Source organism: Citrus clementina, unplaced genomic scaffold (genome assembly GCF_000493195.1).
Source record: "Citrus clementina cultivar Clemenules unplaced genomic scaffold, Citrus_clementina_v1.0 scaffold_5, whole genome shotgun sequence".
NCBI lineage: Eukaryota > Viridiplantae > Streptophyta > Magnoliopsida > Sapindales > Rutaceae > Citrus > Citrus x clementina.
In genome coordinates this window covers 11868666-11940754 of record NW_006262201.1, presented here as the reverse complement: position 1 = coordinate 11940754, position 72089 = coordinate 11868666, and the positions used below count along the sequence as shown (strand labels likewise).

Below are 72089 nucleotides of genomic sequence, written 5' to 3'. Positions count from 1 at the left end.
TTTGAGAGCATATATTTGTTAATCTTGTTCCAGCTAAGTGCAATTAATCTAGTTGTGCAAAGAATACAATTTGAATTGAATCTTTCAGACCTCACAATAAAGAAAGGTAAATTTGATCACTTTTAAATAATAAAAAAAAAGAAAAATTAGTTGCAATTAGAGTTTTTCCTTTTCAAATGTATTTATAAAGTATAAGATGAAAGTATAAGACCAAATCTTTTTTATACAAACTCGTTAATCCAACGACTTTAATTCTACAAGCCTTTTTCATTTGTTCTGATGACATTTTCAATGATGGATCGAGGCGTAGCAAAAGCGGAAATTGATAGGGTAGGAAAATTAGATTTCATTTTAGTATTGGATCAAACCAACGCAATTAGGTTACGCTTTAATTGAAACATGATTAGATATCGTTCTAACCCAGACTACTTAATGAGATTTTTAATAATGCGTAAAGCAAGATTAAATGATGTTCTAATCTAAACAACTCTACAAGAGAGATTTTGATAGATAACACCCAGAGGAAATTATAAAGAGGGGTTTTATTAAATAATTGAATATACCAAACGGTTGTGGCTCAGTTGGCGGCGCAGGCTGGGTAAGTGGGAAGAGCTCTCGGGTTCGATCCTCACTAAACACACCATTTGGGAGGGGTAAAGAGCCTTAACTGTGACTACACCCCGAATCCGAATTAGTCGGGGCCCAATGCGGTCGCCGGAAATCGGATGGTTTAAACCAAAAAAAAAAAAATAATTGAATATGAACTATGAAGATAATTACAAGACCTCTTTATTTATAATAGAGAAAACCCACTTCCTAAGTTAACTTAAAAAAGGTAACAAAATCACAATTATAATGGAAATAAAAGATACTTCCCTAAGTTAACTAAATCTCATACCTTAATTGACTTTAATAAAAATAGAAAGTCCTAAAATAATAAAATACCATAATTGACTCTAATAAAACACCTTTGATCAAGATTATAAAATCTTGTCCCATTACCAACTCTAGCAAACTACTAACCGCTACAATTAAGCTGATTAACCACCTTATTCTGAATAAACATAATTTTGGGACATAAAGCAAGTGACTCATCACCCCAATGAAGTTGCCAGCTACTTTAATTTTTAGAAACCTGTATGGACAAGCAGTTCTTATTTCTGTTTATGGACAGTCAGGTACTCTCCATTTTTTATGTCAACTTGGATAAGTTGAGTCATCTGGCTGTATGTCATCAAACTTCATATTATATGTTTCAAGAAGTCTGTTGGGAAAATGACCATGTGTACTAAAACTTTATATGGACTCCAACCAATTCAAACAGAATTAGATAACCACCTCTGTGTATATGGGAAGCCTATCTTCTTTTATGTGTCTAAACCAAATAGGATATTAGGAACCCATGATAGCGGCTTTCAGATCTTTTCATCTTAAAAAAAAAAATTGAATTTGAAGGCTTTGATCACATTCAGGTTGTTACAAATTATATTTGTGATATGAATATCTACTCACAATTGTTGTGCCTTCAAGTGTGCATGTTGCACACTGTTCTGCATCATGTTATTAGTCCTCCAAAGGGTCATGCTAATGAGATAACACCTAACACGGTTGGATATTACACTGCCCGGTTATTTGTTGAGAGAAATGAAAGTCAGTATTGGGTACCTTATTATTCAGAACATGATAGCCACAGGCTATCTATTGTCAAACACCTTGCCTTTGGTAACATTATTACAGATATCCTCAAGTACTTCCACATTCTGAAAACTGACCTGACATATGAGGAAACTAAGGAATTAAGGATTTAAATGGGATAATGCATGGAAGGAGAAGTTGGGTGAAAAATTTGATGCGAAATGGTTTTTATCCTCAAGTTGAGTTTACTAGTTTTTGATCTCCAACTCGCCATTTTGCTGAGGAAGAAATTAAGGACATACATGTATGAGCATATATTGGGTGAGATATATGCTCTCTTTGATCGCAAAACCATTTTTGAGCAACATGTAAACCAGCAATTTCATCGTATTTTTTTTGGGATAGTCAAGAGCAGTTTCTTAGCATCTTTAGCTTCAGCATCCACCACAAGTATGTGGTTAGTCATTTTATATCTTCTTTCTGGTCAAGGCTGAGATTATGTAGGGTTAGAGGGTGCCATGGCACTTGCAGAGTTTGAATTTTTTTTTTTTTTTGAGTTTTCAAATAAAATATGATAAGTTAAATATAAAAAGTCTAATTTGATCCCTGAACAATTCATCTATAATTTATATATATAATGTCATTTTATACACAAACATTATTGTCAAAATAAAGTACATGTCAATGAATAAAAATAGTTAAAAAACAGTAGAAGAAGCAAGCATGTAAAAAAAAAAACAAAAAAAAAATGGTTGTGATGGTCTACATTCATTTTTTTTTTATAGTCTCTCTCTTTTTAACTAGGCTAAGAAATTTTATGCTGGTGGGGGCTCTTTTGCTTTGTAATTGTTTTCCATTATAAATTATTAGCACCTTTTTTCATATAATATATTGTCATTGAATAGTAGTCTTAGTAATATTTTTATTTTGTAATGACTTAGCTTATTAATTGCTAATGCTAAAAAACAACCTCAACAACTGAATTTGTTTTCTAGGGAGTAATAGCACGAATCCAAACTCAAACACCGATCTGAATGCATCTCACCACATCTACCAACCATAAAACACGGTTAGGATATACCGAAAGAGTCTAGGATAGATCCTCCAATGCCTAAGTCAGATAGTTGATATATAAAGGAAGGAAAATGGATTGCAAAAACTAGAAATAAGCAAGAATTCAAGAGATATGTTTGGTGTTGTTCTAAAGGTCATGTAAGAGGCAGATGATTAAGTGGTTCGTAACTTTTTAGAGCTTCTAGTCGAATTTGCAAACCCCCTCCTCTAACGCCATTTATAGGTTAAAATAGGCTTCTGGTCCTGGGTTTTTATTTCCTTGATTTTAGCTCACTCTCTTAGCAGGTGCAGGTTGCATCTATCAATTGAAGGTGGTTTAAAAGGTCATAACACTTAACTTCCCTAAAGAATAGGACATGTTTAGAGCACATTTGACATGACATGGACAAATAGATTTTCATGTCAGATTATCAGATCTCCAAATAGGCAGAGCATGTTTGACATGACTTGGACAAACAGATTTTCAAGTCGGATTGACAAATCTCCAAGTAGGCATAGCATAGTAGACATGACCTCGACAAATAGATTTTCAGGTCAGATTGGTGTATCTCCATGATGGCAATTAAGGTTTCTAGGTCAGACCAGGAGATATTTTAGTCAAACTTTAGACCTCAGTAAAGCTAAAATGATGGTCTTGATCTCAATAAGACTAGATCATACTTGTTCACTTAGGATCTCAAAAAGGCCAAAAAAACTTTAACAAGCCATACTTTAATAAGGCTAGTAGAATAGAATCAATTAGACCTTAATAAGGCTGAAATGGAGTCCAGAGAATTACCAACTTCAATCTCAATAAGATTGGATCAAATAATTAAATGAAGTTATCTAATAATTAATTTAGGTTGAACCTCAGTAATATCAAAATTAATGACTTTGATCTTAATAAGATCATATCATACTTGTTAACTTTAGACCTTAATAAGGCCAAAACGATTATAACAAGCTAGATCTCGATAAGGCTAGTAGAACAAAATCAATTGGATCTCAATAAGGCCAAGATGGTAATTTCCATCTTAATAAGACCGAATCATACAATTTATTCAAATTGGACCTCAACAAAGCCAAAATGATGACCTTGATCTCAATAAGATCGGACATATAATTTATTCACATCGAACCTCAAAAAGGCCAGAATGATGGCCTCTATCTCAATAAGATTGGATCATATAATTTATTTATTTTAGAACTCAACAAGGCCAAAATGATGATCTCGGTCTTAATAGGATTGGGTCATACAATTTCATGTTGGACCTCAACAAGACCAAGACAGACGACCTCAATCTTAGTAAAATTGAATCAAATGAGTAGATAAGTTGAGAAGCATTGGAAATGCACTTCTGAATAACCTCATTGATATTGAAATAAATTACAAGAACTAAATATAAGTTGAATTGAAATAACAAAGTAAGAAATAAACTCTTCTAACATGGTTAAAAAGGAAACACAAATAAGAACATTCGTGCTAGGGTCGGCCTACTGATAGTAGTTCGCAGATGCTTTATGTGCTATGCCTTCCTAACCTTGGCACGAGTGGCCTTATACCTTTCTTAATTGAATAGTCTCCTCTTTTGCTTCACAAGTTTTTGTTATTTATTTATAGCCAGCCAATGGCATATACTATGAGGATCTATTCCTTATCTATCCTCATGATTCCATGCAAATATATCATTGTACTAAAAAAATAAGTTCAGAAATGATTGAAAATTTCACAATTTTTGTCCCCTTTTACTACTCTTCTCGACTTGTCCTTATTGGTGCTTCTTTCATTTCTTTATTATGTCACTGCTATTATAATTTATTCTCAACTCAACGCTAGTGATTTTCATAGATTCTTTTGTGGTTATAGTGTAATAACTTCAAACCACTTGTTCCTAGCCCCTTATTACTCTGATCCTACCTTGGACCCTAAATCTCACGCATTACATGTGGGTTGAGCTCATTGCTCTTATTATCCTATTGAATGGACTGCCCAAAATAACTTGATAAAGGCTAGGTTCATCAACCACCACCCTATCACCATTATCGTTTTTCTGTAGTGAGCTGGACCTTTAGTCAATTGTAGATAAATTACTCTGATGGAAGTCAACTTAGGTCCTTCAAACCTTCTTGATAATGTGTTGATAGGATCAAGCCTGAGGTCGCCTATTTGTAGACCACCCAAAAACAAAATGTTAGTTGAGTTGCCCTTATCTACAAAGCCTAATTCAAATCCTACCCTGACAAGGTAACTTTCACTGGAAGCGTATCTTCATATGGGTGGGTGAACACTTCCTCATCTTCATCTTTGAACATAATTGGTACTCTTTGAACTCATTGCTTCTTTGATGTCAGAACATTAAATTTCACCTCATAACTTTTCAAGGATTATTAACTATAATTCCACCTCGAACAATTCAAGTCCCTCGCTAGGTATGCCACCCCATGATCACCATCACTACATTGTCTTTGTTGTTCCCTCTGTCCTATCTCTTCTTTTGTCTTCACATTTCCTTTAGATATTGGTTTTACATAAGCTATTCAATCTCCTTTTTCAAGTCTATACAATCTGTGGTTTATACTCGGATGCATTTTGGAGGTTTATGCATACGTGAGCAGGATATGCAAGGATTAAAAAAGGGATTGAGAATCAATTGGTTGTAGAATAGTTTGTATAGGAAGAGGATTGCAAAATATGCTAAGGTGTACGATCACACAAAATGGATGTAAAAAACTAAAGATGCAGAAGAAGAAAAAAAAGAGAATGGAAAAATAGAGGATAGGTTCACTGTGAAAAGGAGAACTAAGAAGAGGAGGAGATAACCTTAGTTACAGCTTGAAAAGGAACTCAGATAATAAGCGTCATTATGACAGAGGCTTGTTTAACTACAGGTGACCAGAGAGGCCATGACGAAACAAAAATGTTGAAAGAAGTTTGATAGTAAAAACCAAGATTTTTGAATAATGGTATGGTTTATTAAAAAGGCTGAATGAATAAAACCAGAGTTTTGAACTCTTTTTATAACAAGTCTAAATATCGCGAATTTACCAAAATAGGCAAATCCAAAATCTAATATGATAATTAAATTCACCTAACCAAAATAAGAAAAGGAAAAAAATGGTACTAAAGTCCGAGTTCTAGAAAAAAGATAAAAATCCTAGAAGAATTAGGAAAAAGAAGAAAGAATCTTAAAACTAAAAAATGATCAGGAAAGAAACAAAATTTTTGGTCCGACCATTGTGTAAAATGGCTTATGCGGATTTTTGTTCGTCTCGTTACAAGCTTCAAAACGGTACATTATATGCAATCTGTGGTTCACACAATTCTTTGAAATTTCGTATGCTTCCTCTTTCTTAGTCTTTGATAGAATTCTCGCACCTACCTTTCTAGAATAAAGCGAAAAACCCGACAATTTTATAGATCATTCAAACCTTTGATCCTGGTTATCTTATTAAACCTCTCCACATGGTGATTTGGGTCAATTTTTCCTCCATAAACCAAGGCCATAACCACATACTTAGGTGGCAAATCCACTACCATTACCTTCGGTGTCAACAGAGACTCGTCGTCAAGCAGTAATTTTCCTACTACTTTCTTGCCCTCTGCCTTTGCCTCTAATGCCTTTAGAGTTTTTTGAGATTGGAACATTTGCTGCTTAATTACAAAAATGTTAGGGATCCCAACATTTGAGGCCCAACTTGAGTCCCAATGTTGTTTGTCACTCATTTACTGAATGATAGATTTTACGGCTAGTAAAATTACTTAATTACCATCCAATCAATGAATGCCACACCTAGGGGTATTGTTTAATACTTATTCGGTCTAGACTCGAACTGGACCTACGATTACCCAGCCCAGAGATGAAGCGAGTTCGGTCCTGGACATCACTTCAAAAGCCTGGAACTCAGTCTAGAACTCGAATTTTGTTGAAAAAATATTATAAAATATATATTAGTTTAAATAATTATATTTATTTGACCCATCTATTATATTTATGTAAAGTTTTAAATATTTAAAATTCATATTTTCATGTCCAATTTCATACAAATAAATTTAAAAATTGTAAAATTACAAAAAAAATTAAAAAAGTGTACATATGTAATATTAAAAAGTATAAAATCTGATATAATAACCCAAATTAAAAAATCCGACCCGAAAGCCCGACCCATGTGTCTAAAAAATATATCTGCATCGGATCCAGGCATTACCATACCCAAGCCCGGACCTAGGTTTTGCCAACCCTTGCCACATCAATTAGGATTCAAATTGGGACTTGGATGTTGACGTACCTAGCATTGCTCTTTCAATTGTCCATATACATTCACGAGCGTTTACTTAATGTATTGATCAATGTCTCTTTCGATCGTGAGGATTCGTATTCATAAAATTCAAAAAGCAATGCATGTGATTATCGTGAACAAGTTCTCATTGAACTGATGATGCATTGACAAACCACGGAATCGAACTAATGGAGTCAAATTTGGCAACCAAATTTTACTATATAAGGGTCTTAGCTAGTTACCGAGGAACTGCATCTAATAAGAGCAACCGAGATCTAGAGCAACAATGCAGGCACTGAAAAGTAAGCAAAACTAGTGATAAAACTTTTCTTAGTTACAGTTATATGTGTATAATGTATTTAACTTTTGATGTTTTAATAATGAACAGGCACTACTATAAGAAGTCTACAAACGGTTGCGAAAGTAGCAAAGCCTAAAATGGAAAGGGCACTAGAAGTACTAGTACGGGCCAGAGAAAGCATCAAACCAGCTTACCCAACTCCTGAACACCTGAGAAATTTTAAACTTTCCCTCATGGACCAGATCAATTTTCCGGTCTATGTGAGCACCATTTTTCTGTACAAAGCAGACGGTAATGTGAAAGCTGACCAGATTTCGCAATGTCTCAAGTCATCCCTATCAAAAACTCTCACAAAATTCTACCCACTTGCTGGGAGGGTCAAAGACGATTTCTCAATTGAATGTAACGACGAAGGGGCTGAGTATGTTGAAGCTTTTGCAAACGGCTTTTTGTTTGAATACCTACAAAAGCCTGATCAGAATCTATTACGGGATTTTCACCCGTTTAACTACGCAGAATCTCCAGTAGCAAGCAACGGGGGTCCAATGATGCGCATGCAAGCAACTTTTTTCAAATGCGGGGGACTGGCAATCACAGTTTGCACTTGTCACAAGCTCATTGATGGAGTCTCGTTAGGTATATTTGTTAACAGCTGGACCACCACAGCTCGTGCAGGTAATAAGGAAGTGGTTCCTAGATTTGTTGCATCAACGATTTTTCCGGCAAGTGAATCCTTCGTGCCCTTACCTTTACATATTTCACCAGTCCAAGCAAACAGGTTTGTATTTGATACAAAGAAAATTGACCGACTCAGGGCTGAAGTTTCAAGTGCAAGCGTGCCTAGACCAACACGCGTCGAGGCACTGACTGCACTTATTTGGAAGTGTGCAAGGGCTGCATCAAGATCAAACCTCGGGTATTCAAGACCTTCTTTGTCAGCACACGCGATAAACGTGCGTGCCGTGGCCGACCCACCCTTGCCTGACAACTCTGTGGGCAACTCCGTCGCGTATCTGATGGCGCAGGCGAGTGAAAAGGAAATTGAAACACTACAAGACTTGGTTTGTTCATTAAGGAAAGCAAAGGCAGAATTTAGACGAAACGGTCTCAAAACCTTGCTAGAAAACAAGAGTATATTCGATATTCCGGAGTCAATTAAAGACAAGTTTGAAAAAGATGAGATCGATTTCTACACTTTCTCCAGTATTGTTAACTTTCCATATTATGAAGCAGCAGATTTTGGATGGGGAAAGCCAGTGCACCTGACTTTTCCAAATTATTCGGTGTCAAACTTGATTATGCTAATGGACACAAACGATGGTAAGGGAATAGAAGTATTGGTGACTCTGAGCCCCGAAGACATGGCCTTTTTCGAACGTGACCAAGAACTGCTTGCATTTGCTACTACAAATCCATCAGTACTTGGATATACGAACACGAGCAAACTATAAGATGCCCGTCCGCTTATTTAGCCACTTCGACTATATTAAAGTCTTATGTTTATGTAATTGTTTATTAATTAAAATAAGAAATTAGATATTTGTGCATGCCTCAAATGGTAGTTCTTTCTACTATTGAGCCTATCTTGCACATATTTATTTAAAACGCTTGTGAAATTGGACATGAGATCAAGTCTACAACTATTTCAAGAAAAGAACAGTAAAAGCATATTTCACAAAAGCCGCCCATGTACGCACATATCCTATTAATTTAGTTGCAAGTAAATTAACTATTAATTTATATAGTATTTGAGTACAATATAAAAATAAGAATTTTTTTTTTATAATATATGATCGTCTAAATTTATCGAATTGTTAATTTACCATACTAGTCCTAAAATTGTCAAAAATTATTATTTAATTGATATTATTGATTTCTTATATTCATGCATCAATATTTAAATATTTATTGCTATACGAGGAGTAATGAAAAAGCCTAGAGATAATGACTTGAAAGAGTGGTTAGTGATTCTCAAAATGGATATTCTCCATAAATATTAACAATATACGCTGTAAAGATAAGAACAATAGTTTCTAATAAAATAAAAAGTACATTAAAATATGGGCCGTGATATTTTCATTTCTCAAATTGTGCATACGCACCATACTTTAAAATATAATTATAAAACATTCAAACGACTTTTAATAATTTCAAATAAGAAAATTTCAAGCAATTAACTAATTAAAATTTCCTTATATATATATATATATATATATATATATAGTCATTCTCTTATATGGATGTGAAAATGTGGATTCACTATTACACCACTGGTTTAATAGTGTTAGTCGAAAAAAAACTAAAATAGATATAGTGTAACAACGAATCTACACGAAATCTGACTTTAGGAATCCACACCTGAGAATTATTTTATATATAGATAAGGAGGGTTATTTCAACATAAATTTTTATCCAAAACTTTAACATAAATTTTACTACTGAAGAATTATAAATTTCGTAATTTTACTACTATTGTGACAAAGATAGTAATTGACCTTTAGTTGTTGTTTAAAATATCAATTATGCCCTTGCTTTGGGAAAAAAAAATTGCAAGATTCATTATTCATATTTTGACTTGTAAAATACGAATAGAACTCTGAACAGATAAAATGAATTTTACCCTTGAATATAGACTACTAATTGCCTAATATTATAGTTAATACATGTTTATGCTGCCAACCATGAAGCTGTTTTATTATGGAAATTGAGAAAATAGTCTTTTTGTCAAGGGCGTTACTGATATTTTATAGATGTGTCATGTGTGTAAGAGTTCAGCTATTCAAATGGAGAAATTTATTTATTAAATCCTTTTTCTTGATAAACTCTTTATAAATTTCAAAGAAGGGCATAAGTGGTATATTAAAGTTCAACATAGAAAAATAATAAAATGTAAGATTTTATGATTATTTAGTAGTAAAATGTTAATAATACTTATTGCACCCGGATGTTATTTCCTAATTACTATTTTATTAGTAAAAAAAAATAATAGTTTTTCATAATTTTTGTAACGCTTTCATTTATAAACAGTGCATAGTTTAGGGGGAAAAGAGTTGAACTATCAAAAGAAAATAAAAATTGTCATTATCGGATAATTAATTGATTTATTTATATTATTCCAGCTTTAGCGTATGAACACGTCATTTCTATTTCAGCCGACCCGTTTTTTTTTCTAGAAATATTTGCATATTTAAGTAGAGTGCAATAAAATCAATAAATATAAACAAGTGTGGAAAGAAATGAACACATTACTCAAAAACTTATATTTTTTTTAATCCTTACGTGCATTTATTGAAAGTTTGTTAATAATAAGAATAAAAATAGATCTTTTTTCATGAAAGAAGATTATTCTTCTGTGAATTGACCAGCATCAAATCACTATTTTTGTTAAAAAGACCAGAAAAAAGATCATCAACCTACCTCCATCTTTTCCTTATCCTTTACACACAAAAAAAGGATAACTTGAGGTTTTAAAAAATAAGGGGATGATTTGAAGATAGTCAATTCAAGAGGGAAGTAATTTTAAATTGCCCAATTATTTTTGAAAATCTCAAGTTATCTTTCATTCAAAAGATTAAAAAAGGGGTATGTTGATTTTTTTAAAATTTTCGTTACAAAAAGTGAAGGTAAATTAAGGTGTTTAAAAATAAGGAGGTGATTTGAATTCAAATCACGAGTCAAAATAAGGAGGTGATTTGAATTCAAATCACGAGTCGTAATCTAAAATCAACCCTTAAAGTAAAAAAAAATGAAAAACAAAACAAGATTTGGAAAAATCATGCATCACGGAAAATTAATTATTTATTATTGTCAAATGAGCTTCTCCAACTTCAACGTTATGACTTTTAAGCACATAGTGGCCGACTCCTTCGTTGATGAGGTCATTTGGAAAATTAGTGGTTCCGTAATCATTTTCTTTTTCTTTTGCCTAATTAAAGAAAAATGAAAGGGAGCATTGTTTGAGCTTTTTAAAAGAGAAATATACATAAATAATTGATGTTAGCAGTCAAGATTATGTTAGAGTTATTGTACTTTTGTTTACAAGATTATGTTAAGAGTTATTGTACTTTTCTTTCTTACGAGCATCAGAGAAAAATTTTGTTCTATTGCTAAGGTTTAGGGTAAAGGATACCAATATTCCTAAGGTTTGAGAAAATTGAGCCATCAAGACCCTTTTTTTTTTAACTATAATAATCTTTGAAAATGGTAATTAGAACATTGACTTTAAAATTTTTGTAAATAATATTAATATAATATAATCTATTCAGTGGACTAATAATATTAAATTATTTTTAACACTTAAAATAATATTAAAATTTTAAATTATTATATTTATTTTGATAATGTATTTGTATTTATGGGTTAAATAGATTTGACGATTAATAAAAATATCTCCCCGTTAATAATACTAAAATTATTTTTATTATTAATTTTACATAATATTAAAAATAATTTTAACTTTAATTAATCTCTTTTGATATTATGCTTCTATTTGTTAAAAATTAGTTTAATATAACAAAATATGTCTAATAGATTGTAAAAATGCTATATTTCTATCTATTATAAAATTTTGGGGTCAATTTTTTAGATTTATAAAGTTAAAGGGTATTATGGTCAAAAGGGGATCTTGATGTTTCTTATTGAAAACTTAGGGGTCTTTTGAGTATTTCTCTAAATATTAGAGGTGTAGGTGACCTTTTCCTTTAGGGTTGTAACATTTCATTCTAACTTTTCAATTTATCTACATGTACAAATCAGTATATATTGATTTGATTATACAATCTCATTAGAAGCTGTTCTATTTCACCAAATTCTAAGAGTCGTAAAGCTTTTAAATTATTCATCCTTATATAGTACTCTATAATATCACAGTCTGGCGCTGCTAACTAATAGTGGACCTAAAAATAATTTTTCATAACTCCCATTTATTTGACCGACAACAACTGAGTCATATAAAAAATTAATTTTAAATTGATGTAAGTTATAGATGTTGTACATGTAGCAATATTACAATTTATATATTAATTATGATATTACCGAAATATTGTTTATGAATTTTAAATTTTTATATTGGGTGGCATAATAAAGATATAATGGAGAAACAAGATAGTTTAGAGCCTGTTTGAGATTAAGGTTTTGTAGTTTTTAAGGTACAGCTGCTATAAAAAAAAGATGTAATTATGAAATATAATTTAATAGTATATAGTAAATATAATTTTTTAATAAAATTTTGACAAAATTATTAAAGATATAATATATTTTTTATCATAAAAGTGAAAAATCATATCAAGATAACTTCTAAGGTACAGCAGTTAGTGTTTACCAAACACTTTAGTGCTATAACTTTTAAGGTACAGCTGTCCAACCTCAATTCCAAACGCACCTTTAGTAATGGTGGATTCAAGAACTCCTTTTGAGAAGCCAACGACTTATTATTTTGCACAATCTTGATTTTCGACTCTGAAAATAATTTCCAGAAAAGGTCTATTTTTGTAATTTGTTTTAAAATTCTTTTAGTGTATCTACATACGGTACATAATTAGGATTAATTATTATAAATTTTGTTTATCAACCACCAATCATCCACTTAAATTTTACTGTAAATATAAATTAAAAGGCAACACAATTTTTTTTTTAAATGATAGAAGCAAAGAGAATTTTTCTAATATACGAGTGCACAAATATTTTAGAGCATGACATTAAGTAACAACCATGCATATGCCTAATTTCTATATCACTCAGGAGAAATATTCAATCTCCCACAATCCTTTTAAAGAATGCAAGTATTATTTAAAGCTTCACCTCGCTTGATATGCTCTGCAATTATTTATGAACAGGCTTTATCCCCACGAGTCAATAATTGTAGCATCTTTCTACCCTACTAGCTGTGGTACATAATTATAAATATTCACAAGATATGTATGAATTTCAGCACAAATTTGTATGTGGTCGGGTTGCAAAAGATGATTTTTGTGCGTTTAATTATTTTTTGATAATTTTTTGTCATGGAGACATTTATGGTAATGCAGGGTTAATATTTAATTATACATCAATAACAGCCCGACAAAGTGCTAATATGACTGAAGATGAGATCGATCAATGGTTGGATTCGAAACCATGTAAATCGGTGTCGTACGTGACATTTTAACGTAAATTTTACTACTAAAGATTTAAAATATCAATTATGCCCTCGCTTTGGAAAATAAAAATTGCAAGATTCATTATACATATTTTGACTTGTAAAATACAAATAAAACTCTGAACAGATAAAATGAATTTTACCCTTGAATATAGAATACTAATTGCCTAATATTATAGTTAATAGCTGTTTATGCTGCCAACCATGAAGATGGTATATTATGGGAATTGAGAAAATAGTCTTTTTGTCAAGGGCGTTACTGATATTTTATAGATGTGTGAAAGAGTTCAGCTATTCAAATGGATAAATTTATTTATTAAATCCTCTTTCTTGATAAACTCTTTTTATAAATTTCAAAGAAGGGGTGTATTAAAGGTCAACATATAAAAATAATAAAATGTAAGATTTTATGATTATTAGTAGTAAAATGTTAATAATATTTTATTGGGCCTAGATGTTATTTCCTAATTACTATGTTACTACTAAAAAAAAATAAAATCCGTTTTTCATAATTTTTGTAACGCTTTCATTTACAAACAGTGCATAGTTTAGGGGGAAAAAGTTAAACTATCAAAAAAAAAAAAACTTGTCTTCATCGGATAATTAATAGATTTATTCATATTATTCCAACTTTAGCGTATAAAAACGTCATGTCTATTTCAGCCGACCCCTTTTTTTTTGCTGGAAATATTTGGATATTTAAGTAGAGTGCAATAAAATCAATAGATATAAACAAGTGTGGAAAGAAATGAACTCATTACTCACAAACTTATATCCTTATATTTTTTTAATCCTTATGTACATTTATTGTAAGTTTGTTAATAATAAAAATAAAAATAGATTTTTTTCATAAAAGAATATTATTCTCCTCGTGAATTGACCATCATCAAATCACTCTTTATTTTTTAAAATCTCAATTTATTCTATTTTTGTTAAGAAGCCAAAAAAAAAAAAAATCATCAACTTATCTCCATTTTTACCTTATCCTTTACACAAAAAATAGGATAACTTCATATTTTAAAAAATAAGAGGGTAATTTGAAGAGAGTCAATTCAAGAGGGAAGTAGTTTAAAATTTGTCCCCTCTTAAATTGATTAATTTCAAATGGCCCATTTAATTTTGAAAATCTCAAATTATCCCTCATTCAAAAGATTAAAAAACGGTACATTGATTTTTTTTTAATTTTCCTAACGAAACGTAAAGGTAAATTAAAGTTTTTAAAAATAAGGAGGTGATTTGAATTCAAATCACGAGTCAGTAATCTAAAATTAACCCTTAGTAAAAAAAAATGAAATACAAAACAAGATTTGGAAAAATCATGCGTCACGGAAAATTATTTATTTATTATTGTCAAATGGGCTTCTCCAACTTTAACGCTATGACTTTTGAGCACATATTTTGCCTATAGTCAGAGTCACTGGTTGTTGATAGGGTCATTTGGAAAGTAGTGGTTCCGTAATCATTTTTTTCTTTTGTCTAATTAAAGAAAAACGAAGAGCATTGTTTGAGCTTTTTTAAAGAGAAATATACATAAATAATTGGTGTTAGCAGACAAGATTACGTGAAGAGTTATTGTACTTTTGTTTACAAGATTATGATAGAGTTATTGTAATGTTGTTTCTTACGAACATCAAGACTCATTTTTTTTACTATAATACTCATTGAATATAGTAATTAGAATATTGATTTTAAATTTTTTTAATTAATATAAATATAATATATCTAGTGGACTAATAATATTAAATTATTTTTAAAATTTTAAATAATATTAAAATTTTAAATTGCTATATTTATTTTGATAATATATTTGTATTTATGCGTTAAAAAGATTTTACGATTAATAAAATATCTCCCTGTTAATAATAGTAAAATTATTTTTTACATAATATTCAAAATAATTTTAACTTTCATTAATTTCTTTTGATATTATGCTACTATTTGTTAAAAATTATTTTAGTATAATAAAATATGCCTAATAGATTGTATAAATGCTATATTTCTATCTATTATAAATTTTCGGGTCAATTTTTGGGTTTTAAAAATGTATTATGGTCAAAAGGGGGTCTTGATGTCTCTTATTGAAAATTTAGGGTTCTTTATGACTATTTCTCTAAATGTTGGGGTGTAAGTGTGCTTTTTCCTATGGGTGCATTTGACACACTTTATTGTATTATGTTGTATTGCATTAGCACTATGTTATAACAATGCTGCATAATGTTTGGTGCTCCACTGTACTGTATTAATTTTACTGTGATTAATTTAAATTATATATTCTATTATTATTTAATTATTATTAATTTTAAATTAATATTATTCAAATTTAAATATTTATTATAGTTATATTAATGATAACCGCTTATATAGACAACTTTTCATATTATCTTTAAGTATTCCTATTTCAGCCCATCATAGAAATAGAAATTATTTTTAAATATCTTTATATCAAAGGCCTATACCTTATTTGATACATGAAAACCTATATTATTGAAAATCTTAATAGATCACTTTTAATTAGATTTAACCTTATATGACAGTCCACAACACATAATTATTCACAAATAAGCCCAACATTACATTAAGGATCCAATAATGTTGGATCAAAGATTTAACAATCTCTCACTTGAGCTATATGTGTAGCTTGATAATTATGCTTTGCAAAAATAACTGTATGAGCTCAACCTTATTGTCATTACCAAAATGTATCTATAACTAATTCAGTGCATCAATCATACCAACATAGGATCAAAGCGGCTTTTGTTACAATTATCGTAACTTGACCCATCAATGGTCACTATGCCAATACAACTAAATGACATTGATCATGCTGTGGATGTGTAGCATGAAAATTTCATACAATGTGAGCTTAACATGCCTATTTCCAACTAGTCCACCTTAACATGATGTGGATATATAGTATTGAAATTTCATGCAATGTGATCTTAACATGCTTATTTTCAACTAATCTACCTTAAAATTTAGTGAGATCAAACATACTAAAAGTTAAGGCGTGAATAAAACAAAACTTTATTTCTGCAAAAAATAACCCGAAATATCCATAAACTGAAATAACTAAAAAATGTCTACTTTATAAGAGTATCTAAAATCACACACTTCTACTAAAATTGAATATCCTTTAATCACATGACACTCATACGAGCAGTGTGCTTATGAAACATCTTGCGTGGCAATCCCTTAGTAAGCGGATTCGCAATTATAGAGTTTGTGTGGATGTGCTCTATAGGCAATTGCCCACTCTAAATCCTTTCTTTAACAATTAGGAACTTGATGTCTAGACTTCGTCGAGTTCTTGTTGTTATTGGAATACAATACTATTGACTTATTATCATAAAATAACTTAAGTAGTCTATCAATATACCATTTACTATGTGCAACCTCGTGATAAAATTCCACAGACATATTCTGTGATTGCATGCTTCGTAATATACTATGAACTCTGCTGCCATCATAGAAGATGTTATAAGAGAATATTTAACACTATTTCAATAGACAACACCCTTAGCTAGTAGATAAATGTAGCCTGATGTAGACTTTATACTATCTTGACATCCAGCAAAATCGGAGTCAGTATATCCAATGATCTCAAGCTAACACAACATTTTATACATGAGCATGTATTCTTTTATTCTCTGTAAGTATCGCAAGACCTGTTTAGCTGCTTTCCAATAGTATACTTCTAGATTACTTAAATATCAGCCCAACATCTGAGTGACGTATGCAAATCAGATCGCATAGGAAACTAAGTATACATCAGAATTTCTATTACTAATGCATAATGAATCTTTTGCATTTTCTGTCCTCAAAATCATTCTTAGGGTACTGATTGAGACTAAACATGTCTCCTCTACCACTAGGGGTATCACTTGGTTTGCAATTGCACATGCCATATCTCTTGAGACGGTTTCGATATACCTCTTTTGTGATAAGAATATCCTAAGAGTGATTCGGGTATATCTGTATACCTAATAAAAAAGAGGCATCACTAAGATCTTTCATCTTAAAATTCTTAACTAGAAATCTCTTGACATTATGTAATAAGCTTATGCCGTTGCTAGCAAGCAAAATGTCATCAACACATAAAACTAGAGAAATATACTTGCTCCTACATAACTTATAGTATATACAATCAATGACTAAATTCATCTCAAAACCAAATGCGATGAAACTTAAAATACCATTCTATTCTTTCTATTCTTTCTGACATCCCATCATTAGAAATAGAGTATAAGAAACTTAAAGAATTCTCTAGGAGAATATGTCAATCTGGAAGGTCAACCACACAACTCCAGAAGGCAATTAAGAATTATGGATTCAGGTACGCTTTCACATAATTTATTATTGATTATTGATAATATAACATAAATGATCCTGATTTATAGGTGATGGTGTTCACCAAAGGTTTTATTGTTATAACAATATATACTCAGCTTCTTAAAACTACTTTTATTCATATTTCTTTATCTTTTATTAATTATTTTTAATTTTTTACTTATTGATAAATTCTAACTTTTTTTCATTTTTGTTTAGGAAATAGCTTTTGGAAAAGATAACAAACTTGTTTATTGGATAATTTAAAATTCAAGAAATATTGCTTATTTTTCATTTTTCATTTTTTGAAAAAATAATAAACTTGTTTATTGGATAATTTAAAATTCAAAAACTATTGTTTATTTTTCATTTTGCATTTTTGGTGTGAATTTTCTAGTTGAAATAGAGACTTTACATCTGCTGCAAAGGCAAAGAAGTTGATTACTTGCGTAGGGTTGGCAAAATCCAAATCCGCATATGGATGTAAGTGCATCTAGATCCAAATTCGTATTTACATTTCTATATCTGGATCCGCAAAAATTAAAATTCAATAATTTCATATATAATTTAAAAGTTCAATAATTTATCTGGTAATATCAAATAAAATTCAATCATAATTCAACAATTAATAATTCAACATGAATAACATAGAGCAATATCATAATCTATAAATAAAATTTAATTTTAATTTAATTTTTAATAGATATTTTTAATTTATAATAAAATTCAATAATTTACCTAATAATATCAAATAAAATTCAATCGTAATTCAATAATCAATAATTCAACATGAATAACATACAACAACATTGTAAATCCACAAATAAAATTTAATTTTTAATTTTTAATTTTTAATTTGATTTTAATATTTATTTATTTATTTTTTAATTTAAAATAAAATTTAATTGGATTCGAATATCTGGTTTTTTGAATGCAAGTGTATTTGAATCTGGATTCGAATCCTTGCGGATCTCAACTTTCCATATCTGGATCCCGATTTTTTAATATGCGGATCCGGATTTTATTGCCATCCCTTGGCGCAAGTAAACAATCTACATATTTATTCTTTGTATTTTGAATGAAAGCTCTATTGTGCCCTAAAACGCCAAGTACCAAATTATTACTAAGAATTTCAACCAATCAAGAAAGAAGTGAATCATGTTCTGTTTGCATAAAAAAAATCACAGCGAAAAAAAAATGCTTGATCAAATGGAACTATATTTACATTAGAGCTGGTAAAATAGGTTACCGACTCATGTTCAGTGCACTTGGACTTGGAACTTTAAATACTTATCCTGTACTAAGCCATATTTCTCTTTTCTTCTTGCAGCATGGGTTTTTTAAAGAATCCTGAAGCATTTCTTCGGGTTTTACAAACTGTTCTACACACCACAACTTATAGATTTGTCCTTTTCACAGCTGGATACGAACCTTTAGACACAGCTATCCGAGTGATGGCTCCTGGAACATCTTCAATTTTAACTCAAAGAGTAATCACTCAGTATGGGATCTCTATCTTTGATGGCAAGCTCTTCTGCTTTTCTGGGTCAGTATATCTTAAATTCTTATTGAATTTGAGCTAACTGAAGAATAAAGATGAAAACTTATTCACTTGTGAAGCAACAAAAATAGAGCTGTACGATATACATTGTGAGTTTTTCTTTTCATGACATAAATGTGCAGGCCCTAGTGTTGGTTAGATAATCTGACCAGTGAAGATTTAGCTATCTGAAACATGATCACAAGCTATCACTTATAGCGAAATCTTTTCTGGTGTCAATGACATTCCTTGCTGATTTAAGCAACATTTCTTGCGATTAACTCACAAAAAGTGAATTAACAATTACTTTTGATTTAACCCAGTTTCTACTCTGTTTTTATAGAACTGGTTTTGGAAACGTGGATGTCTATGTATGAGACTCGTGGAAACTTGGGACCTTGGTGCCCTCTTTGTGAAATTATGATAGCAATGCGCCCTTAGTATATATATATATATATATATATATATTTTTTTTAAACTTCCATTAGGACTTCTCCAAATGGAGCTTTGTAAGGCATTCAATCTTAAATGAACTGGTGTCTTCAAATAAATCAACTAATACAATATATAAAATAGTAGGCTTCTTGGTAATGGAAATGAAAAAAGGGCAATCTGACTGCGTTAACTAGAATAACTAATGTCCTGAGAGTTAGACAACTGCTTCTTTCTGGTTGACTACTAAATGATTATTTTAGTCAATTAGTTTCCTTCTGATCGTTTTGTCTGTGGAATTTGATGTTTTCTTTTGAATTGTTATCATGTAAACCAGAATGGTACCGTACAAGTATTTGTTTCCAAGATGTGTGGCTGCAATTCATCATGGAGGAAGGTGAGAGCTTTCTATTTTGTGATTCCTTTTGATATAAATTAGAAGTGCAAAACACGACAAAGCTAATTTACATGTTTGCATTACGTTGTTCAATTTCAAACCAGTGGATCTACTGCAGCAGCACTACTACATGCAGGAATCCCTCAGGTTGATTTCTAAACACTTTGTTGCTTTATGTACAATTTTCTTCTAATATATTTTTAGTACTGTTGAGAAATCTTTGGGTGCAAAGGCAGCCATTCATACCTAACCTTTGTAATTGAAGCACCTATATAATTCAACAAGCTCATGCATTTTTTATGGTGATAGGAATTCTTCTGCCAATATAATTAACTGCAAACCCATTTTTTCTCCTTTTTTCCCCCTTTAAATCTAATTTTCAGAAGGAGTAACTTTAAATGAATATACTCCAGAAAGTTATGAAAATATCACTTTTTTCCGGATATGTGGAGAAGGAAATGAGCTTGTTAATTGTTGATTAATTTAATTTGGAAATAAGATACGTACTGTGTTGTATCCATACATAATTTTACTGTATTGGTTGAAATGCTAAAGTGCGATCATCTTTGTTGCCCTAATGCTGGTGACACTCTTTCTGTTTGATGTCAGTTTTTTGATTGAATTTCAAGAGTGGTTTCTTGATATTGTCTTCAACAGAGATTCCTTTTCCCTAATGTTACCTTTTGTTGACGCCTTGTTTGCTTTACTATATATTTGTTGTAAGAATCTAGGGATAAATTTCTCCTTTGTCACTTTTGCTGTCAAGTAAGGGCATATATATATAATTGCTTTCCGTGACAATCCCACCAACAGTGATTACATCTAGAACAGGCAGGGTGGTAAATGAATATTTATTGTAACTTTCTGGACTTCATTGAGCTTGTTGAGTCAAAACATGGTATAAATGGTCTTTGCCAGAATATTAGTTCATTTGTGTTACCTTTATTTCTTTAGTTTTATTTTTGTGATAGTACTTGTATGCTATAATTTTGACTTATTTATTCGTCTCCTTTGTGGATTTTGGATGTCAGATACTATGTCCATTTATGCTGGACCAGTTCTACTGGGCCGAGAGGATGTTTTGACTTGGAGTTGCTCCAGAGCCACTAAAAAGAAATTACTTGGTTCCAGATAATGTGGATGACACTAGCATTAAAGAAGCTGCAGAAGCACTATCATAAGCCATTCAGTATGCACTATCTCCTAGAGTCAAAGAATGTGAAAAAGAGATTGCTGAAAGAATCTCTGTTGAGGTAAATGCATATTAAAGTTCTTTCTTCGTTCCCAGCTTTATTAATGCTATGGCTTGTTGCCGCATTAAGTATCATTCCTTTTCGTATCTCATATCTGTGTTAAATTGGATTTTCTTTCGATTAAATTATCTTTTTATACGATTTAATTGTCGACTAGCTGCTAGGAATTCGAATGTTATTCACTTATCAAATATGTCAGTTACTGAGTTTGAGTTGAATTATAGTAGTTTCCATATCTCTTTTGTTCAAGTTCTTGTTTTTATTTATTTAATGAATTCGTTGAAGCCATTGCTGTCGGAATTACTGTAGCCTGCATCTTGTAAATTTTTAGGTTTACTATTTGTTCTGTGAGCTCCATTACTGAAAATAAATTTCACAAACTTATGCTTCTTTCAGGATGGAGTCAGTGAAGCTGTTAAGAATCTCAAGGAAGAGATGGGGTTGTTCTAGTTAAGCTAACTTTGAAGAGATGAGATGTCCTAATCCGTCTTTTTGTTATTTGGTTTAGCCCAATTATGAAAATTCGTATTTATTTATTTATTTTTTAGTAGTATCATTATTCTTGCATTTAAAAATGCTAATACAAAGGAAGTTAAAAGTCAAGGTAATGTTTAACAGAAATTTTATAGATCGTTCTTTAAAGTAATAACAGAAATTTTATATATCGATTTTGAAAGTAATGTCACACTTGCCAAGCAATATTTCTGGAGAAAGAGGAATTAAAATACCAAACAAAAATGAATTGGAATCGAGTTTCCGGTCCTTTTTTTGCCTAAGTGATATTCCTTCCTGAACCTACTTCAGTACATCTAGTTTACTACCATACGTCATTTCTCCCAGAATTCACAATGCAAGGACAAGGCTGGTTGGTTTCCCTCAGCTTACATAGAAAGACAGGAGAGAGCACCAACTAGCAAGATATCGGAAGCTAACTCATCACCGAATGTGATTCCACTTCTTAATAAACTTATGCCAAGTATGTGTATCTTCTTTTTTCTTGTGTTATGTTGCTATTTCGTAAATAGAGCTGTTAGCACAACAATCAATTACATAAGTGGTTAGTTTGATTGCTCCAATTAATGAACTCTTCTTTACCAGTAGCTGCAGCAATTGCAATCTTAGTTAATGCTTAGCTGCTGCGGCAATTGCTCCAAGTTTTGTGTGTGATTACATGCATTGTGAATTGGCAGAAGAAGTAACATGAGACCAAAAATTTTAAACATAGGTACAAAAATACATAGGGGAAGTCAATGGAAATCCGTTGGCAGAGGAGGTTAGGAGTACATTTGGGATTGAGGTGTTGTAACTTTTAAGTTACAGCTGCTGTGGAAAAAAAACTATAACTATGAAACAAAAGTTAATAATATGTAGTAAATATAAATTTTAAATAATAATTTTGACAAAATTATTAAAAATATAATAGATTTTTTATGATACAAGTAAAAAATCACATCAACATAACTTTCAAGTTACAGCAACTAGTGTTTACCAAACACTTTAGTGTTGTAGCTTTTAAGCTACAGCGGTCCAATCTCAATCCCAAACGCACCCTGAATCCAGGCATATTGCTCGAATATGCCACCATAAAATTCTGATATCTGGGGGCATTCTTCCTCCCAGCAGTCATAGCAATGGATTGTATTCCTGGAATCGCTTGCATAATCTTCATCTTCCACTTGAAGTAGTAATGATGTACAATGACGGTGACCCAAGAACAATGATTTGTCCTTTAATGAACCACTATTATTATCAAATTTACACCACTTCATCTCTGATAGATCAAACCTATGAAAAATATGGGTCCTGGAATAGTACTCTAGACTTTGCTATTAATAAACTATTGTTGCTGTCACGGCCTGATCCTGAGTCAATTAGATAATCAGAATGAATGAAATGTTCATAACCGATATGAGGATATGGAAGAATTTTCCACTGTTTGAGGGCAACGTTGAAAGCTGCGATCACAGAAACATCTAAAGAACAGTACACAAGTCCTTGCAGGTATAGCATACGTCCACAAATAACATCTCCATTTGGCAACAAAGGGTATCCTCTCTCAGTTGTTTTTTCAAATTCCTCAATATCAAACAACTCTTCGATCCAATCACAGTCATCATCATCTGGAAACATGGTAAATGTCTCTTTATTAGTCTCCTCCATCCTCTACATCCTCAAATTAGCCAGTGGGCTAATTTCGTCGGTGAAAGAGTGTATAAGAAGAGTGAATTAGTATTATTCCATATAGAATGTGGCTGTGGTAGTAATTCTCCTTGTAGAACAATTATCCAACCGTTCTTGCAGCAAGAGCCCTTGTTCTCTTATTCTCAAACAGCCCTTTAGTACTGGGCCTAACGGTGTACTCACGTTTGTGAAAGGGGTCGTAGAGAAAAAGACATGAATTGTGTTTATGTGAATGGTCATTGATGCCCAGCATCCATCAATTGATCAGCATATTTAATAAACCCTTTATTCTATTTGACTGCTCTGCGCCAATTCTTGCACACTGCTCGGAAACTTGATCCACAAAGTGAAAGCGATTCTCTATTAAGCATATCATATCATGTGGAAGATTGAACCAATCTGATGATGAAAAAGAGTTTAATTTAATCCAACCTCAAATCTTTTTCTTCTTCGCAACATGAATAGCAATTGCGCAAATTCAATTTCAGTTTTAACAAATGATTTCTCTCAATGGGTTTTTAAATATGCTGATCAATTGATGGATGCTGGGCATCAATGACCATTCACATAAACACAATTCATGTCTTTTTCTCTACGACCCCTTCCACTAACGTGAGTACACCGTTAGGCCCAGTACTAAAGGGCTGTTTGAGAATAAGAGAACAAGGGCTCTTGCTGCAAGAACGGTTGGATAATTGTTCTACAAGGAGAATTACTACCACATCCACATTCTATATGGAATAATACTAATTCACTCTTCTTATACACTCTTTCACCGACGAAATTATCCAACTGGCTAATTTGAGGAAATTAGGAACCGCCTTCATTTTTTAATTCTTGGTGCATTTAAAATAGTAGCCGGCTTGCCGCATTTCTCTGTCAGTATAAAGAGATTAGAAAGGTTCCCGTTTGTAACTACGTAAAATTTGAATTACTTCACATTTTAATCTTTCTTTCTTAATTAATTAATTAGTTTTCAATAAATTTATGTTACTTTTTCCTCATAGAGGCATGATAAGATTTTGAAACCATGTCCGTAAATTGTATGGTACTCTTTTGAAACCATGTGCGTAAATTCCAACACGAAAGATTATTAGTTATTTATAATTACGGAACAACCTGTCAAAAGAAGTCTCATGAGCTCGTGGATTGGCGCGGTATGGTTCTATCATGTGATTCGTGCCATGCCTAACCTAATTTTTTTTTTCTTAGATCCAACATTGGCTATGGGCCGTATTTTAAAAAAATAAGCACAATTTTTTTTTCTTTTTGTTTTTCTTTTTTTAAGAGGGCTTGCTAAGTTGTTAGCGTATTTTTTTAAGTTTATGTGCTTTTTTAGCCCACATAACTTTACAAAAATTTAATAGAATTAAAAAGTTTAAAACTCAAGTTTATATTCAATAATAATAAATTAACAACAATAAGAGAATGTACTACTAACAACTAAGTTAGACCCAATAGTATTAGAATTCATTTTTAGTACTTATCAATAACAACTAACAATTTTTTAAGGGTTAACTTAATTGTTAATTTAAACTTACATAGAGTCGTAGACTTTTTTGAAATGTTATGATACCCTACGATTTTAAAGTTTTTTCTGGACTTTTTTGAACTTTTAAATCCCGGACTAGAAAATTCTATATATATATAGCCTTCTACACATTTTACAAAGAGTGATGATACAGTCACAAACTCTTGTATAAATTTACCTTGTACAAACTGATGTGTCATTAATTCATTGGTTGAATGAAAATATAAAATAATATAAATAAATCATGTGGGTCAAGAGATATTTAATTCAACCAATGAATTAATGCCACATCAGTTTGTACAAAATAAATTTGTGTAAGAGTTTGTTGATATATCATTACTCTTTTAAAAATCTTTGGACCATTTTTTTTTCATTTTTCTTGTTTGTATTTTGATCCAAAAGGCCAAAAATTAAATTCCGCACTTTTGATATTGTGTGTCTTTTTTGAAAACTTTAGCTGGTGGAGTCAATACAATGAAAAACATTGAAGGTATTCAATTATTATTAGTCAACAAATTAGAATTTTTGGCAGGTGCATGTGTTGTAAAGATGTTTTTTGAAAAAAAAATAATAATGGGAACTTGACTTTATGTCCTTCTATACATTAACTAACTGCTGCCAAATCTTTAGAACTTCACATCTCTGGTTCAATTATCACCACAATAAGTCCATTTGGTTTTATCAATTTGTATCTTCTTGTGCTCATTCTTAAATTCTATTGGTTGGCCGTATAATCCCTGAAAATTTATTAAATTTTACCAAAAGAGAATGACTGGACTGATTAAGTATGTCTATTTTTGGGGTAAGCTTATGTTACATTTGGTGTAAGTAACATAAGTGAGGTGACCAATTAACTCACATAAGAGCAGCACGTGGCAGTAAGGGGCTCCATGAAAAACATGTTGAAACCGGTTGCAAACCAGTTGTAAAATGTGTCAACGATAGAGTCAATCCTATCCATTCCTTATAATAGCCGGTTGAAGATTAGGTAAGCATATCACTGAAAATTTCGAAAAGAAAAATAAAATTTGGAATTAAAAAAATTTATATGGCTTTCAACAGTTCAGAATCCATAATCTCATTATCCGTTTATTGAAGGAAGCAACAACTCCCCTCTGAAACTTAATCTGTGAAATATCCAAACAATTTTATAATGGAAATTATTGAATTAAGGCTGAAAAGGTGGGGGGGGGGGAACAAATTATTTCGGAAGTTCTGTCTATTATTACTACATAGAGAAATGACGGGGAGCTACGATTTCAGAGGTGAGGGAGTGTTTCGAAAATTTTATAATTTGTTTCGTTATTCGATTTTTTTTTATTGTTATTAATATTTTTTTTGGAGTAATGAAATATAATTTATGTGAGCGCAGTGTATACATATGTTATCAAACTTGATTACCCATGTTTGATTTCTTGACTGTACCGGATACCTTAGGTTGCAGTTAAATCGCCTTCCATGTGTATGATGAAATGCCTCTTAGACATAGCAGCTGCCCCTGTTTCTCTGCTTTTTATCATATGCTTATTATGCATGGTTTGATTTTTGTTACAGAAATATGATCGCAATTGCAATTGCGCTTCCTTAAGAGAGAAATGGTATCGTGCTTTCCTTCAATGCCGAAGAAGTTGGCAATGACTGGGGGATACTTCATTGCCGGGGCTGCCCTTTTTGCAGTTGGCATGCATTTGTCTTATGTCAATGTTGCTCCTCAACAAGCAAGAATTAAGACTTGCAATGATTTTGTCACAGAACGGTTAAGAAAAAAGTATGGCAAGCCCTAAAACTACAAGAAGCTCATCATGCCCTTGTTTCAGTAACAAATTCCTATGTTACTCTTCCCCCATTCCTACGTCTAAGAAATGAACTCGAATAAAATGGCATTTACACGTCCGCATTTTTTATTTTTTTGCTTTTTGGTTTTGTTTTAACGCCGGTGTATTAATTATGAAATACATGTTTTTGTTTCAGTAACCAATTATTGTTGCTTGTTATTTCAATAAGCTGCAACGACTTGCTTTTTTATCATCCCGATGAGCTTCCTCGATACATACTTTGATTGTTCTTGTGATAGCAAATTCACGGATCGTGATTTTTGCTCATCTATTACCACAACATATAGTGCACACATGGGAAAAGGTCAAGAAACTAGATTCCATGTAGAGAGAATCCTTTCACACAAACTTCAGACCAACAAAAATAATGTTATAGAAAAGATGTTAGAAAATAATTTTTACATTAAACTAATTCCAAACAAAATACATTAACCCAGTTATTTGTATATTTAGGGATGGCCTTGCCCATAACTAGTGCCTAAAATGGTTGTGTTATTGTATTGCACAGGCGTAGATATATCAAGTTCATATTCGGTATGGAATTAATACATCAACCTTAAGCAATAACCATTAAGGCATTAACTACCAAATTCATTGATCACACAGACAGAATCAAGAAAAAGAATCATGAAAAATGTAGAGGAATGAAAGAAATTCTAAGACAGGCATTGGTAACATTCAAAAACGAAATGTAGCAATAACACAAGTGAGAAATCCAGGTTCAACTGCTGATATCATCTCAACTCTCTTAACTTAATTAAGACTAAAAATAAGAACACAAGGCAAAACTAGAAATTCCAGTATGGAGTTTCAATAAACAAAAATTTAAGCAACATCAGCACCCCTGCCCTTCTTCCCCTGTATCTTCTTCATGTAGAATTCCAGCTCTTTCTCCAAGATGTATCTATCGGAAATGAAAAAGCCCATCAATGCAAGAAAAAAGAAAGCAAATATTACCATTATACTGTCTTGTTCTCCTGTATCTATCCAATAACTACCATGGAAATAAACAAAAACAAGGAACAACTTTGATGGTCTCCAAAGCAAATCTTAAGGTGTTTAATGTCATAAAAAAAAAGACTTCTAGCAATTGTCCAATACCCATTACGAGGCAAGGGAAAGGAACGGATATATATATCCAGCTTCAACAACATGAAAGTCCAGGCATGATGGTGTATGTTGAATACTTCCATTTTTGGGGCCTTCAACAAATCTTGAAAACTAAAAAGCAATAAAAGGGGTCACATACCCATCAGCACGTCCACAGTGGCCAGGCGGAGATGAGACACAAGCTAACAAACGACCACTACCAAACTGCTCCTCAATATGTGGGTCAAGCGTGCGATCTTTTCTACGCTTCTCAAGCTTTCTCAAGACATGGTTGCTCTTCTTTGCCTCATCAGTGGCAGGAGCCTCACCTTCCTATCCTCCAGTGAAACGAGACAAGTTAAATATTTAAGTAGTAATCTCGCAATCAATTTGTGAGTCTGCAAAATTGAACGAGGAAATTGATAACATTGTTTGGTGCTGCTCTTATTTTCTCCTCTTTGAAAACTTAATTACTGTACTTTTTGCCTCTTGAATTTTTTGCGTACCTAGAGTACCCGCTCATCACTCTTCTTTTCCCTCTATAATTTCATTACCGAGTAACCCCTTAACTACATTATTCCAGAACCGTATTGGCAGGTTGCCCATCCTTTATTATAATAATCATTTTACCACCTATACATGTAACTGATTTTGTGTTAAATTTCTTTGCAACTGTTGGATCTAAAAATTAACAAATCCAACTATCCATTTTGTAGGGCTGTTACTTACAGCAAATGTAACATAAGCGCTGCCCTATTTTTGTGTTGCCCCACTCAAGTTAACTTGTAAGATCAACGTACGACTAGTCGACTACTGATGTTGATGGACGAGGAATTTGGAAAATGTGCCACCATCTTCGCGACCAAAGAATGGTTATTTCCACACTTGCGTTTTTAAATGGTTCAAGAATGCCTCAAGTGATAATGAGATTTGGAAGTGATCGTTTGAAAATGTGAGGTCTTCAAGTGACATAAGATAAATGAAGGGAGAAGAGAAGATATTTTCAGTAAGTTGACGGAAAGAGACACTTCAAATTCAAAGGGAGATGTCATACTTGCCCAACAGAAAAGGTAAATTACGGTCGATTAACCCAAAAAAAAAAAAAGAACTCTTGCGGATGCACCAACTCACATTGACCTGAAAACATAGTTCAACCTCTAGCTTATAACAAATAATTAATAAAGGCAATGCCTAAGTTACGTTTAATGTAACTTACAGGCTAGCGAATCTAAGAACGTTAAATGTGCTTTAAATTGATCCAACGGATGACATAAAATTATCGAAAAGTAGTAATAAGTGGTAAACCGGCTGAACTGGTCATTTTAAGTGATGGGCTACTTGATCAAAGGGTTAATTCTTAGAAAAAGAATAAATTTTCTTCTTATCCCTCATCTCTCCTCCTCCTCCTTCTTCAATCGAAGCAACTTTTTGCAACAAATTTAACCAGGTAATCACAATTTTTAAACATTTATTATCATAATAATTTCTATCACTTAATTGCAATCCCCATTTTACTTAAATTTCCCATGCTTTAAAACTTGTGTAATCCATGAACAAATTTTGTTGCAAAACTAATGCATAAATCATTCTATTCCATCATTAATTTTGCTTCCCGTGTCTTATTAAATTTACTTCTTCTTTTTTCATCCATTCTTTGTATTTTGAATAGCGATTTTGCAATTAATTCGGTCCAAGAATTTTATGTCTTCAATTTTTGTTCACATTTAATTAGCATCGATGAACAGTGATTAAGTTGTAAATTTTGATACTTTCATGCTCTAATCTTAAGCTTCGAATTGATGAAAGAAACCCATGCTCCAACTTGTGTAGGTGTATGTTTAATAAAGTAATAATTAGGTTATGAACTTGTGAATTTTAGTTTTCATCTGCACCATTTTTCATCTCTCTGTTTCTTCATTTCACCTCACTCAACACAAGGAAATTTTTAGCCCTCACAGCCTTCAATCAACACGCAACAACCCTAAGCCGACAACAAGAACAGAAGCAACGACAACAAGAACAGAAGCAAAAACAGACCCATATCTGCAATTTTCTTTATAATCAATTTCTTGATCTGGGTTTTGTTTTGACTCCAAGAACATGGCCAAGGGAGGAGAAGAATCACAACTAGAAACTGATTTTGCAGTCTCCAAGCTGGGTTTTCCATCTGGATTTTGTTTGGAACCCAATAAAAACTCCGACTTTGAATCATTGAAATCCGGGTGGCTGGAATTCGGTGGTGGAGGTTGGCAGTGAATTTTGAGGAGGATTGGGTTGGAAGAAGATATAGAATCCCTTTCGCTTAACGTTATGGTGTGTTATGATTAACTTTTGTCATGACCGGCTATAGAAAGGAATTTATCTCGTTGACACATGTTGGTGACCGGACTCCAACCTTTTAAACCAGTTTCATTTTATTGCTATTTTGTTCACTTGGCATCTATTTATTGGCCAACCCATCGTATCACTGAGTGTAACTTACGGTAAACGTAACTTAGAGACGTCCATTAATAAATAGATAAAATCTCAAATCTTTTAACGTATACATTAAATAATAAGTGTATTAATAGGGAATTGTCTACCTTACAGATTCTGTAACATACGCACCCAATGCACGCACCACACCTGTCCTGCATATGGAGAAAAAGCATGTAATTTTTTTTGTTTGGTAGCTAGCTAACCAATCAGGAGCTGGCTAAGTTGGATCTGTACCAGCTCCTATTAATAGTCGCAATGTTAGGCAGGCATAATTTGGTCATGAAAACAAGAAATCTATCCTTTTTTAAAAAACCACTAACTGCAACAAAATATAAAAAAAAACAATTAATGTAATTCTTATAATAGGAGAAATAGTACTCATTACCTCTAATAAAAATGGGTACCATCAAGTCTAGCATAAGACCAAATATTTTAAATCCTTGAAATTAATATAATCTAAAAATTAACATTGAACAAGAAGAAATCAAAATTCTAGCTTTGATCACATAATCGATGAAAATCAGGACATATAATTAACATTTGTTTATTTTACTTTTAAATTACTTCTTTTCCTTTATTATTTGAAGAAGAGAATTGCTCTGTAAACTCTCACTATAATACATACGACTTAAACATTTTTGTTTGAAATGAAAATTAACTTAAAAGCAAAAAACTAGTAAAATTATCCTTTTAGGCAGAAGGTGTTGAAAAAATAGCATAACATGCTATTTTGAGGGCACATTTTGAGTGGGTCCCACTTAACGAAAGTGGAAAATATTGTACCTCAATTCCAAACGCACCTAAAGCTACTTAAAACCCACTTCATCATTTTACAGGCGCCAAATCTTTATAGCTTCATATCTTTTGGTTCAATTATCACCACAAGTACGTCCATTTGTATACCAATCGACAGAGATCTATGTATCGTCAGCAAATTAACATCTAATCACTCTATCAATTTGTATATTCTAATGTTCAATATGAAATTCTATAGGTTGACCGAACATTCCCTTAAAATTAATTAAATTTTACCGAAAGAGAATTATCAGGTGTGTCTAGCTTTGTATTGCTTTCTGGCGGTCAAGTTGGAAACTCTCCACTCAAATTAACGTGTTAGAGATTAACATACTCCTAGTGATGTTGATGGAAGAGGAATTTGGAAAATATGCCAACATCTTGTGACCAGGCAATGAGATATGTAGAAGTTATATAATTAGAATTTTGGAGGCAAAAGAATGTGGCTCTGTTATTACGTATATTTGGTTATTTCCACACGTGATCTGTTTTGAATGGCTCAAGTTATATTGAGATTTGGAAATGATAGTTTGAAAATGTGAGATCTTCAATTGATATAAGATAATCCAGGGTAGATGAGGAGATATTACAAGTAAATTGATGGAAAGAGACGTATCAAACTTAAAGGGAGATATTATATTTTGCTAAGCACTAAAGCATATTATTATACCCTTAAGGTAATTATGGTCAAATCTTGCAGATGCAGTAACTCATTGGCCTGAAAAAATAATTAATCCATTAACTTGTAACAATCAAAGGGAGCTATAAAGGGTTCAGCTCTTAGAAACTCTTACAGAACCAGGCAGATGTTCAAGGCCAAAACGAACATAATCATGAGAACTCAACAGTGTTAGGAGAAATACCTATGTGTAGTATATGATCGTTTACACTAATGGTAAAACAGTTCAAAGACATCGCGTCTACTGATCAGCTAGTAAAGTAATTATACTATTACAAGGGAAGGTTCAAAGGATAACACCTACCTATCATGTGCTAGGTATCAATCCAATAAACTCGATCATTACAAGTCAAAAATAGTTTTGATGTCAAAATTTAGCGGTTTTCCTATTTTTATTGCCAATTTTCATTCATGTGGGGGATTGTTGAAAAAATAGCATAACATGCTATTTTGAGGGCACATTTTGAGTGGGTCCCACTTAACGAAAGTGGAAAATATTGTGAGATTCGGATTCTACTCCGTTCATACTTCAAAAGCATAATCTTATTTTCTCAAAATGGTGCTTGGGTGAATAGAAATTGTCTCTCAAAGTTCACCTTTGACGTTGAGAATTTGAAAGGAAATGAGGCTTATCCCACATGGGAAAAAGAAGCCTGGGAATTAGTGTTTAAATATAAACACTTAACCATGCATGAGTAAGAATTATAAGGATAGAGGCTCTCTCCACACGCGCATGCGCAGGGGGGGTGCAAATCCAAGACCGATTTGGTGATGCTAACTGGATATCATATGTAAAAGATTCAAAATCTACTAGCGGCTATGTGTTTACACTAGCAGGTGCAGCTGTATCATGGAGATCTTCTAAACAGATAGTAATTGCTAGATTTACAATGGAATCTGAATTCATTGCATTAGATAAATGTGGTGAAGAAGCAGAATGGCTACGCAATTTTTTAGAAGGTATTCCAAAATGGCCAAAGCCTGTGCCTACGATTTGTATACATTGTGATAGTCAATCAGCTATCGGTAGGGCACAAAGCAATATGTATAATGGTAAGTCTAGACACATACGTCGTAGACATAATACCATTAGACAACTTATTTCTACTGGAGTTATTTCTATTGACTATGTAAGGTCAAAGGATAACATAGCGGATCCGCTAACCAAAGGGTTAAATAGAGAGCTAGTAGAAAAATCATCGAGGGGGATGAGATTAAAACCTATAGATTGATTAGTCAATAACGAAGGAAAACCTAACCTAGTAGACTGGAGATCCCAAGATCTAGGTTCAATTGGACAACCTATTGTTAAAGACTAAAGATGGATCACTGTGGGGGTCATTCTCTTAAGAGGATTACCTCATTGACCATTCCTATGATGAAACAGTGATGCCCGTGGGGAATAAGGTTGAGCTAGGCTCTTAATGATTCTTATGCGTCGAAAATTCGAGTGGAGTAATGCGGGTTACTCTTAATTAAGATATCACCTATGTGAGAGAGAAGTGGGGCCGCTTCAAAGGGAGCTATAAAGGGTTCAGCTCTTAGAAACTCTTACAGAACCAGGCAGATGTTCAAGGCCAAAATGAACATAATCATGAGAACTCAACAGTGTTAGGAGAAATACCTATGTGTAGTATATGATCGTTTACACTAATGGCAAAACAGTTCAAAGACATCGCGTCTACTGATCAGCTAGTAAAGTAATTATACTATTACAAGGGAAGGTTCAAAGGATAACACCTACCTATCATGTGCTAGGTATCAATCCAATAAACTCGATCATTACAAGTCAAAAATAGTTTTGATGTCAAAATTTAGCGGTTTTCCTATTTTTATTGCCAATTTTCATTCATGTGGGGGATTGTTGAAAAAATAGCATAACATGCTATTTTGAGGGCACATTTTGAGTGGGTCTCACTTAACGAAAGTGGAAAATATTGTGAGATTCGGATTCTACTCCGTTCATACTTCAAAAGTATAATTTTATTTTCTCAAAATGGTGCTTGGGTGAATGAGAAATTGTCTCTCAAAGTTCACCTTTGAAGTTGAGAATTTGAAAGGAAATGAGGCTTATCCCACATGGGAAAAAGAAGCCTGGGAATTAGTGTTTAAATATAAACACTTAACCATGCATTAGTAAGAATTATAAGGATAAAGGCTCTCTCCACACGCGCGTGCGCGGGGGGGTGCAAATCCAAGACCGATTTGGTTGAACTCATGTGCGCCCGCGTGTCCTGCGTACACGAATGTCGGCCCAAAATCATCTATGCAAGCTTGGCACGTTTTAATTTCCTTTTGAATTTTTGTAACAGTTTAATGTTTTGAATTCAAAGAAATTTGAAACAGCTTTTACAATTAATTTGTAGCTGTTATTCACATTTTTTTTTATTCAAGTTTGAAATCAATTCATGGCTGTTATAACAATTGATTAAAATATATTGAATTCAGAAATTCAATACCAAAGCAGCTGTTACATCCTCCCTTGAGTATAAAAAGGCATCTTCACTTCTGTTTTTACACACTCGAAAAACTAAAACAAGCACAGAGCATACTTGTTGTTTGTCCTTCATCCTTCTTCGTTTTTCTCTGATCGAGTTTACTGTGGTGGTTCGCCGGAATTTCCAGCTAGTGCTTGACTGAAAATTCGTATCCTTTGTATCCTGGGAAGCAGATACCAGCAGACCTTAAGCACTCCAAATAGGCGGTAATGATGGGCTATTTAAGCTCAATGTAATGACTCTGAAACCAACAATTAATAATAAAGCTACTTCTTCTGCTTATTTGCTCGAGTCTTCTAATCTTTGGCACGGTAGATTAGGATATGTTAATTTTAATTCTTTGCGTAAATTAATTAACATGAAGCATATTCCCAATTTCCAAATTGATTTGAAACATAAGTGTGAAACTTGTGTTGAGGCAAAACTAACTAGGTCGTCTTTCCAAATAATTCAAAGAAACACCAAACCACTTGATTTAATACATAGTGATATTTGTGACTTTAAATCCATTCAAACAATAAGTGGTAATAAATATTTTATTACCTTTATAGATGATTGCACAAAATATTGCTATGTATATTTATTGAAAAGTAAAGATAAAGCTTTGGATAAGTTTATTCTTTACAAAAATGAAGTTGAGAATCAACTTAATAGAAAAATTAAAGAATTAAGGAGTGACCGTAGTGGTGAGTATTGTTGGGTGTTAGAAAATGTATATTTATAAAGGAGAAAATCGTCATTTTACACTACAAGTTTTACTAACACCTTTACTTTTATGAATTTAACCTTCTTTTGATTTAATTCCGTGTGCTTTATTTTAATTAAGTATTTTATGTATTTTAGGGGCATCGTAGTCATTTCACAATAAACGAGAGATCAGATGGCAAAACGGACATCACTTTTGAACTCAGGACGGTCGAAAACCTTAGGAGGAGCATAAAAGGAAAAATGGCACTGTTCACATGTACGGTACTATTCACGTGTACGGTACTGTATACGTTACTGTTCATGGCACTGTTCACATAGACGGACAATGACGTGGCATTGACCGATGATGTGGCATTGACTGATGAGGTGTCACAATCCTGTTGGACTAAAATTCTTATGTACTGTTGATGGTGACGTGGCAGCATATCAGTGGAAAAAAAATCTAGCGTACGGTACATGCATCACACAAGATTATTTTCAACCAAACCGCGTCACTGTTCACCCGGGTCAAACCGTGTTACTATTCACCCGCGTGGTCAAACCGCGTACTGTTGACTGATGACGTGGCGCAATCCTGAGCGTCCAAACTGTTTTTAATCCGATGGCCATGATTTACTCAATGTATCTATAAAAAGAGGGCCTTCCCCCCCTAATTTGATAGCTCTGAATCCATTTTTGGACTCCATTTTCTGTAATTCCCTCTCCATCTTGTATTTTAATAAATTCTCATTTTGCCCCTAGTTCAATTATGAGTAGCTAATTTTCTTTCAAGCTTGGGTTGAAGATGAAGTCTCAACATGTGTCATGGGCTTAATTTGGTAAATTTATTTTCTCTTCCCCTCTAATTTTTGTGGATGTTTTGACTTCTCGTCGACAAATAATACTAATCTTGTCTAGTACCGCCTTGGTTTCACCGGCCCCCTAGTACAAGGTTATTATTATTTGGCACGATAAGCCCTTAGCACCATATTGATTCGAGTGTGGTTCATGAGGTGTGGATTCCCCCCTCATGATTTAATTGGCATTAATAAGGATTATTTAGCCCATAATGCATGTTGATACGGATCCAGATACCCAAGTACGTCATTTCAATAAAATTCTCTTCAATTTATTCTCACCATTTCAATACCAATTTTATAATTTATTCTCGCCATTTTAATTTAAGTTTTAGCATATTCCAAATCATTTCCACCACAAATCCAATCACCCATTCACAAAATTAATTCTACACAATTAAAATCTCCCTCCTCGTGGGATCGACACTCGTCACCATTGATCTATACTACAATAGATTCGTGCGCTTGCGAGTACATTAAAATTTGCACAACAAGTATATTGTTCCGTTTATGTCACTGTATGAACAAAGTGGAATCATACATCAAGTCACGGCTCCATATTCACCTCAATCTAATGGGATTGCAGAACGAAAGAATCGAACTTTAAAGGAAATGATGAATGCAATGTTGATAAGTTCTGGGTTACCCCAGAATATGTGGGGAGAAGCTGTTTTGTTAGCTAATTATTTATTAAATAAGATACCCCGAAAGCAAGAAGATACAACCCCGTATGAGCTATGGAAAGGTAGATCACCTTCATATAAATTCTTACGAGTGTGGGGGTGTCTTGCTAAAGTAGTGGTTCCTTTAAATAAAAAAGTGAAAATAGGACCAAAAACTGTTGACTGCATTTTCATTGGTTATGCACAAAATAGTAGTGCATATCGAATTTTGGTGCATGAGTCTAAAATTTCAGATGTCCACAAAAACACAATAATAGAATCAAGAAATGCATCGTTTTTCGAACATGTGTTTCCTTACAATTCCAGAGTGGAATCGAGAGAATTGGAACAATTTCATGAAATAACACTTGAAAATGAAGAAAATGATCAAGCACCAGAAGAAGAAGAAGAACAAGAAATTGAGGTTAGACATAGTAAAAGAGCTATAATAGAAAAGTCTTTTGGTCCAGACTTTCTGGCGTATTTGCTAGAAAATGAACCTCAAAGCTTCAAAGAGGCTGTAACTTCAGCTGAAGGCACTTTATGGAAAGAAGCCATTAACAGTGAAGTTGAATCCATTTTACAAAATCATACTTGGGAGCTAGTAGATCTTCCTCCAGGATGTAAACCTTTGGGGTATAAGTGGATTTTCAAACGGAAAATGAAAGCCGATGGATCAATCGATAAGTAAAAGGCAAGGCGTGTAATTAAAGGTTATAGGCAACGAGAAGGCCTTGATTATTTTGATACTTATTCTCCTGTTACGAGAATAAATTCCATACTGATGATAATAGCCATTGCAGCTTTGCGCAATCTCGAGATACATCAAATGGATGTAAAGATGGCTTTTCTAAATGGAGATTTAGATGAAGAAATCTACATGGAGCAACCTGAAGGTTTTATAGCTCCAGGACAAGAAAAGAAAGTTTGTAAATTGGTTAAGTCATTATAGGGCTTGAAACAAGCACCGAAACAGTGGCATGAAAAATTTGATCATACGATGATCACAAGTGGCTTAAAGATCAACGAGTGTGACAAATGTGTTTATGTCAAAGAAACAGAAAATGGCTATGTCATTTTATGTTTATATGTTGATGACATGCTCATTGTTGGGAGTAATGATGACATGATTAAATCTGCCAAGAATATATTGAAGTCTAAGTTTGACATGAAAGACATGGGTCTCGTAGATGTCATTTTGGGAATTAAAATCTCAAGGGCTTCTAATGGACTTATTTTAAGTCAAACTCATTATGTAGATAAAATTCTTGAGAAATTTAATAAAGAGGATAATACTATGTCTAAAACTCCATTAGATACTAGTATTTATCTATCGAAAAACAGAGGAAATGGTATTTCTCAAGTTGAATATGCTAGAATAATAGGTAGTCCGATGTACTTAACAAATTGTACCAGACCAGATCTAGCTTATACAATAAGCAAACTTAGTAGATATACGAGTAATCCAGGAACTGATCATTGGAAAGCTATCATAAGAGTACTTAGGTATCTTCGATACACTCGTAATTATGGACTGCACTATACTAGGTATCCAGAAGTATTAGAAGGATTTAGTGATGCTAACTGGATATCAGATGTAAAAGATTCAAAATCTACTAGCGACTATGTGTTTACACTAGCAGGTGCAGCTGTATCATGGAGATCATCTAAACAGATAGTAATTGCTAGATCTACAATGGAATCTGAATTCATTGCATTAGATAAATATGGTGAAGAAGCAGAATGGCTACGTAATTTTTTAGAAGGTATTCCAAAAATGGCCAAAGCCTGTGCCTACAATTTGTATACATTGCGATAGTCAATCAGCTATCGGTAGGGCACAAAGCAATATGTATAATGGTAAGTCTAGACACATACATCGTAGACATAATACCATTAGACAACTTATTTCTATTGGAGTTATTTCTATTGACTATGTAAGGTCAAAGGATAACATAGCGGATCCGCTAACCAAAGGGTTAAATAGAGAGCTAGTAGAAAAATCATCGAGGGGGATGAGATTAAAACCTATAGATTGATTAGTCAATAAAGAAGGAAAACCTAACCTAGTAGACTGGAGATCCCAAGATCTAGGTTCAATTGGACAACCTATTTGTTAAAGACTAAAGATGGATCACTGTGGGGGTCATTCTCTTGAGAGGATTACCTCATTGACCATTCCTATGATGAAACAGTAATGCCCGTGGGGAATAAGGTTGAGCTAGGCTCTTAATGATTCTTATGCGTCGAAAATTCGAGCGGAGTAATGCGGGTTACTCTTAATTAAGATATCACCTATGTGAGAGAGAAGTGGGGTCGCTTCAAAGGGAGCTATAAAGGGTTCAGCTCTTAGAAACTCTTGCAGAACCAGGCAGATGTTCAAGGCCAAAACGAACATAATCATGAGAACTCAACAGTGTTAGGAGAAATACCTATGTGTAGTATATGATCGTTTACACTAATGGCAGAATAGTTCAAAGACATCGTGTCTACTGATCAGCTAGTAAAGTAATTATACTATTACAAGGGAAGGTTCAAAGGATAACACCTACCTATCCTGTGCTAGGTATCAATCCAATAAACTCAATCATTAAAAGTCAAAAATAGTTTTGATGTCAAAATTTAGCTGTTTTCCTGTTTTTACTGCTAATTTTCATTCATGTGGGGGATTGTTGTCAAAATAACATAACATGCTATTTTGAGGGCATATTTTGAGTGGGTCTCACTTAACAAAAGTGGCACGTTTTAATTTCCTTTTGAATTTTTGTAACAGTTTAATGTTTTGAATTCAAAGAAATTTGAAACAGCTTTTACAATTAATTTTTAGCTATTATTCACGTTTTTTTTATTCAAGTTTGAAATCAATTCATGGCTGTTATAACAATTGATTAAAACATATTGAATTCAGAAATTCAATACCAAAGCAGCTGTTACATCCTCCCTTGAGTATAAAAAGGCATCTTCACTTCTGTTTTTACACACTCGAAAAACTAAAACAAGCACAGAGCATACTTGCTGTTTGTCCTTCATCCTTCTTCGTTTTTCTCTGATCGAGTTTATTGTGGTGGTTCGCCGGAATTTCCAGCCAGTGCTTGACTGAAAATTCGTATCCGTTGTATCCTGGGAAGCAGATACCAGCAGACCTTAAGCACTCCAAATAGGCAGTAAATATGTTTTAAGGAGACTATTTTGTGCAGGCCTCGGTTCCATTGCATTTTCTATTTTTGGTTTCCTCTCTCTTCTGTTACGCTTTCTGTTTCTCATTGTTTTCGTTGCTTAGCTAATATATAATTTGTTATCTCACTGTTTTGTGTTTTTCTAACAGAAGGCTAATTGAAAAAATAAAGCTACTTGAAACCCTCTTCATCAATTTCTAGTTGCCAAATCTTTATAGCTTCATATGTTTTGGTTCAATTATCACCACCAGTACGTCCATTTGTATACCAATCCATAGAGATCTAATTTCAAGTCATGAACATGTATCGTCAGCAAATTAACATCTAATCACTTTATCAATTTGTATAGTCTAATGCTCAATCTGAAATTCTATAGGTTGGCTGAACATTCCCCTAAAATTAATTAAATTTTACCGAAAGAGAATTATCAAGTGTGTCAAGTTAGAAACTCTCCACTCAAGTTAACATGTTAGAGATTAACATACTCCTAGTGATGTTGATGGAAGAGGAATTTGGAAAATTTGCCAACATCTTGTGACCAGACAATGAGATATGTAGAAGTCATATAATTAGAATTTTGGAGGCAAAAGAATGTGGCTCTATTATTACGTGTATTTGGATATTTCCGCACTTGATCTGTTTTGAATTGCTCAAGCGATATTGAGATTTGGAAATGATAGTTTGAAAATGTGAGATCTTCTATTGACATAAGATAAACGAGGGTAGATGAGGAGATATTACGAGTAAATTGATGGAAAGAGACGTCTCAAACTTAAAGGTAGATGTCATCTTTTGCCAAGCACTAAAACATATTATTATACCCTTAAGATAGTTATGGTCAATATAAGAATTAAAAAAAAAATATCTTGCAGATGCACTAACTCATTGGCCTGAAAAAATAATTCATCCTTTAACTTATAACAATTAGTAATCTATAAAATCTTAAATCTATTAACATATTACATTAACTACTAATTTTGTTCATAGTCGCAGCCTTAAGCATTATTTAGTAATCAAAACAATAAATCTATCCATTTTTAAAGACTATTAACTGTAACAATAAATTAATTAATATGATAATTATAAGAGGTAAAGAGAGAATTATTATCCTGATCAAGAAAAGTACCGTTAAGTCTAGAATATGATAGTCAATGGCTGAAAAAAATTAACAAGCGTGTAATCCATGACCAAATATTCTAAATACTTAAAACTAAGATAACCTAAAAGTTAATGTTGAAAAAGAAATTAATCAAAATTGACACTTTGATCACATAATCAATGAAAATCAAGATATATAATAAACACCTGTTTATTTTGCTTTTAAACTCTCACAAAATTCTACCCACTTGCTGGGAGGGTCAAAGACGATTTCTCAATTGAATGTAACGACGAAGGGGCTGAGTATGTTGAAGCTTTTGCAAACGGCTTTTTGTTTGAATACCCTCAAAAGCCTGATCAGAATCTATTACGGGATTTTCACCCGTTTAACTACGCAGAATCTCCAGTAGCAAGCAACGGGGGTCCAATGATGCGCATACAAGCAACTTTTTTCAAATGCGGCTGGCAATCACAGTTTACACTTGTCACAAGCTCATTGATGGAGTCTCGTTAGGTATATTTGTTAACAGCTGGACCACCACAGCTCGTGCAGGTAATAAGGAAGTGGTTCCTAGATTTGTTGCATAAACGATTTTTCCGGCAAGTGAATCCTTCGTGCCCTTACCTTTACATATTTCACCAGTCCAAGCAAACAGGTTTGTATTTGATACAAAGAAAATTGACCGACTCAGGGCTGAAGTTTCAAGTGCAAGCGTGCCTAGACCATCACGCGTCGAGGCACTGACTGCACTTATTTGGAAGTGTGCAAGGGCTGCGTCAAGATCAAACCTCGGGTATTCAAGACCTTCTTTGTCAGCACACGCGATAAACGTGCGTGCCGTGGCCGACCCACCCTTGCCTGACAACTCTGTGGGCAACTCCGTCGCGTATCTGATGGCGCAGGCGAGTGAAAAGGAAATTGAAACACTACAAGACTTGGTTTGTTCATTAAGGAAAGCAAAGGCAGAATTTAGACGAAACGGTCTCAAAACCTTGCTAGAAAACAAGAGTATATTCGATATTCCGGAGTCAATTAAAGACAAGTTTGAAAAAGATGAGATCGATTTCTACACTTTCTCCAGTATTGTTAACTTTCCATATTATGAAGCAGCAGATTTTGGATGGGGAAAGCCAGTGCACCTGACTTTTCCAAATTATTCGGTGTCAAACTTGATTATGCTAATGGACACAAACGATGGTAAGGGAATAGAAGTATTGGTGACTCTGAGCCCCGAAGACATGGCCTTTTTTGAACGTGACCAAGAACTGCTTGCATTTGCTACTACAAATCCATCAGTACTTGGATATACGAACACGAGCAAACTATAAGATGCCCGTCCGCTTATTTAGCCACTTCGACTATATTAAAGTCTTATGTTTATGTAATTGTTTATTAATTAAAATAAGAAATTAGATATTTGTGCATGCCTCAAATGGTAGTTCTTTCTACTATTGAGCCTATCTTGCACAAATTTATTTAAAACGCTAGTGAAATTGGACATGAGATCAAGCCGACAACCATTTCAAGAAAAGAACAGTAAAACCAAATTTCACAAAAGCCGCCCATGTACGTGCATATCCTATTAATTTAGTTGCAAGTAAATTAACTATTAATTTATATAGTATTTGAGTACAATAAAAAAATAAGATTTTTTTTTATAATATATGATCGTCTAAATTTATCGAATTGTTAATTTAGCATACTAGTCCTAAAATTTCAAAAATTATTATTTAATTAATATTATTGATTTATTTTTTATATTCATGTATCAATATTTAAATATTTATTATTATACGAGGAGTAATGAACAAGCCTAGAGATAATGACTTGAAAGAATGGTTAGTGATTCTCAAAATGGATATTCTCCATAAATATTAACAATATATGCCGTAAAGAAAAGAACAATAGTTTCTAATTAAATAAAAAGTATATTAAAATATGGGTGGTGATATTTTCATTTCTCAAATTGTGCATACGCACCATACTTTAAAATATAATTATAAAAAATTCAAACCACTTTTAATAATTTCATATAAGAAAATTTCAAGCAATTAACTAATTAAAATTTTCTTATATATATATATATTAGGGATGGCAAATATCCAGATGGATATGGATATTGTCCACCCACGTATAAATCCATGATTATTCATGATGGATTTATCCATATCCATATCTAATATTTAATATTGGATATGGATATGGATTTTATCCACACAAATATGGATATCCATGGATGTCCATGGACATTAAATTTGTATTTCTAAATTTTAAAATAAAGTAAAAATTAATTAATGATGTATTACATTAAAAAATTATTTTTTTATTTTTTATTTCCTAAAATTATTAATTTTAAAAGCTAATTAAAATTATTTTAAACAATTTGAAAAAACAATTGCAGCTTAGTCCGTCGCATGAGCCTTCGTCACTTCACTTCAGTGAAGCAAATTATCGAACACAACACGAACATGGTGTGCAAAACAGCAGCGAATTCCATCAATATCAAAAAGATAAGCCGACCCATCAACATAATGACTTTAGTGGTAAACGAAGTTGCTCCCCCACACAACTCAATATGCACTTTGAATCTCCTTCTAGAAGGCCTTTCTTTTTCAATTTCCTACTTGATTGGGATAGAATTGCAGCCGCTTCCTTTTGTTATTATTATCTTTTTATTCTTTTTGGGATTGTGGGATTGGGGTTTGCTCTCTCACTCATTGAGACTGAGACCTCCAGTACTTGGCATTTTCAAACCCATTTTTGCAAAGTTGATAGTCCTCAATGGTTTGATCAATTTCAGCTTGTGAATTCATCAGGAAAGGGCCGTACTGCACCACCGGTTCGTTCAGCGACTGCCCTGCGATAAGCACAAATCTCAGTTGCTTTGAAGATCTGTTCCACGCACTCAGGCCGTCTCCGAAAACACAACACGAACATGAGAGTCGCCGTCAAAAGGCATCAGCCGACAAGCGACTTCCTTCTCGACTCGCTCCCCCTACCGATTCAGTCTCTGGATCGCGCCGCTACTGGGAAGGCGCGTTCTCGTCCTGCCGTGGAAAAACCGTTGCCGGTCGGGATTGCCGGAACGACCGTTTCTTTCACAAACCGGAAAATGAAGTTCCGGTTGAGACATCGATTAACGGATTCTAAGACGACTTCGTCTTCGTCTGCAGCAGAGGAAGCTCGTGGTGCTCGAAGCCATCAGAGGGAGAGACCGAGAGTTTGCCAAATTAAAATCATTTTTTTCTTTTTACAATTGTTTGTTTATTACATTTTTCATTTTTAATTTTATAAAATTAAAACTTTTTAAAATTGTGTTGGGTTAAATAGATATCCATTGGGTAAAAATAATTATTCATATCTATCTGGATATAATTTTAAAATATCTATTTTAAGATCCAGAAATTTTTGGATGGATATTATCTAATCCAATTGGATGGATATTATTGATATCCATTATGGAGCGATCCAATTGTCATCTCTATGTATGTTAGAATAAAGGGAGGAGTAATGATACAGCCACAAACTCTTGTACAAACTTATTTTGTACAAATTGACGTGGCATTAATTCATTGGTTGAATGAAAATATAAATTAATAAAAACAAATCATGTGGGCCAAGTGATGTTTAATTCAACCAATCTTATCATGCCACATCAGTTTGTACAAAATAAGTTTGTACAAGAGTTTGTGGCTGTATCATTACTCTAAAGGGAGTTGTTCTGAAGAAACTCTCACTATGATATATACAACTTAAACGTTTTTGTTTAAAATACGAATTAACTTAAAAGGAAACAACTAATAAAATTATCTTTTAAGGAGGCTTTATGCATGGAATTAGTTAACAATTTATGAATTTAACTATTTACTTTAAGAATGGCTCACGTGATGTTGAAATTTGGAAGTGATTGTTTGAAAATGTGAGATCTTCAAGGATCATTATAGATATGAGGGGAGATGAGGAGATATTTATAGTAAGTTAACTGAAAGTGACGCCCAAACCTTGAAGGGAGGTTATTTTTGCCAAGCACTAAGGTAAATTACCCCTTAGATCATTATGGTTAATAAATAAGTTTTGCAGATGCACCAACTCTATAGACCTGAAGAATCATTCATCCTTAAGCTATATAACGGTTACTAAATGTATAAAATATTTTAGCATATATATTGAATAATCAAAATTTATTAATAGCTATAGTATTATATATGTTGAATTCTTCAAGGAGTTGATAGTTTTATTTTATTAATTTAAGTTAAGTTTATGGGTATTTTAGTTATTTTAAGCTAAAATGAATATTTTCATAATTGTATCACATAATTAAAGGCATAATTATACACTTTAAGATGGTAAAATAGTCAATAGTTAAATTTAAGGGAAAAACTAATAGCACGGATGGTGAAATGACTTCTTGAAATATTAATGGTTGAGTAATGATCATCAACTTATTTAGGTGTGTAATTAGGTTTTCGCTACAAAGAATGCACAACGTGGGGATTGAAATAATTAACATAGCAAAATTTAAGTTGATATCGACCAGCGTTGCATGCCAAGAATAAAGTTGAAGTTGAGGCGAAGGCTAATTCAAATGGTAAGAACACTGGCTCCTTTAAGGCCAAACAAATGGGTTGAAATCCAATCATCTTTTTAATTTGTAAAATAAAAAAAGTTGATGTTTGCATTTGTTTTTTTGTCTAAAATTTGAATAGACCTTAATTAGTTAAAATTCTGAATTGAATTGGATGTCTGAATCTAAATAATATGCTCATTTTTTTTGCTAAATTACAAAAAACAAATATTAAGTTGTTTATTTTTTTAATTTAAAAAATCTGAAAATTAGTATTTTTACATTGTACCTTAAATTATGAATGTTAAATAAATAATAAATATTGAAAGAACTTAGTTGAGATTATATATTATCATAACATAAATCATTTTCAATTGAATACGATATTTTAAATTCTAAATTTGTATATGTTAATAAGTTTTATTGAAGTTCATGATGTTTTTCTATAAAAAAATTCATAAAAAATTATGAAGATAAATAATGCTAATTTGAAGAAAATAAAAAATAAAAATAATAATAGTCTATCGCTATATTGTCATAAGTTATAAAGATGGTAAAATCCAATTTTTTAATTTTTATTTAGGTAAGGATGAAAATTAATTAATTAAATAGGGTATCTGGAGAATATTCTTTAATGATATCTTTAAAACTTTTTAGATTAAGCAAAAAGCTAAAAGAATTTGATTAATAACTTAATGATTTAGTGACTGAAAATTTTCATTAAGTTGAAAACCAAATGGATTTAATGGCTTAACTGATCGAAATTAAGTCAATGACAAAGTCATTAAGAATTAAAAAAAAAAGAAAAAAAAGAATGGCCCAAGGTTGTTTAAAAAGTGTGACACTAAGGGTGCATTTAGCATACTGTATTACATTATTTAATGCAAAATGTATTGCAGTAAGCTATATTGTATTAACATTGTATTACTTTAATAATATTCAATGTTTGGTGTTACATTGTATATCATTATATATAATAATATTTTTAAAATTATTATTTATATTCAATTAATTTTTAATAATTATTAATATCTTAAATGTTTTTGTTCTTATTTTCTTAAATCTATTATTTAAATTTATAAATAAAATATAATTATCCACCGTTGACCACCACAAACCACCCCCTCTGATCACATTTTGGCATCTATTGATATCATTTTTTCACCATTGGAATTATTATCACAAAATCTATGCAACGATACATGTATCACCAGAAAAGAAGCTTTCATTAGCTGCAAATATATGGTCAAATTTTCGAGATTCCAAATTTTGACCATAGATCTACAGGGACGAAAGCTTTCATTTGATCAACAGAAATGGTCATGTAGACACCTACATTTCCCCTTTTGACTATAATATCCTTTTGACGGAAGCTTTCATTTGATAAATGGAAATGGTCATGTAGATGCCTAAATTTTTAAGGGACATTAAAATCCCCTTTTGACTATAATATTCTTAGTAGATAGTAACTAAAAAAATTGATTTAAAATTTTTTAATGAATATAAATATAATCTAGATAGTTTAATTTGTCTAGTAGAATAATAATATTATATTTATTTTAATATATAAAATATTTTTAAAATATAAATTATTATATTTATTTTAATATTATATTTCTATTTATTATAAAATATTAGAGTCAATTTTTTTGAGTTGATAGAACCAAATGGTATTTTAGTCAAAATGGGATTTTAAAATCCCTTATTGAGAATATGATGATTTATATAATCATTTCTCAAAACCTTGAGATTTTATTCTTAAAAATTAATGTTGCACACCTTAATTCCGAGGGGGTTGATGGGTTTCGATAATGAGGCAAATGCAGCATTAAGTCTTGTGTGATGCGCACCATTTGAACCAAACATGAGATTCTTTTCAATCAATACGAGGGCGAGCAATTGCCCTATGCAATGTGGCATGCCAAACATTGACCTGTTAGAATTGATAGAGTAAATGAAAGTTTGCTTAATAAAGCCTGTTAGAATTTGATTCCTCTGAACTAATCATAATATTAAATATTGTTAAAATCTATAAAGTTATATATGTAGTAGATGAAATGAGAAGCAGGCTTAGGCTTAATTACCTTAAACATAAAAAATTCCTTTGAATCCCATATAATTCTCTTAACGAAGATGGAGAAGATAAGACGCTACAGTTGAGGTTGAGTTTGTTACCACTTAAGCCGAGATGCTTCAACTTACTCAAACCTCCAAAATAATAATGAATCTATTTTGTAACCGTTTATATTTTTCAGTATTGTATCATTTGAGAGCATATATTTGTTAATCTTGTTCCAGCTAAGTGCAATTAATCTAATTGTGCGAAGAATACAATTTGAATCGCATCTTTTAGACCTCACAATAAAGGTTAATTTGATCACTTTTAAATGAAAAAATGAAAAATTATTTGCAATTAGAGTTTTCTTTTTCAAATGTATTTATAAGGTATAAGATGAAAGTATAAGACCAAATCTTTTTGATACAAACTCGTTAATCCAACGGCTTTAATTCCAAAGGCCTTTTTCATTTGTTCTAATGCACTTATCAGTGATGGAGCAAGGCATAGCAGAAGTGGAAATTGATAGGGTAGGAAAACTAGATTTCATTTTAGTACTGAACCAAACCAACACGATTAGGTGTAAGCCCTAATCGAAGCGTGATTAGATATCGATCTAACCCAGACAACTCAATGAGATTTTTAATAATGCGTAAAGCAAGATTAGATGACGATCTAATCTAAACGACTCTACAAGAGAGATTTTGATAGATAATACCCAAAGGGAATTATAAAGAGGGGTTTTATTGAATAGTTGAATCTGAACTTTGAAAATAATTACAGGACCTCTCTATCTATAATAGATGAAACTCACTTCCCTAAGTTAACTTAAAAAGGGAAACTAAATTACAATTATAATGGAAATAAAAGATTATTCCCTTAATTAGCTAAATCTCATACCCTAATTGACTCTAATCAAAATGAAAAGTGCTAAAATAATAAAATACCATAATTGACTCTAATTAAAATAGAAAACCTCAAAATAATAAAATTCTAAAATTTTAAAATTCCTAAATTAACCAAAATTAACTTCCTACATTAATCAGCTGCCTCAAGCACCTTTGATCAAGATTATCAAATCTTGTTCCATTGCCAACTCTAGCAAACTACTAACCGCTACAATTAAGCCGGTTAACCACCTTATTCAGAATAAACATAATTTTGGGACAACAAGTGGCTCATCACATTAATGAAGCTGCCAGCTGCTTCAATTTTTAGAAACCTGTATGGACAAGCAGTTCTTCTTTCTGTTCATGGACCGCCAGGTACTCTCCGCTTTTTATGTCAACTTGGATAAGTTGAGTCATCTGGTTGTATGTCATCAAACTTCATATCATATGTTTCAAGAAGTCTGATGAGCATAATTTATATATACATATTTTACCCTTAATTATATAATTGCTAGTTATTTTTATTTGTTATTTTTAATTAATTGAATTATTTTATTGCATAGGAAATTAATTGGAGATTATGGATGAAAAGTACATAAAGAATAACAATTGGACAACATTGAAGATCAAATCAATTTGTGGAAGTAATTAAGGAGATGTGCAAGAAATTCTGTTTGAAGAAACCGAAGCCAATAAATTGAATTCTCCATGTTCGTGCAAACAAAGAAGCAAGTTAAAGCTAAAATGGGCAGCACATAAAACAAAGCTTTTAATTAAGCCTTTGAATGGAAAGTCAAAGTAGAATAAAGGAAGGAAATCAATAGCTTTTGGCCTTTATTGTTTTCAATTACGTGGCAAGCTTAGGGCTTTAGCTTGTAAAAGTTAGTTTAGTTGTTAGAATCACAATAGGATTCGGTGGCCAAGCAATATAAAAGGGAGTTTTGCTTTTGAATAAAGAGAGGAGTGCAGACGCAATTCAGGTAGAGAGAATCGGCAGCAAGAGAATTTGAGATTGCAGCCGCAAGAAGGAAAAAAACAAGGCAGACGTCGGAAGGAATTAAATTGAAGCAAAGGCAGCCGCTTGAATTAATCTCCATGACTGGTTTTATCAATTCTCTTATTCTCAATTCAATTATGTTAGGCTAGATTTTTATTTGGTTAAGGGTGAATTCAAAACCCTAAACATGCTATGCAATTAAATTTAAATTCTATCATTCAATTTATTTAATTGAGAATGTTTATGTTCTTCTATAATTAATGTTCATGGTTTATTCTTGTTTTATTTGAGTGGCCAATTAGATAGGACTTGAATAAATTTTATTGCTAGATTAAAATTTTTTATCCGTAATTGTCTTGATATTTTAATCATTAGTAGCAGGTTGGAATCAGTGATTTCAATTGGAGAACATAACCTAGGTTAAATAATCTGAGCTTGTGTGTTTATTGCCTAGATCAACCTAATATCTTTCTCTTTTTAATGCTTCTATTATCTTAAATTTAAAGAGCTTGTTTTAAATTATTTAATGGTTAGAGATTAGGTGAAGAGCTTATATTGCCTAACGACACACTAAGGAAAGATTGAGACTAACAGAGCTTATTGTTGTCTACGGTTGATAGTTTCAATATAAATTGATGATAGAATTGATGTATTATGTGCATGTTTGGTGGTGGCGAATGATCCTTTAACCAAAGTTTTCATCATTATTATTTCTTTCTCCTTTAATTAGAGTTTTTATTAAATTCTTGTTCGTAATTTTAATTTCTTTATTTATTACTATTTAGTTAAAAATTCATAAACCCCCCTTTTATTTATAATTGACATTTTCTTTAGTTAGATTAATTTATATTATTATTACTATTATTTTATTTTTAAATCTTGCTTTGGAGTTAATAATAAATATAACTAGCATAGTCTCTGTGGGATCGATCCTTACTCGCTCTGTACTAATTATTTATATTAGTGGTAAGGTTTTAAATTTGGTGCACCTTAACGACACTACCAAATTCGATTGGGAAAATGACCATGTGTACTAAAACTTTATATGGACTCTAACCAATCCAAATAAAATCAAATAATCACTTCTGTGTATATGGGAAGCCTATCTTCTTTTATGTGTCTAAACCAAATAGGATATTAGGAACTCATGATAGTGGCTTTCAGATCTTTTCATCTTAAAAAAAAAAAAGAGGAATTTGAGGGCTTTGATCACATTCAATTTGTTACAAATGATATCTGTGATATGAATATCTGCTCACAACTGTTGTTCCTTCGAGTGTGCATGTTTCACACTGTTCCGCATCATGTTATTAGTCCTCGAAAGGGTCATGCTGATGAGATAACACCTAACACAGTTGAATATTGCATTGCTCGATTATTTGTTGAGAGTGTTTGAAATGAGTTGAGAAAGTGTTTGGATTCTAAGAAAATAGAGAGAAAAGATAAAGGAAGAAAAAGAACGAGAGAGAAGAAAATGATCACAGTTTTTATTGAACCGAAAACTAACTAAAACAATTACAGCTCATCTATTTATACTAATGCAATTATAAATTTACAAGATTTTGGAATATTCATGCACATAACTACTAATCACTAATTATGTTACAATATGGTTTTTCTATATAACAAATGCTGGACTATCAACATAACGTCCTCTACCACATCAGCATGATTCTTTTATAAGCTACTTGCTGCACTACCAGACTTATCATACTATGCAATCCTTACTCTTTGTATCAGCTTCATCAAAACATATTCTAATATCCTCCTTCAAGCTAAAAGGTCCAGGATGAACTTTTAGCTTGCTTTTAAGATAATAAAACTGATTATAAGTGAGAGCCTTTGTAAAAATGTCTGATGTTTGATCTGCACTTGGAACAAAGCAAATACTAATTTGTTTAGCTAAAACCTTCTCTCTAATGAAATGAATATCTAGTTCAACATGTTTAGTTTTAGCATGGTAAACTGGATTGTTAGCTAAGGCAATGACCCTTTGATTATCACACTACATTATAAGTATGTCAACTGACTTGAGCTTCATTTCAGAAAGTAGAGCTTGAATCCATATTACCTCTGTTGTTGCAAAGCAAGACCTCTGTATTCAGACTCTATACTTGATCTAGAAACAATAGATTGTTTTTTAGAAGACCAAGATACCAGATTGGAACCCAGATACATAGCATACCCAGCTACTGATTTTCTATCATCCCTATCACATGCCCACTCAGCATCAGTAAAATAGTTAAGTTGTAGGCAACCAGTGTGAGAAAAAGCCAATCCAAAATAAAGAGTCCCTTTGAGATATCTCAACAAACGTTTAAAAGCTTGCCAATGTTCATCAGTAGGATTGGAAAGAAATTAATTCAGTTTATTTACTGAGAAAGCAATTTCAGGCCTAGTAAGAGTAACATATTGCAATGCTCCAATTATGCTTCTGTACTGAGAATCATTGTCAATAGGAGTGCTTGAATTTTGGTAAGAGAATGTGAAGTAGCCATTGGTGTGGCACAAGGACTGCTTTTATCCATATTTTGCTTGACTAAAAGATCTGCTATGTATTTGGCTTGACAAAGATGTATTCCATCTACTGTTTTAGTAACCTGTATCCCTAAAAAATAGCTAAGCTCCCTCAAATCTTTAAGAGCAAATGTACTATGCATATCAGATATAACTAAAAGCACCGTGGACAGATTTGAGCCAGTAATGATAATATCATCAACATAAACCAAAACCAGCAAGATATGGCCAAGATGCCATTTGAAAAACAAAGAAGAATCTGACTTGGAATTTGTGAACTGCCATTGTTGAACCATTGCACATTTAAATCTATCAAACCAAGCTCTAAGAGCTTGTTTTAAACCATAGAGAGCCTTCTTAAGCTTACATACATGATGAGGCTTGGAGGGATCAATGAAGCCTGCAGGCTGTGTTATATACACATCTTCTTCAAGATAGGCATTAAGGAATGCATTATTAACATTAATCTGTCTAATAACCCATTTTATGCATTATAGCTATGCTAAAAACAATCCTGATAGTAGAGGCTTTAATAACTGCACTAAAGATTTCATTATAATCAACCCCTTGAGTTTGAGAAAAGCCTTTTGCAACAAGCCTAACCTTATATCTAGATATGGATCCATATGGATTTTACTTGATTCTGAATACCCACTTATTGTCTATAACTTTGACTGGTGTAGAAGGTTGAACCAAAGACCAAGTTTGATTGGCCTGCAATATATTAAATTCTTCTTTCATGGCATTAAACCATTTAGGATATGCTAATGCTTGAGCCACAGAGGCTGGTTCTGTAGGTTCAGCAAGTAATGCTGCTAAAAAAGTCTTAGGCTTAAAGATTTTAGCCTTAGGCCTGGCTATCATTAGATGATCAGAAGGTTGAGGAGGAGAAAAATGATGAGACTGCGAGGATTGAGAAGGTACATAATAAGTATTAGAAGCTATTACATATGAATATATCATGTTGCCTTGGTAACTAGTAGTTTTATAATCATATCCTCTACCATTAAATTGACCATTAAATCCTCTACCATTGCCAGGAAATGGTCTAGGTCCAAAACCTTTACCATTTTGTCCATAAGTTGGTTTAAACCCTCCTCTGCCATAATACTTTTGAGGTACAAAACCAGGATTGAACCTATTCTTGCATTTGTTTGCTCTATGTCCAGGTATGAAGCCGATTTGGCAGATGATTAAGTCAAAATTATTATTATTTTGACCTGATCCTGGATTATTAAATGTATTGCCATCAAATCCACCAAAACTCATATTACCTTTTTTAAATCCATAATTATTTCTGCCAAATCCTTGATTCTTCTGAACAAGATTTGCAGAAGATTATGCATTACATCAGTGCTAAGATTATTTTTCTTCTGTTCAATTCTCATTTAATGACTCAGTAATAAGGCATACAAATCATCTAGACTTAAGCTTTCACCTCTAGCTAATAGGCTTATACCTAGAGATTCATATTCTTGAGATTCTAGTCCAGTTAAAATGTAATTAACAAGATCACCATTCTCAATAGGCTTACTAGCTATGGCAAGAGTATCAGCTAACCTTTTCATTTTTGCAAAATATGCACTCATTGTCATTAATCATTTCTTAGCTGTCTGTAGTTGCATCTTGATAGGCATGACACGAGCTTGTGTTTGAGAAACAAACATGCGATTCAGAGACTCCCACAATTATTGAGAGGAAACACAATGAATCACTAAGGAGAGAAAATTCTCTTGAATTGAAGACATCATCCAACTGAGGAGAAGTTGATTAATTCTAATCCACGCAGAGAACGTAGGATTTTCAACTCTTGATCCAGATGCAGAGCTTGAGGAGCTCGCAGCAGCTTCATCTTGAACAATATACTGATCTGGACACTTTTTGTACCAGTGATAAAACCTTCTAAGCCATTGGATTTGATAGAAGTAAGAACTTGAGTTCTCCAAAAAATAAAATTGTTTTGATAAAGTTTTATTGAAGTGACAAAGTTATAAGTATTGCTCTTTAGATTTGAGCTGGTAATTGGCTCTGATACCATGTTTGAAATGAGCTGAGAAAGTGTTTGGATTCTAAGAAAATAGAGAGAAAAGATAAAGGAAGAAGAAGAATGAGAGAGAAGAAAATGATCACAGATTTTATTGAACCGAAAACTAACTAATACAATTATTATTTACAAGATTGTGGAATATTCATGCACATAACTACCAATCACTAATTTTGTTACACTATGGTTTTGATATATAACAAACTCTGAAATATTAGCATAACGTCCTCTGCCACATCAGCATGATTCTTTTATTAGCTACTTCCTGCACCACTAGGCTTATTATACTCTGCAATCCTTGCTCTTTGTATCAACTTCATCAGAACATATTCTAACAGAGAGAAATGAAAGTTAATATTGGGTACCTTATTATTCAGAACATGATAGCCACAGGCTATTTATTGTCAAACACCTTGCCTTTGGTAACATTATTACAAATATCCTCAAGCACTTCCACATTCTGAAAACTGAGCTGACATATAAGGAAACTAAGGAATTGGGGATTTAAATGGAATAATGCGTGGAAGGAAATGTTGGGTGAAAAATTTGATGCAAAATGGTTTTTATCCTCAAGTTGAGCTTACTAGTTTTCGACCTCTAACTCGCCATTTTGTTGAGGAAGATATTAAGGACATACATGTATGAGTGTATATTGGGTGAGATATATGCTCTCTCTTATCGTGAAACCAGTTTTGAGCAACATGTAAACTAGCAGTTTCATCTCATTTTTTTTTTGGACAGTCAAGGGCAGATTCTTAACATATGTAGCTTTAGGATCCACCACAAGTATGTGGTTAGTCATTTTATATTTTCTTTCTGGTTAGGGCTGAGAGCATGTAAGGTTAGAAGGTGCCACAACACTTGCAAAGTTTGAATTTTGTTATTTTGTTTGAGTTTTCAAATAAAATATGATAAGTTAAACACAAAAATTCTAATTTGATCCTTGAACATTTTATTTATAACTTATATATATATATATATATATATATATAATGTCATTTTATACACAAATATTATTGTCAAAATAAAGTACATGTTAATGAATAAAAATAGTTTTAAAAAAAGTAGAAGAAGCAAGCATGTAAAAAAAAAATGGTTGTGATGGTCTACATTCAATTTTTTTTTTGTTTTTTTTTTTGTTTTGATAGTCTCTCTCTTTTAAACTAGGCTAAGAAATTTTATGTGGGTGGGGACTCTTTTGCTTTGTAATTTTTTTCCATTATAAATTATTATCACATTTTTTATATGATATATTGTCATTGAATAGAAGTCTTAGTAATATTTTTATTTTTAATGATTTAGCTTATTAACTGTTAATGCTGAAAAATAACCTCAACAGCTGAATTTATTTTCTAGGGAATAATAGCACGAATCCAAACTCAAACACCGATCCAAATGCATTTCACTACATCAGCCAACCATAAAACACAATTAGGATATGCTGAAAGAGTCTGGCACAAATCCTCCGATGCATAAGTCAGATATTTGATATATAAAAGAAGGAAAATGGAATGTAAAAACTAGAAATAAGCAAGAATTCAAGGGATATTTTTGGTGTTGTTCTGAAGGTCATGTAAGAGGCAGATGATTAAGTGGTTCGTAACTTTTTAGAGCTTCCAGTCGAATTTGCAAACCCCCATCTTCTAACACCATTTATAGCTTAAATAGGCTTTTGGTCCTGGGTGGTTATTTCCTCAATTTTAGCTCACTCTCTCAGCAATTGCAGGTAGCCTCTATCAGTTGAAGGTGGTTTAAAAGGTGATTACACTTAACTTCTCTAAAGAATAGGACTTGTTTAGAGCACGTTTGACATGACATGGACAAAAAGATTTTCAAGTCAGATTGGCAGATCACCAAATAGACAGAGCATGTTTGACATGACCAGGACAAACAGATTTTCAAGTCAAATTGACAGATCTCTAGGTAGGCATAGCACACTTGACATGACCTTGATAAATAGATTTTCAGGTCAGATTTGTGTATCTCTACGTTGGCAATTAAGGTTTCTAGGTCAGACTAGTAGATATTTTGGTTAGACTTTGGACCACAGTAAGTGATAACTCTATGAAATGAGAGTTATCATGATATTTTTAGACTTAAATCAATATTATTTAGAGAGTAAATGACATATTTTTATTGCATTTTAGTTATATTTTGGATTAAATCAATATTATTTAGAGAGTAAATGATAATACTTATTTCTATTAATTAATTCGGCTAACCACTCATTTAATGATATTAGCTAGGAAAGAACCACAAAATGGTCTATCTTAGTGGAACATATCAGAACAATACGTGGTTTTAGATTGGTTTCTTGAGTTGAGTTTTACTTGATTCCAAAAGGGTCATGCTAAATTTAAAATTAGTGATGAATTAGACATAAAGATTCACCTTGTAGGGTAATTAGAACCTAAGCGTGTAATGCTATATCTTATATTAGCATAACAATTGGTCACTGTTAGGTTGCAAAAGATATAAGACATCTAACATGCGACAACTGAGGATACATAAGGATTCGGCCCAGTGTTGTAGGAGATACTGTAGCAACTGAACCAAATATTAGAAAAATAGTTAAAACCATTAAGGGAGTTTAATCATTCAACTACTCCATTCCCATTGGTTTTATCCTTGTGTGTGATGTGAGAATTTACTTTATTGCATTTTATTGTAATTAATTAAGGTATTAGTTTTATTATTTGTTTTATTTTCAATTAAAGCAAAATTGCATTATTAAGATTGTTGTAGCAAATCTAATAACATCAATCCTTGTGGAAATGATCTCGACTACTTATCATTATATTACTTGTTATGTGCACTTACATATTGACATCAATAACATTTCAATTCACTACAACAGTAAGGCTAAATGATGGTCTCGATCTCAATAAGACTGGATCATTCTTGTTCACTTTGGACCTCAAAAAGGCCAAAACAATTTAATAGGCCAAACCTTAATAAGGCTAGTGGAACAAAATCAATTGGACCTCAATAAGTCTAAAATGGAGTTTAGAAAATTGCCAAATTCAATCTTAATAAGATTGGATCAAATAATTAAATGAAGTTATCAAATAATTAAATTAGGTTGGACCTCAATAATATCAAAATTGATGACCTTGATCTTAATAGGATCATATTATAATTGTTAACTTTGGACCTCAATAAAGCCACAACAATTATAATTAGCTAGATATCGATAAGGCTAGTAGAACAAAATCAATTGGACCTCAATAAGGCCAAGATGGTAACTTCAATCTCAATAAGATTAGATCATGCAATTTATTCACATTGGACCTCAACAAAGCCAAAATGATGACCTCGATCTCAATAAGATCGGGCATTTAATTTATTCACATCGGACCTCAAAAAGTCTAGAATGATGGCCTTTATCTCAATAAGATCGGATCATATAATTTATTCATGTTAGAACTCAACAAAGCTAAAATGATGATCTTAGTCTTAATAGGATCAGGCAATCCTCAAAAAGTCTTGAGCTCATTGGTCCTACTATCCTATCAAATGGCCTGCCCAAAATGACTTGATAAAGGCTAGGCTCATCACCAACCACCCTATCACCTTCACTATTTTTTTGTAGTGAGTTGGACCCTACAGTCAATTATAGATCAATTACATTGATGGAAGTCAGCTTAGGTCCTCCAAATCCTCTTGATGATGTGTTGATAGGATCAAGCCCGACGTCACCTATTTGTAGACCATCCAAAAACAAAATGTTAGCTGAGCTGTATGTAGAAAGCCTAATTCAACTCCTACCCTGACAAGGTAACTTTCACTGAAAGCGTATCTTTATGTGGGTGGGTGAACACTTCCTCATCTTCGTTTGTGAACATAGTCAGTACTCTTTGAACTCATTGCTTCTTTGGTATCGGAACATTAAAATTCACATCATAACGTTTTAGGGAGTATCAACTATAATTCCACCTCGAACAATTCAAGTCCCTTGCAAGGTCTGCCACTCCATAATCATCATTACCATATTGTCTTTGTTGTCCCCTCTAGTCTCATCTCTTCTTTCGTGTTCACATTTCCTTTAGATATTGGTTTTACATAAGCCATTCAATCTCTTTTTTCACATCTATGCAATCTGTGGTTCCATACTCGGACGCAGATCTCTCATAATTGGCTTTGGCAGACTTAATAGCCCTTATCTGTAGTCACAATAAATATTTTTGCTTTGCTCTTGTTTAGAGGTGTAAATCTCCCACTCTTCTCTATTAAGTTTACCCTATATATAATCTTGATCCTCTCCAAACTATAGGTGACACATCTTATTATTCTTACTCAGTTCTCCTATTAGCTTTTCCTATAGTCATTTACTCTTTCTTGGCCTCGCCTATTGGTGGGACTTCCTCTCTTCAAGATTTTTTTTTTCCCAATCACGAACTGGCTTGATGTAGGGTGTTGTGTATAGCGAACAATATACCTTCCGGAGGCCATAAATTGGGCTACAAATGTTTGTATTCAGTATATAATGTATCGTTTTGAAGCTTGTAACAAAATGAAAAAAACTCCGTATAAGCCATTTTGCCCCATGGTCGAACAAAAAATTATGTTTCTTTCCTGGTCATTTTCTAGTTTTAAGATTCTTTCTTATTTTTCTTGATTCTTTTAGGATTTTTATCTTTTTCTAGAACTTGGACTTTAGTGCCATTTGTTCTCATTTTCTTATTTTAGTTAGGAGAATTTAATTATCATATTAGATTTTGGATTTGCTTATTTTGGTAAATTCGCGATATTTGAACTTGTTATAAAAGGGGTTCAAAACTCTAGTTTTATTCATTCAGACTTTTCAATAAAGCTTACCATTATTCAGAAACCTTTGTTTCTTCTGTCAAACTTCATTCAATGCTTTTGTTTTGTCATGGCCTGTCTAGTCATCTGTCATTAACCAAGCCTTTGTCATAATGACGCCTATTATCTGAGTTCCTTCTCGAGCTGTAACTAAGGTTATCTCATCCTCTTCTTAGTTCTTTTCACACCGGACATATCCTCTATTTTTCCATTCTCTTTTTATCTTCTTCTACACTTTTAGTTTTTTACATCCATTTTGCCTGATCATACACCTTAGCATATGTTGCAATTCTCTTATTATACAAACTATTCTACAACCAATTGATTCTAAATCCCTTCTTTAATCCTTGCATATCTTGCTCACGTATGCATAAACCTCCGAAATTCACGACTAAGAGGTCACACAATTCTTTGAAATTTCCTATGCTTCCCATTTCTTAGTCTTCAATAAAATTATCGCGCCTACCTTTCTAGAGTAAAGCAAAAAACCCGGCACTTCTATAGATCATTCAAGCCTTTGATCTTGATTATCTTATTAAACCTCTCTACATGGTGATTTGGGTCAATTTGTCCTCCATAAACCAAGGCTAGAACCACATACTTGAGCGGCAAAGCCACTGCCATTACCTCAGGTGTTAGCGGAGATTCGTTGTCAAACAACAATTTTCCTACTACTTTCTTGCTCTCTGCCTTTGCCTTTAATGCCTTTAGAGTTTTTTGAGATTGGACCATTTGCTGCTTAATTGCAAAAATGTTAGGGATCCCAACATTTGAGGCCCAACTTGAGTCCCAGTGCTATTTGTCATTCATCTACTGAATGATGGATTTCACAACTAGTAAAATTACTTAATTACCATGTAATCAATGAATGCCACATCTAGGGGTATTTTTTAATACCCACTCGGTCTAGACCCAGATTGGACCTATGATTACCTAGCCCAAAGATGAAGCGGGGCTGGTCCTGGACATCACTTGATAAGCCTGGAACTCGGTCTAGAACTAGAATTTTGTTGAAAAACATATTATAAAATATATATTAGTTTAAATAATTATATTTATTTGACCCATCTACTATATTATGTAAAGTTTTAAATATTTAAAGTTCATATTTTCATGTCCAATTTCATACAAATAAATTTAAAAATTGTAAAATTACAAAAAAATTTAAAAAGTACACATATATAATATTAAAAAGTATAAAATCCGATATAATAATCCGAATTAAAAAATTCGGCCCGAAAGCTCAACCTGGGTGTCTAAAAAATATATCTGCACCGAATCCAGGCATTGCCATACCTAAGTTCGGATCCAAGCATTGCCATTCCCAAGCCCGGACCCAGGTTTTGCCAACCCTTGCCACATCAATTAGGATTCAAATTGGGACTTAGATATTGACGTACCTAGCATTGCTCTTTCAATTGTCCATATATATTCACGAGCGTTTACTTAATGTATTGATCAATGTCTCTTTCGATCGTGAGGATTCGTATTCATAAAATTCAAAAAGCAATGCATGTGATTATCGTGAGCAAGCTCTCATTGAACTGATGATGCATTGACAAACCACGGAATCGAACTAATGGAGTCAAATTTGGCAACCAAATTTTACTATATAAGGGTCTTAGCTAGTTACCGAGGAGCTGCATCTAATAAGAGCAACCGAGATCTAGAGCAACAAGGCAGGCACTGAAAAGTAAGCAAAACTAGTGATAAAACTTTTCTTAGTTACAGTTATATGTGTATAATGTATTTAACTTTTGATGCTTTAATAATGAACAGGTACTACTAATAAGAAGTCTACAAACGGTTGCGAAAGTAGCAAAGCCTAAAATGGAAAGGGCACTAGAAGTACTAGTACGGGCCAGAGAAAGCATCAAACCAGCTTACCCAACTCCTGAACACCTGAGAAATTTTAAACTTTCCCTCATGGACCAGATTAATTTTCCGGTCTATGTGAGCACCATTTTTCTGTACAAAGCAGACGGTAATGTGAAAGCTGACCAGATTTCGCAACGTCTCAAGTCATCCCTATCAAAAACTCTCACAAAATTCTACCCACTTGCTGGGAGGGTCAAAGACGATTTCTCAATTGAATGTAACGACGAAGGGGCTGAGTATGTTGAAGCTTTTGCAAACGGCTTTTTGTTTGAATACCTACAAAAGCCTGATCAGAATCTATTACGGGATTTTCACCCGTTTAACTACGCAGAATCTCCAGTAGCAAGCAACGGGGGTCCAATGATGCGCATACAAGCAACTTTTTTCAAATGCGGGGGACTGGCAATCACAGTTTGCACTTGTCACAAGCTCATTGATGGAGTCTCGTTAGGTATATTTGTTAACAGCTGGACCACCACAGCTCGTGCAGGTAATAAGGAAGTGGTTCCTAGATTTGTTGCATCAACGATTTTTCCGGCAAGTGAATCCTTCGTGCCCTTACCTTTACATATTTCACCAGTCCAAGCAAACAGGTTTGTATTTGATACAAAGAAAATTGACCGACTCAGGGCTGAAGTTTCAAGTGCAAGCGTGCCTAGACCATCACGCGTCGAGGCACTGACTGCACTTATTTGGAAGTGTGCAAGGGCTGCGTCAAGATCAAACCTCGGGTATTCAAGACCTTCTTTGTCAGCATACGCGATAAACGTGCGTGCCGTGGCCGAGCCGCCCTTGCCTGACAACTCTGTGGGCAACTCCGTCGCGTATCTGATGGCGCAGGCGAGTGAAAAGGAAATTGAAACACTACAAGACTTGGTTTGTTCATTAAGGAAAGCAAAGGCAGAATTTAGACGAAACGGTCTCAAAACCTTGCTAGAAAACAAGAGTATATTCGATATTCCGGAGTCAATTAAAGACAAGTTTGAAAAAGATGAGATCGATTTCTACACTTTCTCCAGTATTGTTAACTTTCCATATTATGAAGCAGCAGATTTTGGATGGGGAAAGCCAGTGCACCTGACTTTTCCAAATTATTTGGTGTCAAACTTGATTATGCTAATGGACACAAACGATGGTAAGGGAATAGAAGTATTGGTGACTCTGAGCCCCGAAGACATGGCCTTTTTTGAACGTGACCAAGAACTGCTTGCATTTGCTACTACAAATCCATCAGTACTTGGATATACGAACACGAGCAAACTATAAGATGCCCGTCCGCTTATTTAGCCACTTCGACTATATTAAAGTCTTATGTTTATGTAATTGTTTATTAATTAAAATAAGAAATTAGATATTTGTGCATGCCTCAAATGGTAGTTCTTTCTACTATTGAGCCTATCTTGCACAAATTTATTTAAAACGCTAGTGAAATTGGACATGAGATCAAGCCGACAACCATTTCAAGAAAAGAACAGTAAAACCAAATTTCACAAAAGCCGCCCATGTACGTGCATATCCTATTAATTTAGTTGCAAGTAAATTAACTATTAATTTATATAGTATTTGAGTACAATAAAAAAATAAGATTTTTTTTTTATAATATATGATCGTCTAAATTTATCGAATTGTTAATTTAGCATACTAGTCCTAAAATTTCAAAAATTATTATTTAATTAATATTATTGATTTATTTTTTATATTCATGTATCAATATTTAAATATTTATTATTATACGAGGAGTAATGAACAAGCCTAGAGATAATGACTTGAAAGAATGGTTAGTGATTCTCAAAATGGATATTCTCCATAAATATTAACAATATATGCCGTAAAGAAAAGAACAATAGTTTCTAATTAAATAAAAAGTATATTAAAATATGGGTGGTGATATTTTCATTTCTCAAATTGTGCATACGCACCATACTTTAAAATATAATTATAAAAAATTCAAACCACTTTTAATAATTTCAGATAAGAAAATTTCAAGCAATTAACTAATTAAAATTTCCTTATATATATATATATATATATATAATCATTCTCTTATGTGGAAGTGATTCACTATTACACCACTGGTTTAATAGAAAAATTAGAATCTATATAGTGTAATAACGAATCTACACGAAATCTGACTTTAGAAATCCACACCTAAGAATTATTTTATATATAGATAGGGAGGGTTATTTCAACATAAATTTTTTATCCAAAACTTTAACGTAAATTTTACTAGTGAAGATAGTAGTAAAATTTCTTAAATTTTACTCCAATTGTGACAAAGATAGTAATTGACCTTTCGTTGTCGTTTAAAATATCAATTATGCCCTTGCTTTGGGAAATTTTTTTTGCAAGATTCATTATACATATTTGAACTTGTAAAATACGAATAGAACTCTGAACAGATAAAATGAATTTTACCCTTGAATATAGAATACTGATTCCCTAATATTATAGTTAATACCTGTTTATGCTGCCAACCATGAAGATGTTTTATTATGGAAATTGAGAAAATAGTCTTTTTGTCAAGGGCGTTACTGATATTTGATAGATGTGTGTAAGAGTTCAGCTATTCAAATGGATAAATTTATTTATTAAATCATTTTTCTTGATAAACTCTTTATAAATTTCAAAGAAGGGCATAATTGGTATATTAAAGTTCAACATAGAAAAATAATAAAATGTAAGATTTTATGATTATTTAGTAGTAAAATGTTAATAATACTTATTGCGCCCGGATGTTATTTCCTAATTACTATTTTACTAGTAAAAAAAAATTATTATTTTTCATAATTTTTGTAACGCTTTCATTTATAAGCAGTGCATAGTTTTGGGGGAAAAGAGTTGAACTATCAAAAGAAAAAAAAAAATTGTCATCATCGGATAATTAATTGATTTATTTATAAAGCTTATGAACACGTCATGTCTATTTCAGCCGACCCCCTTTTTTTTTTATAGAAATATTTGCATATTTAAGTAGAGTTCAATAAAATCAAAAAATATAAACAAGTGTGGAAAGAAATGAACACATTACTCAAAAACTTATATCCTTATTTTTTTTAATCCTTACGTGCATTTATTGAAAGTTTGTTAATAATAAGAATAAAAATAGATCTTTTTTCATGAAAGAAGATTATTCTCCTATGAATTGACCATCATCAAATCACTCTTTATTTTTAAAATTTTCAATTTATTCTATTTTTGTTAAGAAGACCAAAAGAAAGATCATCAACCTACCTCCATCTTTTCTTTATCCTTTACACAAAAAATAGGATAACTTGAGATTTTAAAAAATAAAGGGATGATTTGAAGATAGTCAATTCAAGAGGGAAATAGTCTAAAATTTACCCACTCTTGAATTGGTTAATTTCAAATTGTCCATTTATTTTTTAAAATCTCAAATTATCTCTCATTCAAAAGATTAAAAAAGGGGTATGTTGATGATTTTGTTTTTTTTTTAATTTTCGTTACAAAAAGTGAAGGTAAATTAAGGTGTTTAAAAATAAGGAGGTGATTTGAATTCAAATCACGAGTCGTAATCTAAAATCAACCCTTAAAGTAAAAAAAAATGAAAAACAAAACAAGATTTGGAAAAATCATGCATCACGGAAAATTATTTATTTATTATTGTCAAATGAGCTTCTCCAACTTCAACGTTATGACTTTTAAGCACATAGTGGCCGACTCCTTCGTTGATGAGGTCATTTGGAAAATTAGTGGTTCCGTAATCATTTTCTTTTTCTTTTGCCTAATTAAAGAAAAATGAAAGGGAGCATTGTTTGAGCTTTTTAAAAGAGAAATATACATAAATAATTGATGTTAGCAGTCAAGATTATGTTAGAGTTATTGTACTTTTGTTTACAAGATTATGTTAAGAGTTATTGTACTTTTCTTTCTTACGAGCATCAGAGAGAAATTTTGTTCTATTGCTAAGGTTTAGGGTAAAGGATACCAATATTCCTAAGGTTTGAGAAAATTGAGACATCAAGACCCTTTTTTTTATTATAATAATCTTTGAATATGGTAATTAGAACATTGATTTTAAAATTTTTGTAAATAATATTAATATAATATAATCTATTCAATGGATTAATAATATTAAATTATTTTTAACACTTAAAATAATATTAAAATTTTAAATTATTATATTTATTTTGATAATGTATTTATATTTATGGGTTAAATAGATTTGACGATTAATAAAAATATCTCCCCGTTAATAATACTAAAATTATTTTTTACATAATACTAAAAATAATTTTAACTTTAATTAATTTCTTTTGATATTATGCTTCTATTTGTTAAAAATTAGTTTAATATAATAAAATATGTCTAATAAATTGTAAAAATGCTATATTTCTATGTATTATAAATTTTGGGGTTAGTTTTTTGGGTTTATAAAGTTAAAGAGTATTATAATAAAAAAGGGGTCTTGATATTTTTTATTGAAAACTCTGGAGACTTTTGAGTATTTCTCTAAATATTAGAGGTATAGGTGTCCTTTTCCCAAAGGGTCGTAACATTTCATTCTAACTCTTCAATTTATCTACATGAACAAATCAGTATATATTGATTTGATTATACAATCTCATTAGAAGCTGTTCTATTTCACCAAATTCTAAGAGTCGTAAAGCTTTTAAATTATTCATCCTTATATAGTTCTCTATAATATCACAGTCTGGCGCTGCTAACTAATAGTGGACCTAAAAATAATTTTGCATAACTCCCATTTATTTGATAGTCAACAACTGAGTCATATAAACAATTAATTTTAAATTGATGTAAGTTATAGATGTTGTACATGTAGCAATATTACAATTTATATATTAATTATGATATTACCCAAATATTCTTTATGAATTTTAAATGTTTATATTGGGTGGCGAAATAAAGATATAATGGAGAAACAAGATAGTTTAGTAATGGCGAATTCAAGAACTCCTGCCGAGAAGCCAACGACTTATTATTTTGCACAGTCTTGATTTTCGGCTCCGAAAACAATTTCCAGAAAAGGTCTGTTTTTGTAATTTGTTTTGAAATTCTTTTAATGTATCTACATACTGTACATAATTAGGATTAATTATTATAAATTTTGTTTATCAACCACCAATCATCCACTTGAATTTTACTTTAAATATAAATTATAAGGTACCACAAATTTTTTTTTTTAAATAATAGAAGCAAAGAGAATTTTTCTGATAGACGAGTGCACAACACTACTAGAAAAATGGGCTACCATGACACAGAATATATGTCATCCGACCCTCTTTGTGACAGAGTTTCTATATGTCATTGTAGCCCCTATCATAAATCCGTGACAGTAATTTATCTATCACAGGAGTATGTGACAGCTTATAGCTATCACAAATGTATCACAACAAAAGCGATGTCGTTTTAATATTTTAGTGGTAAATTTGTTTTATTGTGAAAAAACTTTTGGTGGGTATATGAATTCAATTTTAAATTATGGCAGGTAATTATGTGTCGCATCTTTATGATGCTAATATGGTGTCACGATGAGAATTTTTTTAAATAATAATATTATTAAAATAATTTTTAATATTTTTAAATCAGAAATTTTTAATATTTTTAAATCAGAAATTTTTAATATTTTTAAATTAGAAAATAATTTTTAATAATTTAAATAATATTTTTAATATAATTATTTTATAATTTTATAAATTCCATTGAAATTTAAAAATCAAAATATGTATAAAACCAATACATGCAAATTATCTCAACAATATCATCAAAACATCACTAAATCATCACTTGAAATAACCATAACATTGTCAAAACATCATCTATTCAATTATCACAAATCTACATCCCAACACTACCATCTGGATCATTACCAACGTACAAAAACATAACAACACTATATATCATCTGAAACACTACCAAGCTGATCAAGATTCACTACTACTTAAACTTTATCAAACAATATCAGCATGCAAATTTCACTACCACTTAGACTTTATCAAGATTCACTATCATCTGGAACACTACCAGCATACAAAATTCACTACCACTTAGACTTTATCAAACAATATCATCATCAACTCAACTGCTTATACTATCAACTCATACACAAAGGAAGCATACTCGAGACACACTTAATCAAGCTCACTTTGAGTGTATTCACATTTCCCTTTAAATTGTCAAATGATGATCACATGTCAGACTAAAGTAAACTATATATAGTTAAAAGTATTAAGTGAAGTAATCCAACAATGCATCTGAAAGAATGTGTACTTACATCATGGAGAAGTAAACTCGGGTCTGCAATTATGTCTTTCATAAACCTCAGCACATAGTATCCACACTCAGTACTCCCTAGTTGATTTGGGGACTATATCATCAACAGAATAATCATTAACACATATGCATATGAATTCTTTCAAGTGATTAAATATTAACAAGTCATGCACTGCCAAAAAAAAAAGAAAAAAGAAAGTCATGATTGCTTACCAAAACTTTTGTGATCTGTGGTTTCACCTTTTTTTTACTAGTCATCGCAACATGCATTGATATCCCACTACATTATAATACATGCAGTTAGTAAATAAACATGATATATATACAATATAACCATACTTGGTAACTATGTCCTTCAGGTCACTATCGTCACCCAAATCGTTGTTCGTTGAATCCAGATAAAATGCTTGCTTTGTCGTCATATCAATTACAATCAACACCCAATGGAAACTATTACACAAAGAAATTGAAATTATGAATCAATTTTAGTAAATGATAATCAATATAAAGTAAATAGAACTGTACCCAAGGTTATAGGGCATGAAAATCATTTGCCCTTTGTTTGCTTTGTTCAACCGTTCGGCAACAAATTGTGCCCTTTTTACCCTTGTAGCAAAGGCATCCTTATCATGGGCTGATGATACGAGTCCTGTGTGTATGAACCCAAATGGTCTGCCACTATATCATTTGCCATGTGTGCATGCAACATCCTGATGCAAATAAGATGATAAAATAGTGACAATGTTGCCAATAATAAATATCACTAAAAAAAAAAGAAAACAGAAAAATGAAGCAATAAACTAAAAAATGAAAACAGAGAAGTAATTATAATTTTGTAGACTTACGCGATATATAAATGCATATGATTTGCTCCTAGCTCTTTCATCGAAATCAATGATTGACATTCATCGAGACCAATATGTGCTTTAGTTGGATGCTTGTATACCTCTTTATCCAACTGATAAGGTACGTAATAACCCATTTGAGCTAAGTTCTTTTCACAAAGATTTCAAAATATTACAAGCCCAGACACCCAGATCATATGCACAGTATGATAATTCATTGTTCTTCTTCTTGACAGTGGCTTCTCTTGAGGTTTTTTTGGTGATGTATTCTTCTTTGGACTGCATGGTTTGTCTCTTGGGCAATCAAGAGTCATTCTTGGTTTCTTGTGAGGCTTCATTGGTGATTCCTTCTTCTTTCTTGGTGATTACCTTTTCTTAAGAGTTTCTGGTTTATTTCTAGGACACTCAGCAATCACCTGCTACTGTGGTGATTCCTTCTTCGTCCTTGGTGATTGCCTTTTCTTTGGACTTTTTGGTTTGTCTCCAGGACAATCAGCAGTCACTTGCTTTTTTGGTGACTCCTTCCTCTTCCTTGGTGATTGCCTTTTCTTTGTCAATGTTTCATGCTTCTTCTTTGCAGATGATCCATTCCTTGTCATGCTGATTGACTGACAAGCCTAAAAAACAAGCAAAAAAATTTTGTTATTACGGTTTTGATTACGGCTAAAATTGTCTAAAATCCAATGTTTAAGTCATTTTTTTAACTTGACTGTGCACAACAATCTGTATCATACCTTGTCCTTATTACAAGCAATCATTTCTTTAGCTTCATCTTTAATTGTTTGCTCATCTAATGGAAAATTTGAGCTTCCAACATCTGAATGTCGAGGTTGCTTTTTAATCTTCTTCTTCAGATCACTCAACTCTACTTCTTGCTTATCTAACCTCTCTAGTATGTTTAGTCGCTCTTGTCGCATCTGAAATGAATTGTTTGGGGTGTCAAAGTACATCTTAGGCGATATAAATTTCCCAACACCCTGCATATGTCTAGAAGTGGCAGACCTTCTAATTGAACGTGTAAGAATATCATTTCTTACATCAGCTTTAAATTCTCCTTTTTTAGCTTTCTTTTCCAGTGCATCCTAATTGTATAATAATCATATTGATGAATATCAGTTTTTTTACTTAAACGATGCTAATTTAAAAAAAAAAAAAACTTGCCACTACTTACAATCTTCTTCACAACCGAATCAACATCAGGGTCATATTCACCGTTTTTCATCTTCTTAGCACGCTTCCATGCTACACTCCTGTCAACTTTAGTTTCGGCAAGTCAAGTTTCCAAGCACTATAGTTTTAAAAAAAATAATATCACATCTAGTATGCATCCTTAACTAACCACGAATTGTAAGCAGTAAATTAAAACAAAAGGTTTGCCAATTTATCATCATCAAACCAACCATCTCTATACCAATAGCTATACAAGAATGGTCAAGTTAGTAGCATAGTACTTACAATTCATCAAGCAATCCAACATATCATTTTCTACTTAAACAATGGTTCCACTTGTTCTTAGCCCTCTTATTTTGTTGTTGACACCTAATTCTCTGCATAAAACAATCCTTAATTAGATTTAAAGATGGTTTTATGAAATGCCTAAATGTTTAACATTTAAAAGTATTCACCTCAAACTCAGTGGACAATCTCGAATTCACAAATTTATCCCAAACATTTTGAGGAATATGACTGTACTGAAAAGGTGGCCGCTTCAACCTTTTATGATTGTGCTTGTGTGGCAAGATATACTTTCTGGTGAGCAAGTACTTAAAGTTTCTGAATGCACTACCAAGTGCTTGAAAAAATTGCTTCTTACTATTTGGATGAACAATAAAACGTTCCTGAGAAAAATACATAGCATAATGATCAAATAGTTTAACATATACATTATTCAATTCTGAGATATAAATATAAATAATCATTTTACCTTAATAATCTCCCACAAATGGCTCGTTAAATCTGGAGTAACCTTTCTCAATTCTTGGTTAATATCCGGAATAGAAGTACGACCCAAAAGCCCAATAAAGCTTGCTAATTCAGTAGCTTCTAGGCCAACAGGTACACCGAGCCCATTGTACCTGACTACAAGCTTCCCACCACTCATCCTCATCCTGCTAGAGTTTTTAGTTGGTCCTCTCACAGTGGAACTACTCTTTGGAACATCATTTTCATCCTCTAAATTAAGAAACTCATCATGAACCTCGTCATCCCTTGAATTATCTTCATCAGGAACCTCTTCATTACCCGAGTAATCAAAACTTTCCTCGTTAGAGAGTTCATTAGCAAGTCCTTTTCCTTTATCCATAAGGTTGCTCCTGCAGTAAATCCACATTTAGTATTAGAACATTATATAACATATAAATAATGTCAAAAAGGTAATCTAAAGTCAATACAAGGAACATATAATAATAAAAGATAATGTAACACAAAACTATTATAAGACATATAAGCGGTGAATGCCATCAACTTTTTCAAGCATAAATCCAGATGCCATGCTTTCTATCTCTTGCATATATGTCTGCATCATTTAAATTTTCAATATTTGGTAACCCATTGGTCAGAGGGTTGTGTTCCATCATGATATATATATCCTCAGCACTTGTCTTCTTTGGAACACCTCTACGATGCATATAACACCCCCATTATTTTGAACTCAATCACACTTGAACAAAGGGATTCTAAACATATGGTAGTCAAGGTCTCATATTTCGTTAATAACTCCATAGTAAGACATGTCACCAAGAATAGGATTTTTGTCCTTGGCACTTGCTACTTGTAAAGTTGCTGCAATAAGACTAACTCTACTATTTTGATGAACTCGTTGTTCGTCTCGTTCCCGAGTATGCAAACGATATCCATTGATGTCATACCCTCGGTGCTTAACTACAAAAGGACGAGGTCCTTGAGATAACCACCTTAAGGTGTCCGAGACATGTTCATCATCATCTATCATCTCATATACCTACATAATAATAATCGTAATGAATGAATAATTGTATAAACATGGCAATAGCTTTACTAAAAAGAATATATAATGAAACATATATTATTAACCTTTTTATCAAGCCAAGTTGAAAAGGTGCGGTTGTGCTCATTGCTCAACCATCTCTCATTCTTGGCTTTTTGTGAATGATGACCCTTTAGCCATTCAATGTACTCACTACAGATTTGACATTTATATATTAAGCTACTGTTCAAATTCTTTAAAAATAATTCACTAAAGGAACAAATTAAAGGCTAAACATGAACAAACCTAATAAATGGTTGAACTTCTTCTTTGTTTTGCAACACATATAGGTGTGCTTGATGAATTAAAGAATGATCAACTTGCTCAAATTTTCCACCAGGCAAACGCTTATCAATTGAAGAGCTTTCAACATGTCCAGGAGGAAGCCCAATTGTACGCATGTTTGAAACATATTCTGCACAAAATTCTAGAGCCTCTTCAGCAATGTAACTCTCAGTTATGCATCCCTCAGGGTTATTACGGTTTCGAACATAAGCCTTTAGGCCTTTCATGTTCCTCTCAAATGGGTACATCCATCTTAAGTATATTGGCCCCTATAGTCTAACTTCATTAACTAAATGGATGGTTAAATGGATCATTACATCAAAAAAGGATGGTGGAAAGCATTTTTCAAGCAAGCATAAGGTCAGTGCAATGTCTTCTTCCATTTGGTCAAGTTTGGTCACATCAACAACTGTTGTGCATAAGGAATTAAAGAAGAAGCACAATCTAATAATGGCATATTTAACATGATCTGGTAAGATAGACCTTAAAGCAATAGGTAAAAGTTGTTGCATGAGAACATGACAGTCATGAGACTTTAAACCTTGCAGTTTTAAGTCTTTCATTAACACTAGGTTCTTAATGTTTGAAGAATAACCTACAATAACCTTTATGCTTTTTAATGCTTCACAAAACCTTTTCTTTTCTTCTTTGGTCAAGGTGTAACAAGCTGGAGGCAAAACAGTACGATTATTTTCTTTAATATCATGTGCCAATTTCTTCCTAATCTTTAAAACTTTTAGATCTCACCTCAACTTAATGCCATCTTTGGTCTTTCCCGGTATATTTAGTAATGTTCCATAGATGCTTTCACAAACATGTTTTTCAATGTGCATAACATCTAACTGGTGACGAATAAGTAAGTACTTCCAATACTCTAACTTAAAGAATATTGATTTTTTCTTCCACCAAACACGATCATCATCATCATCCTTCTTCTCGCCTATTTTTTGCGCTTTTTACCTTTTACTCTACCCCATTTGTTTTCAATACTCTCCACCTTTCAAAAAATGGCCTCACCGTTTAATGGTTTCGG

General features: G+C 32.4%; 3 protein-coding genes, 1 long non-coding RNA gene and 1 pseudogene across 4 annotated transcripts; 4 read left to right on the top strand and 1 right to left on the bottom strand.

Moving 5' to 3' along the window:
* Positions 1–7240: 7240 nt before the first annotated feature.
* LOC18042895 (acylsugar acyltransferase 3) lies at positions 7241–8814 on the top strand. The gene is made up of 2 exons (XM_006431870.2): positions 7241–7268; positions 7355–8814. Exons 1-2 carry the CDS (start codon positions 7253–7255, stop codon positions 8716–8718), a joined length of 1380 nt encoding a protein of 459 aa, XP_006431933.1. The 5' UTR covers positions 7241–7252; the 3' UTR covers positions 8719–8814.
* A 10401-nt stretch (positions 8815–19215) lies between these two features.
* On the top strand, positions 19216–20224 carry LOC112098509. Its single transcript, XR_002905614.1, has 3 exons — positions 19216–19275; positions 20039–20098; positions 20203–20224. It is a non-coding gene; the product is annotated as an uncharacterized LOC112098509 (long non-coding RNA).
* A 7349-nt stretch (positions 20225–27573) lies between these two features.
* LOC18042222 (40S ribosomal protein S8) lies at positions 27574–28841 on the bottom strand. Its single transcript, XM_006431868.2, has 3 exons — positions 28788–28841; positions 28148–28320; positions 27574–27802 (listed from the first exon to the last, which is right to left on the bottom strand). Exons 1-3 carry the CDS (start codon positions 28839–28841, stop codon positions 27724–27726), a joined length of 306 nt encoding a protein of 101 aa, XP_006431931.1. The 3' UTR covers positions 27574–27723.
* Positions 28842–41146: 12305 nt separating this feature from the next.
* Positions 41147–42265, top strand: LOC18042221 (annotated as a pseudogene).
* An 18321-nt stretch (positions 42266–60586) lies between these two features.
* LOC18042220 (BAHD acyltransferase BIA1) lies at positions 60587–61955 on the top strand. The gene has a single exon (XM_006431866.2). The coding sequence runs from the start codon at positions 60623–60625 to the stop codon at positions 61934–61936; it is 1314 nt and encodes a 437-aa protein (XP_006431929.1). The 5' UTR covers positions 60587–60622; the 3' UTR covers positions 61937–61955.
* The last annotated feature ends 10134 nt before the right edge of the window (positions 61956–72089 follow it).

Excerpts from the sequence above, each read along its gene's own strand:
- LOC18042222 (XM_006431868.2), bottom strand. The coding sequence starts at position 28,841 with ATGGTGGCACATTTTCCAAATTCCTCGTCCATCAACATCAGTAGTCGA. Across the intron at positions 28,321-28,787 it reads ACATCAGTAGTCGACTAGTC|GAAGGTGAGGCTCCTGCCAC; the intron begins GTACGTTGATCT and ends ACTGGAGGATAG. Across the intron at positions 27,803-28,147 it reads CACTGTGGACGTGCTGATGG|ATACATCTTGGAGAAAGAGC; the intron begins GTATGTGACCCC and ends CATTTCCGATAG.
- LOC18042220 (XM_006431866.2), top strand. The coding sequence starts at position 60,623 with ATGGAAAGGGCACTAGAAGTACTAGTACGGGCCAGAGAAAGCATCAAA.